At 36.3% G+C, this 72,089-nt stretch overlaps 3 protein-coding genes and 4 pseudogenes across 3 annotated transcripts; 2 read left to right on the plus strand and 5 right to left on the minus strand.

Moving 5' to 3' along the window:
• Nucleotides 1-21,488: 21,488 nt before the first annotated feature.
• On the plus strand, nt 21,489-22,125 carry LOC122891083 (annotated as a pseudogene).
• Nucleotides 22,126-25,172: 3,047 nt separating this feature from the next.
• LOC122891082 (olfactory receptor 6C3-like) lies at nt 25,173-26,111 on the minus strand. Its single transcript, XM_044226472.1, has one exon. It carries the CDS (start codon nt 26,109-26,111, stop codon nt 25,173-25,175), a length of 939 nt encoding a protein of 312 aa, XP_044082407.1.
• A 5,612-nt stretch (nt 26,112-31,723) lies between these two features.
• Nucleotides 31,724-32,666, minus strand: LOC122891568 (annotated as a pseudogene).
• Nucleotides 32,667-42,362: 9,696 nt separating this feature from the next.
• LOC122891186 (olfactory receptor 6C3) lies at nt 42,363-43,298 on the minus strand. The gene has a single exon (XM_044226678.1). The coding sequence runs from the start codon at nt 43,296-43,298 to the stop codon at nt 42,363-42,365; it is 936 nt and encodes a 311-aa protein (XP_044082613.1).
• A 15,439-nt stretch (nt 43,299-58,737) lies between these two features.
• Nucleotides 58,738-59,282, minus strand: LOC122890997 (annotated as a pseudogene).
• A 186-nt stretch (nt 59,283-59,468) lies between these two features.
• On the plus strand, nt 59,469-67,140 carry LOC122890998 (annotated as a pseudogene).
• Nucleotides 67,141-70,317: 3,177 nt separating this feature from the next.
• Nucleotides 70,318-71,253, minus strand: LOC122891274 (olfactory receptor 6C3-like). The gene has a single exon (XM_044226818.1). It carries the CDS (start codon nt 71,251-71,253, stop codon nt 70,318-70,320), a length of 936 nt encoding a protein of 311 aa, XP_044082753.1.
• Nucleotides 71,254-72,089: the final 836 nt, after the last annotated feature.

A 72,089-nucleotide genomic window follows, 5' to 3' on the forward strand; every position in this document is an offset into this window, starting at 1 on the left:
GCAGCTACTTTAAACTCAAAATATTTAATCTATTCATGATAAAAATCAAAAAATTGAATGTGTCATAAATATGCTCATGTTTCATTACAAACATTGTCACAATAATATTTATATGATGTTTATGTGTGGGTCAAAATATTTTTTAGGGGGAGGAGTCAAGATGGCGGAGAAGTAGCAGGCTGAGACTACCTCAGCTAGCAGGAGATCAGCTAGAGAGCTTATCTAAAGATTGCAAACACCTGCAAATCCATCGGCAGATCAAAGAGAAGAAGAACAGCAATTCTAGAAACAGAAAAACAACCACTTTCTGAAAGGTAGGACTGGCGGAGAAGTGAATCCAAAGCGAGGGGAAGATAGACCCCGGGGGGAGGGGCCGGCTCCCGGCAAGCGGCAGAGCAACGGAGTACAAAATCGGGACTTTTAAAAGTCTGTACCGCTGAGGGACATCGCTCCGGAGGCTAAACCGGGGGGAAGCCCACGCGGGGTCGGCGTGACCTCAGGTCCCGCGGGGTCACAGAAGGATCGGGGGTGTCTGAGTGTCACAGAGCTTGCGGATATTGGAACGGGAAAGCCGGCTGCAAAGACAGAGCCGACAGTAAGCTCGCAGCTCGGAGTTGCCTTGAACCGGTCGCAGGCTCGGTGAGCTCGGAGCGCGGCCGGAGGTTAGGCAGACAGGAGTTACTAGGAGCTGTTCGCTGAGGGCGCACTGGGGAGCGGGGCCTGGGGAGCGGGGCCCCGGGCTCTCGGCTCCTCTGGGCCGGAGACCAGGAGGCCGCCAATTGTATTCCCGACCTCCGGAACTCTACGGAAAGCGCTCAGGGAACAAAAGCTCCTGAAAGCAAAGCCTAGCAGATCACTCAGCCCGGCCCCTGGTAAGGGCGGTGTAATTCCGCCTGGGGCAGACACTTGAGAATCACTACAACAGGCCCCTCCCCCAGAAGATCGACAAGAAATCCAGGCAAGACCAAGTTCACCTACCAAGGAGTGCAGTTTCAATACCAAGGAAAGAGCAGCAGAATTCCAGAGGAGGAGAAAACAAACCACGGAACTCATGGCTTTCTGCCTATGATTTTTTAGTCTTGCAGTTAATTTAATTTTTTTCTTTTTCATTTTTTTTTCTCTTCTTCTGCTAAAATTTTTTATAACTTTTACCCTTTTCTTTTTTAACTAGATTATCTAATATATATATTTTTCTTTTTTATACTTTTTTATTCATTTTCTTTTTTTTAATTCTTTTTTTTCTTTCTTTCTTTTTGAACCTCTTTTTATCCCCAAATCAGAAGAGATCCTAATCTCTTCCATCCTTTTTTTCTTAATTCTTTTTTAAATTCTTGACTGAATTTTTAATTCAATCTCTTTTTTTAATTCTTTTTTTTTCTTTTTTTTTATTTCTTTCTTTTTGAACCTCTTTTTATCCCCAAATCAGAAGAGATCCCAATCAGAAGAGATTGGGAGATCCCAATCAAAGGAGATCCCAATCAGAGGAGATCCCTCACCCAATCGTGAGGGGGGATTTCTCCCCCCTCACGATTTGGGATCACTTCTGATTTGGTTAAAGCATATTTTCCTGGGATTGTTGCCACCCTTTTAGTATTTTACTTGCTCCTTCATATACTCTTAGCTGGACAAAATGACAAGGCGGAAAAATTCACAACAAAAAAAAGAACAAGAGGCAGTACCGAAGGCTAGGGACCTAATCAATACAGACATTGGTAATATGTCAGATCTAGAGTTCAAAATGACAATTCTCAAGGTTATAGCCGGGCTTGAAAAAGGCATGGAAGATATTAGAGAAACCCTCTCCAGAGATATAAAAGCCCTTTCTGGAGAAATAAAAGAACTAAAATCCAACCAAGTTGAAATAAAAAAAGCTATTAATGAGGTTCAATCAAAAATGGAGGCTCTGGGGAGGAGTCAAGATGGCGGAGAAGTGCAGGCTGAGACTACCTTGCTAGCAGGAGATCAGCTAGAGAGCTTATCTAAAGATTGCAAACACCTGCAAATCCATTGGCAGATCGAAGAGAAGAAGAACAGCAATTCTAGAAACAGAAAAACCACCACTTTCTGAAAGGTAGGACTGGTGGAGAAGTGAATCCAAAGCGCCGGAGGATAGACCCCGGGGGGAGGGGCCGGCTCCCGGCAAGCGGCGGAGCAACGGAGCACAAAATCGGGACTTTTAAAAGTCTGTACCACTGAGGGACATCGCTCCAGAGGCTAAACCGGGCAAAGCTCACGCGGGGTCGGCGTGGCCTCAGGTCTCGCAGGGTCACAAAAGGATCGGGGTTGTCTGAGTGTTGCAGAGCTTGTGGATATTGGAACGGGAAAGCCGGCTACAGAGACAGAGCCGACAATAGGCTTACAGCTCGGGGTTGCCTTGAACCGGTCGCAGGCTCGGTGAGCTCGGAGCGCGGCCAGAGGTTAGGCAGACAGGAGTTACTAGGAGCTGTTCGCTGAGGGCGCACTGGGGAGCGGGGCCCTGGGCTCTCGGCTCTTCCGGGCCGGAGACCAGGAGGCCGCCATTTGTATTCCCGACCTCCGGAACTCTACGGAAAGCGCTCAGGGAACAAAAGCTCCTGAAAGCAAAGCCGAGTGGATCACTCAGCTCGGCCCCTGGTAAGGGCGGTGCAATTCCGCCTGGGGCAAAGACACTTGAGAATCACTACAACAGGCCCCTCCCCCAGAAGATCAACAAGAAATCCAGCCAAGACCAAGTTCACCTACCAAGGAGTGCAGTTTCAATACCAAGGAGAGCAGCAGAATTCCAGAGGAGGAGAAAACAAACCACGGAACTCATGGCTTTCTCCCTGTGATTTTTTAGTCTTGTAGTTAATTTCATTTATTTTTCTCTTCTTCTGCTAAATTTTTTTTTAACTTTTACCCTTTTCTTTTTTAAAGTTTTTAACTAGTTTATCTAATATATATATATATATATATATAAATACTTTTCTTTATTTGTTTTCTTTTTTTATTCTTTTTTTTTCTTTTTTTTCTTTCTTTATTTTTGAACCTCTTTTCATCCCCAAATCAGAAGAGATCCTAATCTCTTCAATATCTTTTTTTAATTCTTTTTTTAATTTTTGATTGAATTTTTAATTCAATCTCTTTTTTTTAATTCTTTTTTTTTCTTTTTTTTTTCTTTCTTTCTTTTTGAACCTCTTTTTTGTCCCCAAATCAGAAGAGATCCCAATCAGAAGAGATTGGGAGATCCCAATTGGAGGAGATCCCAATCAGAGGAGATCCCTCACCCAATCGTGAGGGGGGAGAAATCCCCCCTCACGATTTGGGATCTCTTCCAATTTGGCTAAAGCATATTTTCCTGGGATTGTTGCCACCCTTTTAGTATTTTACTTGCTCCTTCATATACTCTTAGCTGGACAAAATGACAAGGCGGAAAAATTCACAACAAAAAAAAGAACAAGAGGCAGTACCGAAGGCTAGGGACCTAATCAATACAGACATTGGTAATATGTCAGATCTAGAGTTCAAAATGACAATTCTCAAGGATATAGCCGGGCTTGAAAAAGGCATGGAAGATATTAGAGAAACCCTCTCCAGAGATATAAAAGCCCTTTCTGGAGAAATAAAAGAACTAAAAACGAACCAAGTTGAAATCAAAAAAGCTATTAATGAGGTTCAGTCAAAAATGGAGGCTCTCACTGCTAGGATAAATGAGGCAGAAGAAAGAATTAGCGATATAGAAGACCAAATGACAGAGAATAAAGAAGCTGAGCAAAAGAGGGACAAACAGCTACTGGACCATGAGGGGAGAATTCGAGAGATAAGTGACACCATAAGACGAAACAACATTAGAATAATTGGGATTCCAGAAGAAGAAGAGAGAGGGGAGCAGAAGGTATACTGGAGAGAATTATTGGGGAGATTTCCCCAATATGGCAAAGGGAACGAGCATCAAAATTCAGGAGGTTCAGAGAACGCCCCTCAAAATCAATAAGAATAGGCCCACACCCCGTCACCTAATAGTAAAATTTACAAGCCTTAGTGACAAAGAGAAAATACTGAAAGCCGCCCGGGAAAAGAAGTCTGTAACATACAATGGTAAAAGTATTAGATTGGCAGCTGACTTATCCACAGAGACCTGGCAGGCCAGAAAGAGCTGGTATGATATTTTCAGAGCACTAAACGAGAAAAACATGCAGCCAAGAATACTATATCCAGCTAGGCTATCATTGAAAATAGAAGGAGAGATTAAAAGCTTCCAGGACAAACAAAAACTGAAAGAATTTGCAAACACCAAACCAGCTCTACAGGAAATACTGAAAGGGGTCCTCTAAGCAAAGAGAGAGCCTACAAGTGGTAGATCAGAAAGAAACAGAGACAATATACAGTAACAGTCACCTTACAGGCAATACAATGGCACTAAAATCATATCTCTCAATAGTTACCCTGAATGTTAATGGGCTAAATGCCCCAATCAAAAGACACAGGGTATCAGAATGGATAAAAAAACAAAACCCAGCTATATGTTGCCTCCAAGAAACTCATTTTAAGCCCAAAGACACCTCCAGATTTAAAGTGAGGGGGTGGAAAAGGATTTCCCATGCTAATGGACATCAGAAAAAAGCAGGAGTGGCAATCCTTATATCAGATCAATTAGATTTTAAGCCAAAGACTATAATAAGAGATGAGGAAGGACACTATATCATACTCAAAGGGTATGAACAACAAGAAGATCTAACAATTTTAAATATCTATGCCCCCAACATGGGCGCAGCAAACTATATAAACCAATTAATAACAAAATCAAAGAAACACATCAACAATAATACAATAATAGTAGGGGACTTTAACACTCCCCTCACTGAAATGGACAGATCATCCAAGCAAAAGATCAACAGGGAAATAAAGGCCTTAAATGATACACTGGATGAGATGGACATCACAGATATATACAGAATATTTCATCCCAAAGCAACAGAATACACATTCTTCTCTAGTGCACATGGAACATTCTCCAGAATAGATCACATCCTCGGTCCTAAATCAGGACTCAACCGGTATCAAAAGATTGGGATAATTCCCTGCATATTTTCAGACCACAATGCTCTGAAGCTAGAACTCAACCACAAAAGGAAGTTTGGAAAGAACCCAAAAACATGGAGACTAAACAGCGTCCTTCTAAAGAATGAATGGCTTAACCGGGAAATTAAAGAAGAATTGAAAAAAATCATGGAAACAAAAGATAATGAAAATACAACGGTTCAAAATCTGTGGGACACAACAAAGGCAGTCCTGAGAGGAAAATATATAGCGGTACAAGCTTTTCTCAAGAAACAAGAAAGGTCTCAGGTACACAACCTAACCCTACACCTAAAGGAGCTGGAGAAAGAACAAGAAAGAAACCCTAAACCCAGCAGGAGAAGAGAAATCATAAAGAACAGAGCAGAAATCAATGAAATAGAAACCAAAAAAACAATAGAACAAATCAACCAAACTAGGAGCTGGTTCTTTGAAAGAATTAATAAAATTGATAAACCCCTGGCCAGACTTATCCAAAAGAAAAGAGAAAGGACCCAAATAAATATAATCATGAATGAAAGATGAGAGATCACAACTAACACCAAAGAAATACAAACTATTATAAGAACATACTATGAGCAACTCTACGCCAACAAATTTGACAATCTGGAAGAAATGGATGCATTCCTATAAACCTATAAACTACCAAAATTGAACCAGGAAGAAATAGAAAGCCTGAACAGACCCATAACCAGTAAGGAGATTGAAACAATCATTAAAAATCTCCAAACAAACAAAAGCCCAGGGCCAGATGGCTTCCGGGGGGAATTCTACCAAACATTTAAAGAAGAACTAATTCCTATTCTCCTGAAACTGTTCCAAAAAAAAAAAAAAAAAAATGGAAGGAAAACTTCCAAACTCATTTTATGAGGCCAGCATCACCATGATCCCAAAACCAGACAAGGATCCCATCAAAAAAGAGAGCTATAGACCAATATCCTTGATGAACACAGAAGCGAAAATTCTCACCAAAATACTGGCCAATAGGATTCAACAGTACATTAAAAGGATTATTCACCACGACCAAGTGGGATTTATCCCAGGGCTGCAAGGTTGGTTCAACATCCACAAATCAGTCAATGTGATACAACACATCAATAAAAGAAAGAACAAGAACCATATGATACTCTCAATAGATGCTGAAAAAGCATTTGACAAAGTATAGCATCCCTTCCAGATCAAAACTCTTCAAAGTGTAAGGATAGAGGGCACATACCTCAATATCATCAAAGCCATCTATTAAAAACCCACCGCAAATATCATTATCAATGGAGAAAAACTGAAAGCTTTTCCACTAAGGTCAGGAACACGGCAGAGATGTCCATTATCACCACTGGTACTCAACATAGTACTAGAAGTCCTAGCCTCAGCAATCAGACAACAAAAGGAAATTAAAGGCATCCAAATCGGCAAAGAAGAAGTCAAATTATCACACTTCACAGATGATATGATACTCTATGTGGAAAACCCAAAAGACTCCACTCCAAAACTGCTAGAACTTGTACAGGAATTCAGTCAAGTGTCAGGATATAAGATCAATGCACAGAAATCAGTTGCATTTCTCTACACCAACAACAAGACAGAGGAAAGAGAAATTAAGGAGTCAATCCCATTTACAATTGCACCCCAAACCATAAGATACCTAGGAATAAACCTAACCAAAAAGGCTAAGAATCTATACTCAGAAAACTATAAAGTACTCATGAAAGAAATTGAGGAAGACACAAAGAAATGGAAAAATGTTCCATGCTCCTGGATTGGAAGAATAAATATTGTGAAAATGTCTATGCTACCTAAAGCAATCTACACATTTAATGCAATTCCTATCAAAGTACCATCCATCTTTTTCAAAAAAATGGAACAAACAATTTTAAAATTTATATGGAACCAGAAAAGACCTCGAATAGCAAAGGGATATTGAAAACAAAGCCAATGTTGGTGGCATCACAATTCCAGACTTCAAGCTCTATTACAAAGCTGTCATCATCAAGACAGCATGGTACTGGCACAAAAACAGACACATAGATAAATGGAACAGAATAGAGAGCCCAGAAATAGACCCTCAACTCTATGGTCAACTAATCTTTGACAAAGCAGGAAAGAATGTCCAATGGAAAAAAGACAGCCTCTTCAATAAATGGTGTTGGGAAAATTGGACAGCCACATGCAGAAAAATGAAATTGGACCATTTCCTTACACCACACACAAAAATAGACTGAAATGGATTAAGAACCTCTATGTGAGAAAGGAATCCATCAAAATCCTTGAGGAGAACACAGGCAGCAACCTCTTCGACCTCAGCCGCAGCAACATCTTCCTAGGAACATCGCCAAAGGCAAGGGAAGCAAAGGCAAAAATGAACTTTTGGGATATCATCAAGATCAAAAGCTTTTGCACAGCAAAGGAAACAGTTAACAAAACCAAAAGACAACTGACAGAATGGGAGAAGATATTTGCAAACAACATATCAGATAAAGGACTAGTGTCCAAACCTATAAAGAACATAACAAACTCAACACCCAAAGAACAAATAATCCAATATAGAAATGGGCAGAGGAAATGAACAGACGTTTCTGCAAAGAAGACATCCAGATGGCCAACAGACACATGAAAAAGTGCTCCATATCACTCGGCATCAGGGAAATACAAATCAAAACCACAATGAGATACCACCTCACACCAGTCAGAATGGCTAAAATCAACAAGACAGGAAATGACAGATGCTGGCGAGGATGCGGAGAAAGGGGAACCCTCCTACTCTGTTGGTGGGAATGCAAGCTCGTGCAACCACTCTGGAAAACAGCATGGAGGTTCCTCAAAATTTGAAAATAGAACTGCCCTATGCCCCAGCAATTGCACTACTGGGAATTTACCCTAAAGATACAAACGTAGTGATCTAAAGGGGCACGTGCACCCGAATGTTTATAGCAGCAGTGTCCACAATAGCCAAACTATGGAAAGAAACTAGATGTCCATCAACAGATGAATGGATAAAGAAGAAGTGGTATATATACACAATGGAATACTATGCAGCCATCAAAAGAAACGAAATCTTGCCATTTGCGACAACATGGATGGAACTAGAGCGTATCATGCTTAGCGAAATAAGTCAAGCGGAGAAAGACAACTATCATATGATCTCCCTGATATGAGGAAGTGGTGATGCAACATGGGGGCTTAAGTTGGTAGGAGAAGAATCCATGAAACAAGACGGGATACGGAGGGAGACAAACCATAAGTGACTCTTAATCTCACGAAACAAACTGTGGGTTGCTGGGGGGAGGGGGTTGGGAGAAGGGGGGTAGGGTTATGGACATTGGGGAGGGTATGTGCTTTTGGGTAAATTGGAAGGGGAGATGAACCATGAGAGACTATGGACTCTGAAAAACAATCTGAGGGGTTTGAAGTGGTTGGGGGGTAGGAGGTTGGGATACCAGGTGGTGGGTATTATAGAGGCACGGCTTGCATGGAGCACTGGGTTTGGTGAAAAAATAATGAATACTGTTTTTCTGAAAATAAATAAATTGGAAAAAAAACAAAAAAACAAACAAAAAAAAATGGAGGCTCTCACTGCTAGGATAAATGAGGCAGAAGAAAGAATTAGCGATATATAAGGCCAAATGACAGAGAATAAAGAAGATGAGCAAAAGAGGGACAAACAGCTACTGGACCATGAGGGGAGAATTCGAGAGATAAGTGACACCATAAGACGAAACAACATTAGAATAATTGGGATTCCAGAAGAAGAAGAAAGAGAGAGGGGAGCAGAAGGTTTACTGGAGAGAATTATTGGGGAGATTTCCCCAATATGGCAAAGGGAACGAGCATCAAAATTCAGGAGGTTCAGAGAACGCCCCTCAAAAATCAATAAGAATAGGCCCACACCCCATCACCTAATAGTAAAATTTACAAGCCTTAGTGACAAAGAGAAAATACTGAAAGCAGCCCGGGAAAAGAAGTCTGTAACATACAATGGTAAAAGTATTAGATTGGCAGCTGACTTATCCACAGAGACCTGGCAGGCCAGAAAGAGCTGGCATGATATTTTCAGAGCACTAAACGAGAAAAACATGCAGCCAGGAATACTATATACAGCTAGGCTATCATTGAAAACAGAAGGAGAGATTAAAAGCTTCCAGGACAAACAAAAACTGAAAGAATTTGCAAACACCAAACCAGCTCTACAGGAAATACTGAAAGGGGTCCTCTAAGCAAAGAGAGAGCCTACAAGTGGTAGATCAGAAAGGAACAGAGACAATATACAGTAACAGTCACCTTACAGGCAATACAATGGCACTAAAATCATATCTCTCAATAGTTACCCTGAATGTTAATGGGCTAAATGCCCCAATCAAAAGACACAGGGTATCAGAATGGATAAAAAAACAAAACCCAGCTATATGTTGCCTCCAAGAAACTCATTTTAAACCCGAAGACACCTATCAGTATAAGCTAGCAGTATAAGCTTTTCTCAAGAAACAAGAAAGGTCTCAGGTACACAACCTAACCCTACACCTAAAGGAGCTGGAGAAAGAACAAGAAAGAAACCCTAAGCCCAGCAGGAGAAGAGAAATCATAAAGATCAGAGCAGAAATCAATGAAATAGAAACCAAAGAAACAATAGAACAAATCAACCAAACTAGGAGCTGGTTCTTTGAAAGAATTAATAAAATTGATAAACCCTTGGCCAGACTTATCAAAAAGAAAAGAGAAAGGACCCAAATAAATAAAATCATGAATGAAAGAGGTGAGAATACAACTAACACCAAAGAAATACAAACTATTATAAGAACATACTATGAGCAACTCTACGCCAACAAATTTGACAATCTGGAAGAAATGGATGCATTCCTAGAAACATATAAACTACCAAAATTGAACCAGGAAGAAATAGAAAGCCTGAACAGACCCATAACCAGTAAGGAGATTGAAACAGTCATTAAAAATCTCCAAACAAACAAAAGCCCAGGGCCAGATGGCTTCCCGGGGGAATTCTACCAAACATTTAAAGAAGAACTAATTCCTATTCTTCTGAAACTGTTCCAAAAGATAGAAATGGAAGGAAAACTCCCAAACTCATTTTATGAGGCCAGCATCACCTTGATCCCAAAACCAGACAAGGATCCCATCAAAAAAGAGAGCTATAGACCAATATCCTTGATGAACACAGATGCGAAAATTCTCACCAAAATACTAGCCAATAGGATTCAACAGTACATTAAAAGGATTATTCACCACGACCAAGTGGGATTTATCCCAGGGCTGCAAGGTTGGTTCAACATCCGCAAATCAGTCAATGTGATACAACACATCAATAAAAGAAAGAACAAGAACCATATGATACTCTCAATAGATGCTGAAAAAGCATTTGACAAAGTACAGCATCCCTTCCTGATCAAAACCCTTCAAAGTGTAGGGATAGAGGGCACATACCTCAATATCATCAAAGCCATCTATGAAAAACCCACTGCAAATATCATTCTCAATGGAGAAAAACTGAAAGCTTTTCCACTAAGGTCAGGAACAAGGCAGGGATGTCCATTATCACCACTGCTATTCAACATAGTACTAGAAGTCCTAGCCTCAGCAATCAGACAACAAAAGGAAATTAAAGGCATCCAAATCGGCAAAGAAGAAGTCAAATTATCACTCTTCGCAGATGATATGATACTCTATGTGGAAAACCCAAAAGACTCCACTCCAAAACTGCTAGAACTTGTACAGGAATTCAGTCAAGTGTCAGGATATAAGATCAATGCACAGAAATCAGTTGCATTTCTCTACACCAACAACAAGACAGAAGAAAGAGAAATTAAGGAGTCAATCCCTTTTACAATTGCACCCCAAACCATAAGATACCTAGGAATAAACCTAACCAAAAAGGCTTAGAATCTATACTCAGAAAACTATAAAGTACTCATGAAAGAAATTGAGGAAGACACAAAGAAATGGAAAAATGTTCCATGCTCCTGGATTGGAAGAATAAATATTGTGAAAATGTCTATGCTACCTAAAGCAATCTACACATTTAATGCAATTCCTATCAAAGTACCATCCATCTTTTTCAAAGAAATGGAACAAATAATTTTAAAATTTATATGGAACCAGAAAAGACCTCAAATAGCCAAAGGGATATTGAAAAACAAAGCCAATGTTGGTGGCATCACAATTCCGGACTTCAAGCTTTATTACAAAGCTGTCATCATCAAGACAGCATGGTACTGGCACAAAAACAGACACATAGATAAATGGAACAGAATAGAGAGCCCAGAAATAGACCCTCAACTCTATGGTCAACTAATCTTCGACAAAGCTGGAAAGAATGTCCAATGGAAAAAAGACAGCCTCTTCAATAAATGGTGTTGGGAAAATTGGACAGCCACGTGCAGAAAAATGAAATTGGACCATTACCTTACACCACACACAAAAATAGATTCAAAATGGATTAAGGACCTCAATGTGAGAAAGGAATCCATCAAAATCCTTGAGGAGAACACAGGCAGCAACCTCCTTGACCTCAGCCGCAGCAACATCTTCCTAGGAACATCGCCAAAGGCAAGGGAAGCAAAGGCAAAAATGAACTATTGGGATTTCATCAAAATCAAAAGCTTTTGCACAGCAAAGGAAACAGTTAACAAAACCAAAAGACAACTGACAGAATGGGAGAAGATATTTGCAAATGACATATCAGATAAAGGACTAGTGTCCAAAATCTATAACGAACTTAACAAACTCAACATCCAAAGAACAAATAATCCAATCAAGAAATGGGCAGAGGACATGAACAGACGTTTCTGCAAAGAAGACATCCAGATGGTCAACAGACACATGAAAAAGTGCTCCATATCACTCGGCATCAGGGAAATACAAATCAAAACCACAATGAGATATCACCTCACACCAGTCAGAATGGCTAAAATCAACAAGTCAGGAAATGACAGATGCTGGCGAGGATGCGGAGAAAGGGGAACCCTCCTACACTGTTGGTGGGAATGCAAGCTGGTGCAACCACTCTGGAAAACAGCATGGAGGTTCCTCAAAATGTTGAAAATAGAACTGCCCTATGACCCAGCAATTGCACTACTGGGAATTTACCCTAAAGATACAAACGTAGTGATCCAAAGGGGCACGTGCACCCGAATGTTTATAGCAGCAATGTCCACAATAGCCAAACTATGGAAAGAACCTAGATGTCAATCAACAGATGAATGGATAAAGAAGAAGTGGTATATATACACAATGGAATACTATGCAGCCATCAAAAGAAACGAAATCTTGCCATTTGCGACAACATGGATGGAACTAGAGCGTATCATGCTTAGCGAAATAAGTCAAGTGGGGAAAGACAACTATCATATGATCTCCCTGATATGAGGAAGTGGTGATGCAACATGGGGGCTTAAGTGGGTAGGAGAAGAATTCATGAAACAAGACGGGATAGGGAGGGAGACAAACCATAAGTGACTCTTAATCTCACGAAACAAACTGTGGGTTGCTGTGGGGAGGGGGGTTGGGAGAAGGGGGGTAGGGTTATGGACATTGGGGAGGGTATGTGCTTTTGGGTAAATTGGAAGGGGAGATGAACCATGAGAGACCATGGACTCTGTAAAACAATCTGAGGGGTTTGAAGTGGCGGGGGGTTGGGAGGTTGGGGTACCTGGTGGTGGGTATTATAGAGGGCACAGATTGCATGGAGCACTGGGTATGGTGAAAAAATAATGAATACTGTTTTTCTGAAAATAAATAAATTGGAAAAAAATATTTTTTAAAGATTTATTTATTTGTCAGAAAGTGTACAAGCAGGGGGAGCAGCAGAGGGAGAAGTAGAAGCAGGCTCCCTGCTGAGCAATGTGCTCCATGTGAGACACCATCCCAGGACCTGGGATCATGATCTTAGCTGAAAGCAGACATGCAACCAACTCGACTGAGTCACCCAGGTCTCTGTGTGGTCCAAAAATATTTAAAATTATACATTATGGGGAAACTCTTATTATACCAGAGACCTGGAAAATTGCTTTAATGTGTATGACAGCATTTTCATTTGATTATGTAGGGTTGGAAAGACAACTTTCCCTCTACTCTTTTAGATTTTTGGCTGAGACCATGTTGTAACAAAAGGCAGATTAATAGGAGAAAAATAAACAGAAGTTTAATAGCACCAATACCTCCTGTACACAGAGAGAGACCCAGGAAAACTGAGTAACATGACAAAATGGCCCAAGGCCACCACCTTAAATAATATCTTCCCCTAAAGCTAAAGGAAGATGTTGTGGGGTGGAGAGAGAGCCAGTTAGAGGAAGTAATCAGGGGAAAGAACAGTGATGGAGGGTATAGTTGTTATGCAGATTTGAGTAGCCACCTTCTCCTTTGATTATCCTCCACTTTGCTGTACAGAGAGGAAACAACCTTAAAAATGGAGCTTCCTCATATAAAAGTGTCTTTTTTTAATGATATAGGAAACGTTTATATTCATCAGGATAATATATTAAACATATGGTGTGATTTCTGAAATGTCTATGAAAAGTGAACAACAATCTGTAGCTAGGAGAAAGAACAGAAGAAAAATACATTAGAAATATGGCAATTTTTTTTTTTTTTGGGTGGTGGACTGAGAAATTTTTTTCTCTTCCTTTAAATATTTTCTCTCTCTCTCTCTTTTTTTTTCTAACAGTAGCTAACTGAACATAAAAAAAAATAAAAAGTGTCTTCCAAAGAAGTAACTTCTCAGTTTTCAGAGCTTTTCCTTTGTTATTTTTAAAAGTAACCAGCTCAAAATAATCCTATGCCAAAAAGGCATATTTTGGAATGTAATTCTGCTCCCCTTCAGTTACCTCTGCAAAGATCCTATTTCCAAATAAGCTCATTTCTGTAGGTTCTAGGTAGAGATTAATTTTGAAGCATACTATGCAACGCAGTACAGTACCCCAACAGATATTTCTTTTTTTTTTTTTTAAAGCTTTTAATTATTTATTTCAGAGAGAGAGTAAGAGTTCAAACAGGAGGAGAGGCAGAGAGAGAGAAGGAGAAAAGCAGTCTCCCCACTGAGCAGGCAGCAAGGGAGAGGCTCAATCCCATGACCATGAGATCAAGACCTGAGCTAAAGGCAGAGGCTTAACCTAACTGAGCCACCCAGGTGCTCCCAAACAAATACTTCTAAAAACAATTTTAAACAAAAACATATTTCCAGTGAGCATAGTAACTTATTTACTTTCAAACTTTTTAGTAGAATCTGCTTATATATCAATATCTTCAATAATAGATTGTAGGACAATGTATAAAGATTGACAGAATATAAGTAATAAATCTGTTAAATTAAGAATAACCATATAAATAATGACATAACAATCTTTTATGCATTAAAGACAAATCCATCAAAGACTGAAGATTGTGTTAAGTCTATGATATGCCATATCAGTTTACTGATGATAAGACTTGTTTGTATTTTAGCTTTAGTTTACTTTTTAAAAAAAAAATTATTTCTTTTCAGCATAACAGTATTCATTGTTTTTGCACCACACGCAGTGCTCCATGCAATCCATGCCTTCCCTGATACCCACCACCTGGTTCCCCCAACCTCCCACCCCCCGCCCCTTCAAAACCCTCAGGTTCTTTTTCAGAGTCCATAGTCTCTCATGGTTTACCTCCCCTTCCAATTTCCCTCAACTCCCTTCTCTCCATCTCCCCTTGTCCTCCATGCTATTTCTTATGCTCCACAAATAAGTAAAACCATATGATAATTGACTCTCTCTGCTTGACTTATTTCACTCAGCATCATCTCTTCTAGTCCCACCCATGTTGCTATAAAAGTTGGGTATTCATCCTTTCTGATGGAGGCATAATACTCCATAGTGTATATGGACCACATTTTCCTTATCCATTCATCCATTGAAGGGCATCTTGCTTCTTTCCACAGTTTGGCGACCATGGCCATTGCTGCTATAAATATTGGGGTACAGATGGTCCTTCTTTTCACGACATCTGTATCTTTGGGATAAATACTCAGTAGTGCAATTGCAGGGCCATAGGGAAGCTCTATTTTTAATTTCTTGAGGAATCTCCACACTGTTCTCCAAAGTGGCTGCACCAACATGCATTCCCACCAACAGTGTAAGAGGGTTCCCCTTTCTCCACATCCTCTCCAACACATGTTGTTTCCTGTCTTGCTAATTTTGGCCATTGTAAGTGGTGTAAGGTGGTATCTCAATGTGATAGACATGGTACTATTCAGCAATTAGTTATCCAGTATGCACAATTAAAAAAAAATATGAATATCTAGTATTTTCCTTCACTTTATAAAGTTGAAAATGAAATGAAAAAATGAATAAATGAAAATTAATGAGTATATATAAAATTATAAATAAGCAAAAGACAGGTAAAAAAGATGGTCAGATTTATAGATGGCATATTAATAAACTCCTTTCTGCTTGTGTGATTTACCTTGTTCATTGTATCTTCTGTTGTAAACAAAGCAATGCTTCTTAGCACGTCCTAAGAGCTTCTCCCCAAGTCAGAAAAAAAGATGTCTTAAATGATATTTTCTTAATTTTATCATTATGTAGTGTATATATATACATTTTTTTCCTTCAGTCAGCACCTTGCTTGGCTATTGGTATGGTGACCTAAACCTCATTTCTGAGAAACCAAAATGTCTTACCTACATGAATGCTTCCTGTATCTCTCATGTACATTCCATTTTAATTTACTCCTTAAATGGTGATGCTAGTAAGACCCCTGCAGATACTTGGCACCTAGACATTTTCCACAAACCCCAGTTACTGGGTTAATACTCATAATTTTCATGAATGACCAGAATTTATCATCATAGCTATTTTGTGTTTGTCATTTCTAGATGATATAGTACCTAGTAATATGTATAGATGTCACTGCCTCACTTCTTTTACTCTCAAATGAGTTCATTTTCAGAACCAATTTTCTTTAGGTCATTGTGACTTGGGATAAAATATTTAGTACCCTACAGATGGTATTTCAGAAAGAAGACTTGTGGGAAACAGAAGCAAATACATATTCAGAAAAATTTTTTCTTCCAGTGAGTACAAATTGGAGTCCCCTCAATGAAAAAAGGGGTGTAAGCTTATCAATTTTCTGTCAGGTAGCTGGTTGTTCCCTCTAGCATACGAGCTATATCAAAAGCTCAGCATGATCCTGGGTACTGGCAGGTTTGACATCCAGGTAACTTTTACATAAATTTAATTATTGCCTTCATGGCCATATTTTTCATTAACTTAGTAATGAAGTATTCAAATAAATGGTTCAGGAAAAGTGAATGGCTTTCGTAAAATGGGTCATCTTATCCTCTTGATTATTATAAATCTCCTTTTCAGATGAGTTTTTGTTGAAAAGTCACATGGCTCACAAACACCTAAATATTCTGGTTCCATTATGAGAGTCTCATTCAAGTACCAATTTTCTAACTCTCTTTGTTTTTATATTCCAATATTTATTCTAAGCCTCTTGCTACCCAATATATCATCAACTAATGTTAATGAAACAGTACAAAATCCTAACATCTGACTATCTGTAAGCTTCTGGAAATAAGTCTACTGGAAAAACATCCTATCCTATGATTTAGGGCCATTCCTGAGTGAGATTCATTGACTCAGTACATTATTTATTGCATTTATATTATATGATGCAGAATTGTCTGTTAACCAGTTTCAGTTTTTTCTTCCTCTGGTAACTAGCCATTATAAATTGACAATGAAATTCATTGTATGTATGTTGTGAACCTGCAGGGTCTTTCTTAAGTTGTAACAGAACACTTTCTGCTGCACAGAAGATGCTCTTTTTCTGGAAATTGATTCAGATTTGCATTGGATGAAAGTTCGTGATTAACCATGGTAATTCAGGTCAGGCTTTCATAAAAATTTATGTTTATTGTGGTTGCTGCTATTGTTATTGAATAAGAGTTACCTCAGTAGGTTGGCCATTTATTTCTCTCTTAGACTTTCATGAAGAATCTCCTATAGCAAGGTTGATTTTGTCAATTATCATTTTTATTACCAATCTAGACATCCTTGGGTGTTGGATAATACCTTGCTTATATCATTTGAAGATTTAAAGGAGACATTAGTGGGGATGCTCAATTGCTCCTTCACTAAAAGTACCTCCCACTTTAGTCATTACCCCTTTTTCCATTTTTCCTGTTTTTTTTTTTTTTAAGATTTTATTTATTTTAGAGAGGAAGAGAGAGAACATGAGCAGGGGAAGGACAGAGGGAGAGGAAGAGAATTCTCAAGCAGACTCCCTGCTGAGTGTGGAACATGACAGGGACAGAGGGAGAGGAAGAGAATTCTCAAGCAGACTCCCTGCTGAGTGTGGAACATGACAGGATGCTTGATCTCATGGCCCTGAGATCATGACCACAGCTGAAATCAAGATTCAAATGTTCAACAGACTGAGGCAACTATGTGCTCCTTTACTCAGTTTTTAATCTTTTAATTGTTTAGATTTTGTTTATTTATTTGAGAGAGAGAAAGTGAGGTGAGAGAAAGCATGAGATGGAAGAATTTCAGAGGGAGAAGCAGACTCCCCATGGAGCTGGAACCCAATGTGGGACCGATCCCAGGACTCCAGGATCGGACCTGAGTAGAAGGCAGTTGCCCAGCCAACTGAACCACTTAGGTGCCCTCCTCAGTTTTTTAAAAAAGAAAGTCATTGTATTTGTTTCAATTCTTGGTGTCTTAGGGAATAGAGTTTGGAGGTCAGTGAATAGCTTAAACATGCTGAATGCTTTCCAAACTATATCATCAATCTACTGATTATAATTATATTAAGGAATTTATAATATTTCAACTTTTTATTAGAATTTAACTCAGAATTATCAGTTCCGTGATCTCCTGAGAATCCACTGGAACTTATTTTTTCTTTTTAAAGATTTTATTTATTTATTTGACAGAGATCACAAATTGGCAGAGACAGAAGTGGGGGTGGGGAGAAGCAAGGTCCCCACTGAGCAGAGAGCCTGATTCAGGGCTCAATCCCAGGACCCTGGGATCATGACTGAGCCGAAGGCAGAGGCTTTCACCCACTGAGCCGCCCAGGTGCCCCTCCCCTGGAACTTCTATCTATTCAAGATGGCTTAGCAAACCCAGAATTTCTGATAAAGGCACTTATTTCAATGAATTTGGCATAATATAAAATTCTGTTTCTTCTCTCCTGGATATGCACCATGAGAATCCATCCAAACATAAGTTCCCATATTTAATTTTGATAAATTATCAAAATCAGGTAAAATTTTTCAATGTAATTATGCCTTCCCCTGAGTTTGTACTTGCTTACCACTTCCTGGTAAGGCTAGATTCTGATACATATTATAGGTCAGAAAATAGGCATGGTGACTGTACACATAAGGAAAAATTTAAAGCTAATTCCTTCATGTGTGGTAACTACAGAGGTTCTATAGTTTCACGAAGCAGAGGAAGATAAATATGGTTCCTTCTGTTGGCAAGGGAGTCTAGGTGGTGCTTTCACTGTCAGGTACTCTGAGTCATCTGAATCCACAGAGATACCTTCATTCCATTGATCAGTTCCCATTCTTTCCCAATCAGTGTCTTAGCATTCACATAAGACATGTGAAGAAGTTGTGAATTAAATCAGCTTTGTAACTAAGGAACCTGTAGGATAAGGATTTAATACTGGCTATATCATCTCTTCAGTTATGACATAATTGAAACCTTAAAGTTACATTTTCTTTTTTTAAACTGTCTAATGTATTTGGAAGCAGCTAGCTCCTAAATAAGTGTTGTATTTATTGTTCAGTTTTATTCAACCTTGCTTTTAGTAGGCTTTTAATTCTAGATGAACTCTTCCTTATAAATGTGTCAAAGTAGACTATCAGTGTTTATGTGTCTAATGGAATCATTGCTGATTTCAGACAAAATTGGGTTAATAAATTGGCTCCAGATTCTTATTGGAAGTTAATTAAAAATAAATCTATTTAGTATCAAGTAATTGTACAAAATTAAGTCCCCATGATAACTCTTCCTCAGGAATCTAGTGCTATTGCTATAAAATTTAGGGTCATTTGAATCTGCTATGATCTACACCAGCAATGTAGATGCTTAACTATAACAATTATTTTTAAGATTTTATTTATTTATTTGAGAGAGAGAGAGAGAGCATGAGAGGGGAGAAGGTCAGAGGGAGAAGCAGACTCCCCATGGAGCTGGGAGCCCGATGTGGGACTTGATCCTGGGACTCCAGGATCATGACCTGAGCTGAAGGCAGTCGCTTAACCAACTGAGTCACCCAGGCGCCCCTATAACAATGTTTAAAGTTTGTATCTTTTATGAAGTTATCTGAATTGCAGAACTGAAATGATGTTTAGAATCCTAGCTTCAAAGACAACTGAAAATGTAGCCTTTGCAGTCCTGGCATATAGATAAACATATGTGATGGAATTTAGAAGATGCAAAATGTATACGTTCATAATAAAACACTAGTAGAGTAATGAAATGTAAAAGAGTCATCTAAATTACTCATCAATAAATAAAGTAAACATTATTGTCATCCTCAATTTACAGATGAAGAAATACCACATAAGGTACTCTACAAGGACAGTTGTCCTACAGACACTGTTGTGATGCATAAAGGCAAATTATTTTTTAGCAAATTGCATGTTGCTGGCTTTATGACATTTAATTAAAGCTAACAGTACTTAAGATAATAGTAATAGTTTTAATTTATTAAGCACTGGGAGATACCAGGCATGTTTGTTAGCCATGTCTAAATAAATATTTAAACTACCCTCTGAGGTAATTCCCATTATTCTCTTTAATTTTTATCTCAATAAGTAACTCACTGAGAGTTTCACTAATTTTTCCAAGATTGCACAAATGGAGACTTAGTGGAGTGAATGATGGAGTATATGAGCTGCTCCTGAGACCTGAAGGAATCCATGTCAAGAAAGCCATTGATGTGCTAAGTGAATAATATTGTTGAGTACCATTGTGATTTTCACTATTGTCTTTATGACAACATCTCAAGTTAAGAAAACATTAAAAGTGTGATACTCATGGGAGTCTAACCATAGGGTTCCATCTGGTACCATGATTAAAAGATGTAATTTTGCCCTGTATGTGTCCCCAGTGGAGATCCTGGGAGGTAGACCTAAAAAGAAAAGAGAGTTTCTGCCTGTTGAGTAATGAGTTTAAGAGGAGCTGCTGTTCAACAGCTGTATTGTTGAAGGGGTATAGTGATTTCTGTCCATGGTTTTGAAAAACAAGGCATCCTAGAAAACCGAGTCATAAAAAATTATTCAAACAGGATATCAGAGCAGAGCAATGATAATTTTAAGGCAGGAGGTATTAATAGTTTATATAGGAATAGGCTTTTTGAGACCTCCATCCTTTTGTTGATTAACAAATATTTTAGTAAATGACGGCACTATGGTAAGCCCTTTGGTAGACAATAATGAACAAAGTATCCCTTTTTCTACAAAATGTTCATAGTCTGTGAAGATCTAGCATCGAGAAAGATGACATTCCAGTATATGGTGAAAATTTCTAATCATATTGATAAACATACTGTATCATGGGGCTCATGTAATCCTATTTGACTATGAATTACAGCAATACAAAGCCAACTTTATAGATGGAGCAAAGAGGGCAATGCCAATTTGAGGACTTTAGTGCTGGAGATCTACCATCAGACAGAGTGGTACAGGGCATGATGAGCACCAAAGAGATCTGATTATTTAAGTATACAAAGACTTACTGTGACTCAAATCAGACTGATGGAGAATGACTAAGTGTTATCTATCAGTGAGAGAATCAGTTGTTAATCCCATAATCTATGATTATGGCTGCGGTTGTTGTGGATAACTCAGTGCTCAATCCAAAAATGACAGAAACTCTTTCCAATGAGAAATGGTAGTATCATACAGGCATATGTTATATCTGAGATTACCAGTGGAAGAGTTTGGGATTCTAAGCTTCTTTAGTGAAAACAATATTCTGCATGTAAGTTTAGGGATTTAAGTTTAATTCCAAAAGAGTAGTTGTCTTCTGAATTTTTAATTTTCTAAGATATGTTATTTTGGAAAGAAATCCCCATAAGCCAAGCCTGGCATTTTAGATGAGCTTTTTTGATACTCTTGTGAAAGAAAGTGCTTTTGTGGAAGAAATAACATCCTATTCTGAAAATCTAAGATTTCTTGGTGTATGTTCATGTTGCAAAATTTCTTATCTCCCCTAGTAATTGGCACAATTGCTTCTTTGGGGGACACAGTTGTGATATGAATCATTTTTCAGATGCATATTGGTGATATATACATTATTTGTTTCCTATGAATATCTGCCTTTTACTTTAAAAGGAGGAAAAAAGTATACCCACTTAAAGGGGTATATCTTGTGGGGGGTAGGTAAAATGTTGAAAAGAGTTTAAAACATATAATGTTGCTCTTTCATCTGGTTATTGTGTCATGAGGCACCATGAGCAGCAAAGTATCCAAGTGACACCCTGTACTGGTGGTATGGGAAGTCCTGAATGGGAATCAGTGCCAGTGTCAGAAGTTTCTGGAGATGGTGGAGCTGCAGATCAGCTTGAAGACCTACAACCCACAGAAGGACAAATGCTTCTCAGGCACATTCAGGCTCAAGTCCACTCCCTGCCCCAAGTTTTGGGGGACCAGCAGCACTGTGATGAGTCCAAGATTGTGGATATTCCCCACATGAACACTAAGACACTGAAGAAACTCAACAAGAAAAAAGAGTTAGTCAAGAATATGACCAAGAAGTGTGATGCCTTTTTGGCTTCAGAATCTCTGATCAAGCAGATTTCACAAGTTTTGAGTCCAGGCCTGGATAAAGTTGGCAATTTCCCTTCCATGCTGAACCACAATGAGAACATGGGGGTCAAAGTGGATAAAGTGAAGTCCACAGTCCAATTCCAGATGAAAAAGTTGCTATGTCTGTCAGTGGCTGTTGGCCACATGAAGATGACAGATGATGAGTTTGTATGCAACACTTAGCTGTCAATTTGCAGGTGTTGTTGCTCAAGAAGGATTGGCAGGAGGTCTGCGCTTTATGCAACAAAAGCATCATGGGCAAGTCCCAGCACCTGTACTAAGGCATACCTCAATAAACCCTTGTACTAACATTAGAAAAAAAAAGAGAAAGAAATATATACTATCCATATGAAGATCACTAGTATTGGTTTTATAGCATAACTTTTTTCTGTGCATAATAAATTGAATCAATAAAATCAGCTTTTCATAGAAAGCATAAAAGAGAAGTAATGACTACTTGCTGTTTTCTGTTTCTAACCATGCAATTCCCATTCACTTCACTCACTTTGACAGCTGCAATTTACAATCATTATTCTTTTTGTCCAGGATATCCATTTAATTATATTTCTTACCTTTACTTGGAATTCTTACTGCATTGTTGGAAATGTTGTGAGCAGTCCTATATTTTATATTCATATGGCCCTGGGTATATGTTTTTATAAAAGATTAGTTCCATTCTGAAAAGTCTCCCTTTTTATCTGTTGCTCAAAATCTTATAAAGTGGAAATGATCTGTTCTATTAATCTAAATGGCTAGTGCATGCCTGCAATGTAGTTGCTTTGAAAGTCTTTTCAGAAATAACATCTGAATGATTTTCAATATAAGAATTAGGAAGAAATTAAAAGAGACCCTTAATCTCAGGAAACAAACTGAGGTTTGCTGGGGAGTGGGGAGGGATGCATAAGGTGGCTGGGTGATGGACATTGGAGAGGGTATGTGCTATGGTGAGTCCTGTGAATTGTGTTAGACTGATGATTCACAGACCTGTACCTCTGAAGCAAATAATGCATTATATGTTTAAAAAAATGCAACAGCAAAGGCAAAGGAAGACACAGCATTTGGAGAGCTAGAAAAAACTTTTCATCATTTGCTGCTATAAAGCATTAAGAAGTACAATAGGTAAGAAAAAAAGGAGGAAGAAATTATATTTGTGAGCTTCATAATCTGCTTATAGTAAGCTGTTAATATCCACATAATAGGTATTAAATATAGTTAAATATTTAAATTAAATAAATATTTACCTAGTTTGTGCATGGACTTAATTTCTCGAATATATCTCAGTGTTTCCTAATGTACATTGATAAATACCTGAAAAAGTCTTAGAAATCTTGACTATGGTCATTGATATAAATTCTTTCAAAATAGATCTGAGATAGTAATAGTTACAGTGTGGTACCAGGTTAACTGAGTGTAAGATGAATAAATGATCCACAATGCCATTTGAGGGTAAATGGAGGCTTGCTGGAGAGTCTTAGAGAGTATCATATCCTATTCTCAAAAACTCTTCTTACTGGGGTACCGGGGTGGCTCCATTGCTAAGTGTCTGCTTTCCACTCAGGTCATGATCCCAGGGTCCTGAGATAGAGCCCTGCATTGAGCCCTGCATCGGATTCCTTGCTTGGCGGGAAGCCGGCTTCTCCTTCTCCCATTCCCCCTTGTGTTCCCTCTCTCACTGTGTCTCTCTCGTCAAATAAATAAATAAACATTTTTTTAAAACCCCGTATTACTGAGGGAGAGCATGACTTTTTTTTTTAACATATGTGATTATGACCAAGAAATAAAATAAAGGTGAAAACTGAGATAATAGCCAAAGCAGACAGGTTTGTCTTACACATGTGACTTTGGGTTAAAAAGAATCAACCTTTAGCAGTTATAGTGAAACTGACACTAATTGTGCTAAGGCAGGAAAACTGACATTTTCTTTGACAATGATAACATTACCTGGCCAATAGGCTTCTCATGCTTAAGTAGCTGCATTGATCAAATTAAATTTTAATTTCATGTAGTTTCTCTCCCCCACTAGAATCTGAGATAAGTTAGAGCAAGAATCCTCCTTCTCATCACTGAATCCCCAAAGCTTGCCATAAGTAAGAAAAGCCTGAATGAGTTCATTAAACATTACAAAGTCCTTTAATTTAACAATCCTAATATTGAACATGAGCTTTTATTCATAATTTATTACAAGTGAACGTCAGGGTGAAGATGAAAGTAACCCAACTAGTCTGGGTTTTGAGGTGAAAGGAAAGTGACTGAAATGACAGTTCTGAAAGCTGCAGTCTCTGTACATTGAACTTTCTACCTCAATTTCATCATGTTCATTCACCTATAAATCAGAAGCAATAATGTTCACTTTCTAAGAAGTTTTGTAAAATAAATACTGCATGTAATTTGCTTAATACAGAGTAGAGCATGTAGAATATTATCAGTAGATGTTATTTCTCTTCCGTACTTCCCAAAACCCTAAAGTCAGTTCTAGATGCCACAAATAAAGCTCGGTTCTCCAGAAAGGTCAACTTCCAGTGGTTTATCATAGTTTCATCCATTTTATACATTTGGTTTATTTTTACATTGTCTGTTCTTCACCTATTTTTTAATTTTTGGAGGCATTTGATCTGCCTAAGGAAAAATACTTCTGACTAAGAGAGATTAGTAATGAATAGCACCCCATAAAGTTGTTGGCAGGATTAAATGAGTCAATACAAAGAAATCAATAGCTCTAGAAGGTAGAAATTGCTGAAAATTTTTCTATTATCTTCTACCCCCTTCTACCTCCTTTCTCTGCCTCCTCATTAGCATCTTAATTATGATAAACAGTGTAAATATTTTTTAGTACGTATGAGTCTCTAATCTTTTAATATTTTAAAGTAGATAATCTTTTAATATTTTAAAGTAGATATTTATATTTTATTCCCAGTCCTCTGGTGATTGTGTTTACTTGATTTCATGGAAATGACAAAGAGAATCAAAGGTTTCTAATAACACTATCTATTACTGGGTAAGAATGAAAAGTTCAGAAATCCGCATCAATGCTGACACTCTTTCCATCAAACTAAATGCCCAGTGTCTCTTCAAAGGTAAACTATTATCATTCAGAATCATAATTATTAACCCAGATGTTTTACTGCATTGAAAAAAAACACTTGAATTTACAGAAAATTCTGAAACAATATTCAGTTCATCAAATGTATTGAGTTCAATGATTAGGAACTTTAATATGGGAGTGGAAAAAAGGGGATAATACATAACTCTAGTAAAGGAAAGGGAGTTTCAAGAAAGTGTGAATAATAGTATTTACAAGAACGTCATCCTTTTAATGCTCCTTACACTTTCATTTACTGGAGAAAATCATAACCTTTTGGATAGTATCCTTAAAGGCTTGCTTTACTTGTTGGTTCCTGAGGGTATATATAAATGGATTCATCATAGGAGCGACAGAAGTATTCAGAATAGCCACTCCTTTGGTCAATGATGCCTTTTCTTTTGCAGAAGGGTTGGCATACATGAATATGCAGCTTCCATAAGAGATGGAAATGACAATCATGTGTGAGGAACATGTAGAAAATGCCTTTTTTCTCTGACTGGCAGAGGGTAGTTTCAGAATTGTTCTAATGATGAACATGTAGGACAAAATTATTAGTGCCAAAGTGAAAAGCAGAATCACTATGGCAGAGTAAAAACCGATCACTTCTAAGAGCCATGTGTCTGAGCAAGATAATTGCAAGAGGGGAAAATAATCACAAGCAAAGTGATCAATGACATTGGAGCCACAGTAATCTAACTGGAGAAAAAGAATAACTGGTGGGAAGATATTTAAGAATCCTGTCAGCCAAGCACAAAAGACAAGTAAAATGCAGACTCTTTTGTTCATGATGGTTGTATAATGCAAGGGTTTACAGATGGCAACATAGCGGTCATAGGACATGGCAGTTAGAAGGTAAAACTCAGTTATTCCCATGAAGATGAAGAAAAACAACTGAGCTGTACAATTATTGTATGAGATCGTCCTGTCTCTGGTGATAATTGTGCCCAGAAATCTAGGAATACAGACAGTTGTAAAGGATATTTCTAATACAGAGAAGTTCCTGAGGAAGAAATACATGGGAGTCTGTAGATGGGAGTCAACCAAGGTGAGAGTGATGATGGTCAAATTACCAGTGATGCTTAATATATATGTGATAATTAAGAAGAGAAAAATCATAATCTGAAGCTCTGGGTCATCTGATAGCCCTAGAAGAATGAATTCTGTGGGTACTGTGCGGTTTTTCATTGTTGATCCTTTCTTCCCCCCTTTAGAGTGGAAACTGTATGTTCCCCTATAAGACATAAAAATTTAAAACAAGATTGAGGTTAGAGTACAGAATCTTAAAAATATCCACAGTGATGAATAATCTATGAAACCCAAAAACAAATGATTTCCTTCAGCAACTCCCCAATTTCTACTGGACCTCACATTCAAGTAATACATATTATTTGAAGTTAAATACTGATTTCTTTTTGTTGAAAATGCGCTGTCATGCACCATGGATAAAAAAAAAAATCTTGTGATAACATTTAAGCAGAAGCTATTTATTCTAATTTTTTTAAATATTAAGATTCTAATTATTCTTGAAAATATTTAGCTCCTTTTTAAAAAATCATGAAGATATTCTAATTGATATTTTTCTTTTCCTCAATATTATAAAAAACTAGTCTGTATTATGGATAATTTAATTACAGGGTTTCAAATCTCACAGGGGTTATTTAGGCCTGCCTCCACAATTTGAGACCTACATAGTTTAGGAAACTTTCACAAGGTTGCAAAATTCGTCATCTAATTTGTAAGTAATCATCTCACTGTACAATGTGCATGTTTATGCATGGGAATGTTTTGTTGACATTCTTTCATGAATTACTTTAAGAGTTTGGTTGATGCTATCACACTCTTATATATATTTTTTTGCCTTGTTGATAAATAGGCTAGAAGTACAATAAGGTAACATTCTATTACTAAATTAAATAGTTGCCTAGAAGTAGTTGAAGTCACTCAATGCATAATCATTTTCTTTTCTTTTCCTTTTTTTTTTAAATAATATTTCTATGGAAAATGAATAAGTAGATGGTCAAAATAATATCAACTGGGAAGCAGATATTTTTTCCAATAAGGAATTTTAATAATAATCTTGTGTATGTAACAGAATACATTTTCAAATTAGTAAAAACTGAACAATAATTAGTAAGCAATTATTTAATTTTTAATATTGAAATGATTGTAAATCCACAGACATATATGCAAACATGATTATAAAACATTTATGTAAAATGAAGATTCCATATCTTATATTGAAGAATAAAAAATTTACTTACTTCCTGATTCTTCTTGATGATCTTGTCTCAAATTTTATCATCTGATTTGCTTAAATATTTACACAGTTTCAGAGCTGGTAAATTGAGTTAGCAAAATATTTGGTGTCTATTGTGCTCTCAAAACAAGTGTGTTGATTTAACTTTTTTATGGTTCTTAGGGATTATAATTTTCTTCAACTCTTGATATCCTTCATTCCTGATACTATGAAATGCTGACAACATTTTATTATAATTCAACTCATTCTTGCTTTTCATCTGTCAAACTCCACATACAAATTCAATTACACCTAGGTTGACTACTACTTTTCCACTTGCCTCTTTTCATATACTACAAAACACTTATTTATCCAATCATTTTTCTTTCTATTCATGCAAACATTTAAAATAAATATCTTGTAATTCTATGATTATACATCTGTGAAACCTAAGTAATATTTTCCTCAAGTTCATGAACTGCTATATTTTCCTGCAAACACTGTTTTGAGAAACAGAATATATGGAATGTTCTTCTCTATGTCTGACATACAAATAGAACTGGACTTATTTTATCTGTGTCTTTTTGTTGACCCGGGGGAATTCATTAAGTAAATAGAGTGCCAAGGAGAAGAATCATTAGAGGTGAATCATTTTTATAAATATTGATTAAAAAGTACAAAAAGTAAAATGATTCAGGAAAATAGACAAATGTACAAGCGGCGAGATCCTAAGTATGTGAAAGCTTGATTTAGAATTCCACACTTCTATTGCTTCTCAGCCTTTTGGCTAAGATCAAGTGTAGAATTTCACTCTTCTGTGACTGCATAAGGAATGCACATTTTTCTTCCAGAAACTGGACTGGTCTTCAGTAGAATTAGTGTGCTGATATCTTCTGAATTTTGGTAACCTAGAGAAGAATTCCTTATCAGGATGAAATGATGGAAAGCACTGCTGTGGATTTCTATTATGACTGATTGTCTTCTGAAATGGACAACCTCTTAAAGACTGACAAGAAGGTTTATAACTATATTGACCCTTTGAATTTAGGAAAGCCATTCCCAAGCCCCTCCCTAATGTGGCTTTTATTGCCTTTTGATGACTTTCTTCACTGTGCTATTTACTTCCATTAAACAGTTATTTATATTTGTGCATATGACATCTTCTCATATTAAGAATATTTATGAATCAATAAAATAAATATCTGCAAATCTGGCATTGGATATTTTGAACTTGTTTAATCCACAATTCCTTCAATGAGAGATGTCATTTTTATTCCTAGAAGGGTAATATATTATAGACATATAGGGGCGCATTGGTGGCTCAGTGGCTTGGGCCTCTACCTTCAGTTCAGGTCATGATCTCAGTGTTCTGGGATTAAGCCCCATATCAGGCTCTCTGCTCAGCAGGGAGCCTGCTTCCCCCTCTCTCTCTGCTTGCCTCTCTGCCTACTTGTGATATCTCTCTCTGTGTCAAATAAATAGATTAAATAAATTAAAATAAATACATATGAATGCCATACGTACACATATGTGTAATATAATTTTATATTTAATGAGTTATCTTTATTTCCTTCACAGTTATAAATGTGGACATAAAACATGTGTGCATTTAATACCAGTAGTGCAGATTAATACTATTTGTGGGGGGATGGGGTGTGGATTATTTACAAGATTGAAAGATGAGAGTATTTGAAAGACAAAAGAAAGAAGTGGGAAAGGATGAACAAACCACTGGCTCACACATAGGACAATACATAGATGCTGATATGTGTAGAATTTATAACTGCTACACATTAAAATAAGCATTGAAAATATTTATTCAAGATATTTCAGTGGAGATGGTGAAACTGCTTCTCTACTTATGAAAATTATGTTCCTTTGTTTTTAGTTTTGTATCCAAATAGCAATTCTTTTTGTATTTTATTCAGAGCTTTTATTGATTACCAGGCACTGACCATAAAATTATCTCATTTTTTCAAACAAGCAGACAATACAAAGCCATCTGAGGTCAATGCTATTATTATTCAGGTAAAGAAAGAGGGAGGAGGAAAGAAGTTAAAGTGTCTGGTGTCCACCATTTGTGTGTTTGTGAGCAACACAATCTTTAGTGACTCACAGGGAAAGGGAATGAATTTCTATCTCACAAAGCACTGCACTTCTTGAAATAGCCTATTAGACATGTTTCTTCTCCATATCTTTTCTCAAACTCCTAGATACTGGATTGTCTCTCTCTTTCCTCCTTGATCACCCTCTCATTCTCTAACTTTCTACCCTTACTGCTTTATTCCTAGTTCCTTATAGCTGTCTAGCTTTTCTCTAGGCCTCAGAATAATTTACTTTTAATGAAGACTGATTACATCTGTTACCCTCCTATCCACAAGCTAGTAGGCATCTGCTTTTTAATAATGTGTCAATTACCACCATGTATTCTGAGATTGATGAGTGACTATGTTTTAGGTCAATGAAACATTGTTCAAGCTATGAGGTTTCACTCTCCTCAAAGAATGGAGAATGGATTTTAATTACAGGTAATGGTTTGCTGTAACCTGTTCTAAATCAAAAGACAAAATTTGTTAAATCAAATGGTTAAGGGATCCAACTCTTTTAAGACTTTCTCTAAAACCTGAACTGGCATTGTATTACTGAATATTTCCAGTATGTATTACTAATCATTTTCAGTGATATAGTATCATGCTCTTGTGGAGGTAAGCCACTCCACAAGATGTTGGTTGGCCTCCTACTTACTGACTACCATTATTTAATTGAGCTATTATTCTATAAATTGAATTTTTAATCTCAGAAGTGTAATGATTGACAGATGATGTTGGTTCTGATAAGTTACTTGGTGTAACCCATATAGTTAAGAGAATCTTTTTGTGTGTGAAATAAATAAGGGTTTGCATCATAGGAGTTCCTACCATTAGAAAGTTCCAATGCAAACCTTAACAAGAATTGTTCTCAATAACTTCATGAAAAGTCAATACACATCAAATAAATTGATCTTCGCTTAGTTGCCAAAAGGTCTAATGTAAAATAAAAGGAAAATGAACACCAAATGCATTAGAAAATATTCAATTAAGTATTCCTTTGTCATACAAAATGTCTAGTTATGATAAAATGCACATTTTATTTGATCACTGTTTTAAAAGCTAGCTCACTGTTATGTACATTATTACATATGTTTATGTTGGGTAAAATATTTAGTCAGAGCACTAGGTCGTTGGAACCATTCTAAATTATTCAAATGTTTTTATGTACTCAGTGTTTATTGAAAACCCACTACATGGCAGATGCAGGTTCTAAGGGAGTAGTATTAGTGATTCTGGTAAAAGTCTAACAACTGCTTTTCAAGGGGTGGAGGTGAGGGGCTGATCTGTAGAGCTGATCCTGTTCCAAGATGTGAAGTCTCTCACATGGCAGGTTTCAAGCTATTTCTGTGGGCTTTCTGAATGCAGAATTGAGAAGACACAGCACAACTGGCTTTTGGGAAGCATCTAGTCAGGCCCTGTACCTTTCTGCGTGGACCACAACATTTTGTCTGCAGGGGATACAGAGATCTCTGCTCTCCTGGGCTGAGGGATGTGAGAGAAAACAGACAATAAGGAATGAGCATGTTTGATTCCTAAATTATAGGGTCTTTTATAAATTAGTAACTATTTTGTAAAGGAAAACTGAAAAACCTTGGAAGTAGGGGGCTACTATAATTTTATGTAGAGAAGTTGGGGGAGGCCTTATTGAAGTGACATGCAGATATCTGGGAGAGGAGTGTGTCTGGTTTAAGAACCATCTAGTGTAAATGCACTAAGGCCATAGGAGGAAATATCATGTGATTTGCTAAGAAAGATTTGTTTTTTTCCTTTCTAATATTAGTAAATGTATTGCTGCTTATACTGCTAGTCTTCTGGTTAGACCATCCAGTATAGTACTGAATAAACACAATGGTAGTGAGTTCGTAACTGATTTTTGTTAAAATGATTTTTCTATGAACAAAGTATATCATGAAACAAATAAGGTTTTGCATCATTTGCACCTAAATGAATTGTATGTATAAACTGTTATATCAAAATAGCCAGAAAAAGTAAGAGAATGTTATAACTCTAAGCCATGACTGTATTTATGGTCTTTGTATAGTAAATTAAAAGTGTTAAACATGACTTAATATTTTCTGAATTTCTAGAAGGTGTGTTTCCTGATGGAATCACATAACAGTTTCTCTCTTATGCTCTTGTTTTTTTTTATGTATCTTAATTTTTAAGAATTGTTGTGGAAAAATTGGAATTTAAAAATATTTAGAAGAAGAAAATGAGGTCATTTTTATAGTTATAGAGTGGAAAGACTAACTCAAAGGAAGGGAAATGCATGAGAAAGTGATTGGTTTTTAAATGGAAAAGATATATATTCAAATACCCTCTGTATACTGTTGGCAACAGAAATACAAACAATGAAGTAAAACTGTAGTGAGACTATGTTGATATTCATAGACATTTGAGGGACCTTGTTTTTTGTTTACTTGTTCTTTATTATGCCTCTAATTGATGACAACACTTTTATCCTTTATTTTTTATTTGTTTGAGAAAAATACAATCTTCTTTGCCCTGTCCATGAAGGCTTGCTTGACTTGCTGGTTCCTTAGGCTGTAAATAAAGGGGTTCAGCATGGGGGCTACTGAGGTGTTTAGCACAGCAACACCCTTGCTCAGAGACACTCTGTCTTTTGCTGCTGGATTAATGTACATGAAAATGCAGCTGCCTGCCGCATGAGATGGAGGTGACAATCATGTGGGATGAACAGGTAGAAAAGGCCTTTGTCCTCTGACTAGCAGAAGGAAGTCTCAAAATTGTTCTAATGATATATATGTAGGACAGAATTATTAATGCCAAAGTGAACAGTAGAGTAAACACAGCACAGGAAAAGCCCACTATCTCTAGGAATTTTGTGTCTGAACAAGAAAGATGTAGTAAGGGGAAATAATCACAGGTAAAATGGTCTATAACATTGGACTTACAGTAATCAAGTTGTATGAACTGCATGAGTAATGGGAATATGATTAAGAATGAAGCCAACCAAGAGGCAAAGACAAGGAGTTTGCAGACTCTGGGATTCATGATGGTCATGTAATGCAGAGGCTTGCAGATGGCAATGTAACGGTCATAGGACATGGCAGCTAGAAGGCAAAATTCAGTGACTCCCAAGAGGATGAAAAAAAAGAACTGAGCCATGCAGTCATTAAAGGAAATGGTTTTATCTCTTGTAATCAAGCTGCCCAGGAACTTGGGTATGCTGACAGTTGTGAATGAAACCTCTAGCAAAGAGAAATTTCTGAGAAAGAAATACATGGGAGTCTGGAGGTGGGAATCCAGCAGGGTAAGGGTGATAATGGTCAGGTTCCCAGTGATGCTGAGCATGTAGGTGATGAGCAGAAAGACAAAGATGACCCCCTGAAGCTGTGGATCATCTGACAATCCCAGAAGGATAAACTCTGTTATTTCTGTGTGGTTTTTCATTTATTTCTTCTCTTGTATAATCTAGAGGGAAAAATAAAGCCAAGCAGATTGTAGAAAAGAGGATTATCCACGGATAGTTCAGGAGTTTATCTCTGGAAATAAATATATTATGCCATACCAATTTGATATAGTAGATCTTTAAGACATCTTAATAAATAGGTGACATGTATAAGTAAGTTTTTATCATATGTTGCTTTCTGTGTTTTACATAGAATGTTTCTCCATAAAATCCTTATTTCACAGATTGGAAACTGAATCTAAAAAGATTTTTAAAAATCTTATCCAGGGGCGCCTGGGTGGCTCAGTGAGTTAAAGGCTCTGCCTTCCACTCAGGTCATGATCCCAGGGCCCTGGGATGGAGCCCCACATCGGGCTCTATGCTCTGCGGGGAGCCAGCTTCCCTATCTCTCTCTCTGCTGCCTCTCTGCCTGCTTGTGATCTCTGTCTGTCAAATAAATAAAATCTTAAAAAAAAAAAAAAAGTCTTATCCAAACCATGTATTCCAAATGAGAAGAACAGGGGTTTTAGTTAGGTTTTTTTTTTTTTTCTTTTTTTTTTTGCATGTTTGATAACTGGAATAGAAATGCTGCCTGTTGATATAAATGTACTTCTTTCATGGGTCCCCTTCTTAATAGGAAACTACTTGTCTTTTTTCCAAAAACAATAAAAGTGTCTCCTTTCCTCATTTCTGTCCCTTAATTTCCTGTACTATTACTTACTGTACTAGTGTAACATAGACAAGATGACATGTCAGGAAAAAAGTCACTAAAATGGAGGTATCACTAAATTTGAAATTCATTGAAGTTAAATCTTTAACAATGTAACAGATTTCTGTGTTTTCACTCTGACTCACATTCTCCTTTCAACCGCTTACTCCTGATCTTAAGCTGTAGGCAATGAATTCATTGACATACTGTCCTCAGATATTATAGAGTACAGAATATGAAAAGACAGAGAAATTTAGTAGATTGGATCTACATATTTCATTGGCTAAAAAAGCAAAATTGGATGAGCATTTAAAATAAACTCTGTCTTCTACAGAATAGTTTTTCCTTCAAAGTTTTTTCCATCTAAATGTTGTTAGTGTAGTCTCCCTATGTATGTATTCTACTTTCCATCCCATATTATATTTTTATATTTTTCCTTTTATTTACATCAGTATTCATTTATAGAAGCTTTGTTTTATCAACCCTGGAGTAATCAATGAATCATACATGAAATCCCTTTATCTTCTCTTCCTGAATAACAACAACAACAATGCATTTTAGAGTGAAGTTTAAATTCCCCTCAATAAATTGAACCAATCCATTTTCTAATCCCTTATTCTGTGCATTCTCATTAAATAGTAAAATTTTCAATTCAGAGTCATGAGAGAAATCTTGCAATAAGATATTTAGTTTCAAGATATAGAATTGTTGATTATTGATATATAATGCCTCATAATACTATGAAATTTCTTGCTCTTTTTTCCCCTTACATGCCCGAGTTCTCTTTTCACTCACTTCACTGTTTTGCAAAAAATATTGCTGTTGATTATTTGAGGCAAATTCCAACTGAGATGGATACTGCCAAAGCTACTGGGAAAGCATGTGAGATTCATAAGAAATGAACATTTCTTTTATTATTTCTCAGGACTGGAGAAAACAGGCTAAAGAGCACTTACAAGAGAAACAGGCATCATAATGACATTTTGCAAACAAACTTATGGCAATTCAAGTGTATGATGGATATTTCAATCATAAAAGTCATTGTTCTCAAAGAACAATTCTCTATAATTAACAGCTGTGTATAGACTCTGATCTCTCAACCATTTCTGTGATGTTTTTGGTAGAGAAATGAAACATATACCTGAGACTTCAAGATATATAATTTTAGGCTTTCCTTCCTAACTACTCATTCATGTTTCTTTTTCCCAGTCACATATAAGTTATGGTCACAAGTTTAGTGTGTCCTTTGGTTCTTTTTGTTTCAATGAATTCTAACCTGTCCTGATATCTTACTGTTGAATTACCTGTGTGGCCCATTGAAAGTGAAATTTAATCAATTTAATGAACAAATACTTGCTATCATGTTAAATGAAATAACAGATATGTGAATGAATTAATAAGCACAAACCAGTTATTTTATTTATTTAAGTAAATGACTTTTAGGACTCTTCTGTTGTTTCATATGAATTTTAGGGACGGCCTTCTTGAGAAAAGAATGGTATCATCTCCTAAATTGTCCAATTTAAAAATACAACTATTTAAAAATACCTATTAAGGATTGAGAAATTGCTTTTTTATTTATTTATTTTTTAATAATTAGAGTAGTGGTAAAAGCTCCCTACATTCCACAACTGGACACTAACTTTACCATTCTGCATTCTCTATATGTTCTGAAATCTCTCTTCTTAAATTAGAAGTCCTAAAAAAGTTGTGAATATATATATATATCTTCAAGGCAATTTGCACCCATAACATGAATACACAGTTTTCCAATTCTTTTTCTCTCTCATTGACATTCTTTTTCTTGGTGTTAGGTCTATATGCTAGGCTAATTTGTCAGAGAAGAGTGCAAAATTTTGGTTTAATTTGATATCTTGATTAATTTCTTGGTTTATACCAAGTACCATTTTTTTTTTCCTGCAATGATTCATTCCATTTTTGATGAAAAAATATTTAGTGACACTTAATCTCATGTAAGAACTTCATGGTGACTGAATGCAAAAAATCTCATAAGAAACAATGTAGTTTTTTTTTCAGACTATTACTTTAGCAATGCCTTAGAGTAGTACCAAAATTAGTTTGGAATACACTTTACCTGAATCTTCTGAAAAAAAGAAATGACCTTGTTTTTTTTTCCTAATGGAAAGGGGAAGTTTGAATCCCAAGTCAGATGGACCAGTATGAATAGGAATAATAAAGGAAAAACAGTAATCACTTAAATCCGCTCACAATCTGTAGATTGTCATAGAGATGTTCTACTTATATCCTGATTATCTCAGTTTATTAACTAAGTATCTACATTTGCAGATGATTTTCAACTCAAAAAAAAGGAAAAGAATTCTTATAAAATGTATGGCATCAGAACTTAATGTATAATGTGTGGTATTTTTAGGGCAACTTGTGGGTTTTGCATTCAAGCAAAATAGATTAAAAATGCAATTTAGGGGGGCACCTGGGTGGCTCAGTGGGTTAAAGCCTCTGCCTTCGGCTCAGGTCATGATCCCAGGGCCCTGGAATCGATCCCCGCATCGGGCTCTCTGCTGGCGGGGAGCCTGCTTTCTCCTCTCTCTCTCTGCCTGCCTCTCTGCCTACTTGTGATCTCTGTCTGTCAAATAAATAAATAAAATCTTAAAAAAAAATGCAATTTAGGGGTGCCTGGATGGTGCAGTTGGTTAAGAGTCTGCCTTTGGTTTTGACTCAGGTCATGATCTCAGGGACATGAGATTGAGCCCTGCTTTGGAGTCTGCACTCTGCATGGAGTCTGAAAATTTCTCTCTATTTCCCTCTTCTTCTCCCCATTGGGTTCTCCCTCTCTCCCTCTAAAATATATAAATAAATATTTTTTATTTTAAACTGTAATTTAGCTACATTATAGTATTGTGAGTTTGGACAAGTTTTTTAATCTCTATTTTAGTTCTTTTTTTTTTAAATTTTGAAATGAGAATATCATCATGGAATTAGTTAGGACTAATTTAATTACAAGCACAATTAAATCGTACCAAAATATTATAGCATGTATTCCTAGACAGTAGTTACTAATATCTTATTAGCAAATAAAATCAGTTATCACATTTGAGGAATACAGCTCCATTACAAAATCACAAAACCATTTTTGTTCTCACTCATTGAGAGACAGTGCTAATGCTGTATGCTTTTAACCTCATTTATTCTTTTTGATAACCTTATGTTAATCTGAAGAAATTGACAATGAGAGAGGTTAAGCAACATAAAAACAATCAGCTATTAAATGGTAGAATTGAAATACTAATTTCTTTGTGCTGGGAAATGGAGCATGGGCTACTTAGTAAACCTACAGTCAGTGGGAGAAACCAAAGCAAGAAAGTAATTTTCTGAAAATTAATAAAAGAATAAATTATTATGACAAACAGGAAATGTAACATACTCATTTTTTATAACACTAGACATACATATATGGAAAGAAATAGCAACCTCAAGTTATTCTGCATGATCTGATGAAAAGTTGAGTTAAGAGTTAATGAATTAGTGCTAAGAAAAGGAAATTTATCATTGGTTTCAGTTTTATATTCTTACCTGTATTTGTCATATAAATGTACTGCATCAGCTGGTTGAAAGTATACAAAAAGCACATTGACAACTATTTCAATTTTAGGTTAAGAGATTCAGTATTTCTAAAAATTACTCTCAAAACATTTGGTATTACTTTATTTCTATAGCTAATTTTCTATTACACATTTTCCATTGTAGCTACAGTAACAAAAACAATGAAGAGAAGTTAGATTTGGAATTACTTTGGGCTTTTCTGGATGAAGATTCTATATGGATTTTCCCCTGCATGAGGCACATGTTTTATTTACTGTATATGCCTATGTCTCACAGCAAATACTCCAATGAATCAAATGTGCCAACAAGGGCTTAGAGGAAAATACACTAAGGATTGTACAAATGTTATCAACAGTTGCACCAATATTGGAACAGGAAACTTTTTGGGATAATGCCCAAAGAGATAGAAAGGGCATAAGAAGTCAGCCAAAAGCATATGGAATATTTTGCATATGATCTAAATGAGAAAACAACTAAAGTGCAAGGTTTTTGGGAGAGATTTCCTGAATTTCCTAAATCAGGGTTTCTCTTAAGATTAGATGCTCCCATTTCTTTTGCTGAGTAAAATACTGGGACAACTTAATCTTATATGAAAACATTACATTTTTATCATATACTGAAATGTCTCCATAAAAGTGGCTCTCCAAGCTAGTAGGTATCAAATAAATTATTCAAAAACACTGAATATAGAACAATAAAAAGAATGGGATAGAGTTCAGTGCTCAGTGATTTCCAATTGAAAGACATGAAAAACTATGGATTAAATACTCATTGAACTCTTCAATCTTTTCCAAGAATCACTTGAAATTATTCTCCCATCATAGTTATGATGGTATTTATGGAGAAGTATCTACTACCTAGAAGGTCCCTTTCTATTTGAAAGTTGTGTTGGGTTTAACCTTTAATTAATGCAAGCATAAAATCTAGGAACTTGGTAGGATTTTACAACTCTGATTTCTCTCTGTTTCATTTTAGAAATGACAAAATATTGACTCATTCACTTTTTTTTCTTTCAACAAATATCTTTTGAGGATCTGCTATCTTTAAATAGTACACAAAACACTGGGGATAAAATGGAATCAAAATAGATATGATTCTCACTGACATGCAATTACCGAAGATCAAGGGCAAGCCAGTGAGAGAAAAAGACCCAAATAATGTCACATAATAATAGCCAAAGTTATGAACCACCTGGGTGGCTCATTTGGTTAGCATCTGACTCAACTTCAGTTCAGGTCATGATCTCAGAGTCTTAGGATTGATTCTTACCTCAGGGTCTGAGCTCAGTGCAGAGTCTGTTTGGGATTCTTTCTCCCTTCTCTGCCCCTCCCTCTGCTCATGCTTTCTCCCTTGCCCTCTCTAAATAAATCAGTATGATCTTTAAAAATAAATAACAGTGTCCCAAAATATGTAAGGTAACCTCTCATTTCAGAACTTTGATACTATGCCAAGGTATTTTTAATGAGGAAGCATTCTCCATTATACTAAGTAATATATACATATATATATATATATATATTTCATATATTTAGTCATTTTTTGAATATGAATGTATACCAAAATTTACTTTTAATATTTTATAGTTTTTATGTTGATTGAAATTTACCAAAAGTCCAAATTTGGTGACTTAGCTAAATACTCTAAATTATTCTTATTCAACCATAGTATTTAATAAAATTATGTTTGAGGATGACCTAATTGTTTATATCACAGTTAATCAGTATAACCTGCCTATCTGTGAAAAAAGCTATTTAAACATGTATATTTAATTTCTATTAAAGTTTCATAGATACAAAATTTTGTTACTTTAGGGATCAAAAATATTTTTAGTTTGATATATAAGTGCCTATGGTATACAAGAATATCAATGGAAGACAGTATATCACAAGGATTTTTTTTGGAAGATTTTCTTTATTTGAGAGAGAGAGAGTGAGAGAAAGCATGAGAGGGAGAAGGTCAGAGAGAGAAGCAGACTCCCCATGGAGCTGGGAGTCTCCTGGAGAAGATCAGCTGGAACCTGATGCAGGACTCGATCCTGGGACTCTGGGATGATGACTTGAGCAGAAGGCAGTCACTTAACCAACTGAGCCACCCAGGTGCCCCCAATGCAAATTTTTAACAAATTAAATAAAACATAATATGTGGAGCTTTCTGTTTCAAAAGAAGGAGTAGCTTGAGACAGATCAATAGTCATGCAAAGAGCATATGGAAATGTGAGATTAAACAAAAAATAATGTGCTCTAAGACATATGACACCTTCAGTTTCCAGTTCTGCATGTAAGAAGTCACAAATCACCACCTCGGTCTAATGAAAGAAAGAAGATGAACAGCCTGAAAAATCAAATCCTTTTGGATCCTTAGAGCAGGCATATCACTGCTCTCGAGATTGAAAATCAGACAGATAAATATAAGAAGTGAAGGTTTAAGGGAGTAGAAGCTCATGAGCAGGAACCGCCATAAGGTCCAGTGCTAGAGTAGGAAAACCTCAAGTATAATGTCAGAAAAATCACCTCATGCTTCTTCATGGGAAGAGGAAAAGGGACCGTTTTGAAATACATGAGAGTGCTGTGCTCTTAAGAGAGCCAGCCTTCACAGAAATCTAGCTAACCAGAGCCTAACCTGCTGGGACACTATAGAGCTTAACTGACCCCAGACACGGAAATACCCAACTCCAGTATCCTCTAGACTTCCATGTGGGAAAAAGAAAACCCCCAACTCCAGCCCACTCTAACCTTCCTGTTCTACTAAAGTGGAGGGAAAAAACTGAGAAACACTTAGAAAATTTACAGCCCAGAGGCCAAGGCTCACTAAGACACTGAGCCCTAACCGTAGGACTATAGAATCCTTCCCCTCCTCCCATGCCTGACCATCACATTTCTAAAAGTCTGCTTGCTCTGTTCCTTTTACCCAGTGCATCGTGTCTGGGTGTCAAGAAAAGAGTACAAGCAAAACAAAGGCAAAAAAAAAAAAAAAAAAAAAATTGAAGAGTCAGAGCATGATTCAGAACCAGCCATGGCAGAGGTATTAGAATATTAAGGCTGGAAATTTGAAATAAATATGATTAATATCACAAGGGATCTAGGGGGTAAAGTAGATGGAAAGCAAGAACAGAATGAAAAGATATGCACAGAGTTACAATCCAAAAACCCCATACAAACAAACAAAAAAAACCCCACCATCACCAAAAACGAAAACAATTCCTGAAGAAATACAGAATTCTTAGACAAACAGAAATTAAATGTATGTGAAGTCAATATCCAGACTGGACAGAATTGTTAAGAGAAATGCTTTAAAAAGAAGGAAAATAATATAGTTCACTACATCAGAGATTTACATAAAGTAAGGAAGAACACTGCAGAAAGAAGAGTCGAAGGTAAAAAAACAAAACAAAACAAAACAACAAAAAAAAAAAAACTTTAGTTTGTTGGGCGCCTGGGTGGCTCAGTGGGTTAAAGCCTCTGCCTTTGGCTCAGGTCATGATCCCAGGGTTCTGGGATCAAGTCCCGCATCAGGCTCTCTGCTCAGCAGTGAGCCAGCCTGCTTCCTCCTCTCTCTCTGCCTGCCTCTCTGCCTACTTGCAATCTCTATCTGTCAAATAAATAAATAAATAAAATCTTAAAAAAAACAAAAAACAAAAAACAAAGCATTAGTTTGTTAACTTAGGGCACTTGACATACCCTAGGTGACTGTAGGCTGCTGAGAACAAGAAGGATCTGGATGGCAAGATGTTGCTTCAAGGACTTGAGGTAACACAGAACCAGAGTGAGCAAGAGATTACAAACTCCATAAAATAAGAAAATAAGGAAATGGGTAAAATCTTTGAATTGGGAAGATCCCCATGGAAGTGTGAGAAGACACATCCTTGGAAAAGTTTTGAGAGGCCCCCAGAATTTTGTGGACTAAAGCTGGACTGAAGGGTGATGGTCTTCCTCTGTACAAATCCAGGTTTATGAGACTGTGAGAAGCCATTGTTTTTTCAGATGTGTAAGTATCAACCCAAAGGTGCAAGAAGCATGAAGAAACAGAGAAAATTCTCCAATCAAATAACAAAATCTTCATTAGCAGAGTCTAGAGAAATATAGGCACATCTGACAAATTATTCAAAATAACTGTCATAAGATGCTCAATGAATTAGGAAAGTGGCATGTGTTTTAGTTTTATTGCATTTGCTTCAAATCTTTAACAGGTATAAATAGTTTTTTAAAGATTTTATTTATTTATTTGACAGAACGAATGAGAATGAGAGATGGCCCAAATAGGCAGAACGGGAGTCAAAAGGAGAGGGAGAAGTAGGCTCTCCACTGAGCAGGGCGCCTGATGCAGGATTTGATCTCAGGACCTGGTATCATGACCTGAATGGAAGGCAGATGCTTAACTGACTGAGCCACTCAGATGTCCCAAGTATAAATACTTAAAAAAAATATTAGAGAACATGGAAATTCTATAAATAGTACTCAAATCATGATCAATATTTACCTTGTAATATGCACTAAATTTCACAAAATAAAAGCTCTACATTTAAAGTGCAAATCACAGCTTCTTATTACTTCTAAGAATGGAATTTAATATACAATAGTTTGGGAGTGTAGCTTTTTAAAATTAACATATAATGTATTATCTGACCCAGGTGTACAGGTCTGTGAATCATCAGGCTTATACATTTTATAGCATGCACCATAGCGCATACCCTCCTAATGTCCATAACCCAACTACCCCACCCTACCACCTCACCCCCAGCAACCCTCAGTTTGTTTTGTGAGATTAAGTGTCTTTTTTTTTTTAATGTTAAGAGATCATCAATGAACTACTTGAAAACACAAAAGAGATCACACACTAATTTTGAAACTATACATGCCACTTACGGAATTTATTAAAGAATTAATATTATTTTCTATATCGTGCTATAGAGTATGTCTTATAGAAATGCACTTCATGGGATGCCTGGGTGGCTCAGTTGGTTAAGCCGCTGCTTTCAGCTTAGGTCATGATGACAGCGCACTGGGATCGAGTCCCGCATGGGGCTCCTTGCTCGTCAGGGAGCCCGCTTCTCTCTCCGCCTCTGCCTGCCACTCTGCCCGCTTGTGCGTGCTCTCACTCTCTCTCTCTCTGACAAATAAATAAATAAATAAAATCTTAAAATAAAACAAAACAAAAAAGAAATGCACTTCATTTTGACAAAGTTTTGTAGGAGAGATAAGGTCTACCATATTTTAAAATAAGTCAATAAACAATGCATGAAGACACTTTGGTACGGAAGTGGAAGAAATGAAGTGGGAAAATATTTAACTATAATGGGGCATATAAGAGACTATAAGAAGAAGCATACTGATAGAGATATTTAGGAATTTCAGGATTTTACCTAGTTACTCTTTAGACTCTCCTTCCCCCCCACCCCAGGAGAAATATTTCATTTACTTGAAGAAAATGCTACTTTATGGACCACATCTCTGAAGGCTTGTTTTACTTGCTGGTTTCTCAGAGTGTAAATGAAGGGGTTTAGCATGGGGGCAACAGAGGTGTTGAGAATAGCTACTCCTTTTGTCAATGATGCCTTTTCTTTTGCAGAGGGATTAGCATACATAAATATACAGCTTCCATAAGAAATGGAAATGACAATCATATGAGAGGAGCATGTGGAGAAAGCCTTTTTTCTCTGACTGGCAGATGGGATTCTCAAAATTGTTCTGATAATATACATATAAGATAAAATCACCAGTGCCAAAGTGAATAGCAGAGCAACCAAAGCAAAGTAAAAACCAATCACTTCTAGGAGCCACGTATCTGAACAGGATAGTTGTAGAAGGGGAAAATAGTCACAGGCAAAGTGATCGATGACATTGGAAGCGCAGTAATCCAGCTGGAGCAGAAGCATGAGGGGTGGAAAAATGGTCAGGAACCCGCCCAGCCACGCACAGAGCACAAGCACTGTGCAGAGTTTCCTGCTCATGATGGTGGTGTAATGAAGGGGCTTGCAGATGGCAACATAACGGTCATAAGACATGGCAGTTAGAATGTAAAATTCCGTCACCCCCATGAAAATAAAGAAAAAGAGTTGGGCTGCACAGTTGTTATAGGAAATAGTCTTATCCCTGGTGATAATTGCTCCCAGAAATCTAGGAATACACACAGTTGTAAATAAGATTTCTAAGAAAGAGAAGTTTCGGAGGAAGAAATACATTGGTGTCTGCAGATGAGGGTCCACCAAGGTTAGGGTGATGATAGTCAGGTTTCCAGTGACACTTAATATGTATGTGATAAATAAGAAGAGAAAAATCACAATCTGAAGGTCAGGATCATCAGAAAGGCCTAGCAGGACAAACTCTGTGATCACTGTGTGGTTCATTCCTCTCTCTCTCCTTTTCTTCTTTTAAAGGTATTTAGGTGGCAAAAGAATTAAAAGGAGGAGATACAAGTTATAACTCATGATGATCAATATCACCTCATTGATACCATTGTAAAATACATTCTATAGTCCTTGATGATCTTATTTTCTTTTGATCGTCTTGTTTGCATTTGGTTGTGAGTTTTGCTTTTTTATTTTTCTTACATGATTTGAAATGTAGCAGGAGTCAAAAAAAATGTAGCAGGAGAAAATTGGAAACCTTTATACAATAACTCACATCATTGAAAGATGGTAAATAAAATCAGTACTTCTTGCTTTGTCCAATTTATGCATATTATTGATTTTTGTTGACAAATTAAGAGAAATAGGCATTTTTCTTTCTTTTCTGTCACATATTTATTAATGGATACTCCCACCTAAAAAATAGAAATGGATGATCTTAATTCCATCACAAGGTTAAAGTGAAATTTAGAAGACTAAATTTACAACCAGTATAGTTATAAGTTTTATGAGATGAGAAATCAATTAATAATTTTCCTAGCAAATGAAGCACAGTATTAATTATAAATTATTTAAATTAGTTACTTTATTTTATATTAATAGGTTTTAGTGTAGTTTTCTATACTGTATGTGAGCAGTCTATATATATTATATAGTAATATATATGTATTTATCGTATGATAAAATATATAACCTAAATATTTTATTTAACAGAGAACATATTCATTTACTTCTTGGTTTGTCTTAAAAGTTCATTGAAATCATTAATGTTTGACATCTTCTGTGACTTGTTAGAAATGTATATATATAGAGAAACATTTTTATATTTGAGCTTAAAGGGATGTGTAATATTTATCTATTTTTTCATTTTACACTAAAGTACACATTGAAAAAATGAGTACTTGCCTCAGATCTTAGCAGCGCTGTCACCCAGATTTTCCATCTGATCCTTCTTTCTTACTTATTAGCTTTATGAGAAATGTTTGATGCTTTTGTAATTCTGCTGCACACTTACCTTTTACATGAGAAAACTTGTCTATAAGGTTATTCCAGAAGCATATAGGAAAACCTCTGCCATTTCTACTAACCTATACAGCTATTTCCCAGCTGTGCTGGATATCCAGTGCTGTAGATTTTGATTGTTAAGTTTGTGACAGTCCTCCCTTTTGTTTTAGATTGTCAGATTTGTGCATGAAGAATAGAATGTAAATCATTGCTTCTCTTCCAGACTCCAGCAACACTCACTCTAATCAAATTTGATTCGCTTTGTCTCTATTTTACAATGGCTCAAAGAAAATAATTCAGGAAGTAAAAATGGAATGTCAGAAACTTTTAAAAATGTGGAAATAATACAATAGTCCTTTTCAATAAAGTTAATCTAAAAATTTAGGAAAGCATGATTTAAAGAGAGGACTGAAAGGTATATAACATTATTGGGATATTCTTAAACTAGATTGATTTCCCTTCACTTGGACTTATACCTCAAATTTTCCAAGACTACTTGTTTTGACCTCAAAATAAGGTTGTTCATGGATCTCCTGGGAACAAGACCCAAGTCCAGGTCAGACTGTATATTATAGACCATGAGGGATTTCTGGAAGCCTTTCTTGCATTTCTCAGTAGCTTTTTAACTCTTCTCTATAGTCAATCTCCCTTGAGAATGGTTGTGTTCATCCTGTATCTCACAGAAGACCTATAATGTTGACTTCTATGGAATAATTACTTTCATTAATCACAATTACTTAATATTTCATGAATAGCAAAAACAGTTGTGAAATCTTTCTTACAAAAATAAATCATAATCTAATTTATATTTAATCTTCTTGAAATGTAAAGTTTTCAACATATACCCTTTTTTGCTGTTGTTTATCCTTAGGCTTTGTTAATGTTGAGGCATCAAGAAGCAAGGCCATTTAATAATTCTAAGTCAAATAATAACTATTATAATGCACATATCATACTCACAGTCTTAAAAAACATTATTACATTGGTTAACCAATTTAGTCCTCATTACAAATGGCAATATTTAATTGCAGAGTCAATTTGATCATCTTAATTTTCATCTTGGCCTTTATCTCAAGTGGTGCCTTCTTGTGTGCTGATTTAGGGACCTCAGAAGGAGCCTTCCTACATTCTGGTCAGGGCATACATTAAACTTCAGGGGGTCTGGATCATAGCCCAAGGGAATTCATTACTCTTGAAATGAAGGACGAGAGATGTAGTCAGGATTATCATCACTCCTATAAATAGATATGATGTAATAACTACTTAATATTAAATAAGTGTTATATGTCTAAATTAAATAACAAAACATACATTTAACATAAAATACATAATAATGAATTTATATTATCAAATAATACAGTCACCAATTCAGAACTAAATCACAGCTAGGATGCAATTTGGAAATAAATTACTTACTAGAAGAAGGGAATTAGAACAGAGTATGGTGAAAAATGAAGGAGAAGGCAGGCATAACTCAACTTAATGACTGCATACTATATTTATTTAACTTACTTAAAGGAGCAGTCAGTAAAGGAGCATGCTGGCAGATGTGGCTTTATATCATAGAGAGTGATACCCTTGTCCACTTCATTTATATTTTTTTCAGCTTTGTTGAGCTAGAATTGATCTATATAACATTGTGTAAGTTTGAAGGGAACAATGTGTTGATTTTAGACACTTGTGCATTGTGAAATGATTACCAAGGTAGGGTTAGTTAGCCCATCTTTCACTTGTATATTTACCTTTTCTTTTTTGTGGTGAGAACATTTAAGCTTTACTCTCTCAGCAACTTTAAGTATATAATATGGTAATCAGTAGATTACCAACTGATTGTAGATCAGTTCTGTTGCAAGAATGAAATGATGTCATGTTTTTACCCTCAAAGCCCAATTAATAGGTAACAAGAAACTCTCTCATATTCTTGGGGGGCACAGGGACAGTAATGCTCATTTGACTGCATTCTCATTCCCAGGATTTCCTGTAATCATTATTTAGATTCTTAATCCAGGTTTAGATTTGGGGACTTTTTTTATGCAAAAATTTAGGTTTGGCAATTTTTTGCAACTATCAAGAGGAGATACATGCTTAGTCTTCTTTTTTTATTCTTAGCAGCTACTGTTGATCAATGGCTGGATCCTTTAATTCATATATGCTACAAAATGACTATGTTCTTAATCTGTTATTAATCATTTGCTTATTCATTGTTCCAGTTTACATGAAAAAGCCCTACTTCATTTTTACTCAGTAGTCAGAGTTGGTTGTCTAGGATCTTTTTGTTGGTATCTTTAGGAATACATGGCTCTATAAATTTTGTATTTGTTGTAGGTCACATTAGTGATTGACATACATATTTCAAGGGAGATTGAAATTGTCATCCCTCTCTCTTTAGAGTGCTTTAGTCAAGGGGAGACCCTTCTCTTTTGGGGAGTACAATTTTCCTCTTTGGTTGTTTCCTTTGCATCTTGTAGGACAAGTGTTTCCAGGCTCATGCTACATTTTTCTGTATTAGGACTGGACTGAGTCATTTCTCCAAAGAGGCCTCCTTACATTGGTTAGGAAATGTGAATCCAGGTAAGAAACTGGGTACTAGCTGTGAAAATTACTATGAGTTTGATCATCCTTTCTAGGTATTTTCAGTGCATAGGGCCAAAACACAGAATTTTTAAAAAAAGATTTCATTTCTTTTCCCATGTCCTCTGTGTTATTTGTTATGCTCCACAAATAAGTGAAACCATATGATAATTGACTCTCTCCGCTTGACTTATTTCACTCAGCATCATCTCTTCCAGTCCCGTCCATGTTGCTACAAAAGTTGGGTATTCATCCTTTCTGATGGAGGCATAATACTCCATAGTGTATATGGACCACATCTTCCTTATTCATTCATCTGTTGAAGGGCATCTTGGTTCTTTCCACAGTTTGGCAACCATGGCCATTGCTGCTATGTACATTGGGGTACAGATGGCCCTTCTTTTCACGACATCTGTATCTTTGGGGTAAATATCCAGTAGTGCAATTGCAGGGTCATAGGGAAGCTCTATGTTTAATTTCTTGAGGAATCTCCACACTGTTCTCCAAAGAGGCTGCACCAACTTGCATTCCCACCAACAGTGGAAGAGGGTTTCCCTTTCTCCACATCCTCTCCAACACATGTTGTTTCCTGTCTTGCTAATTTTGGCCATCATAAGTGGTGTAAGGTGGTATCTCAATGTGGTTTTAATTTGAATTCCCCTGATGGCTAGTGGTGATGTATTGGAGGGGGAGATGAACCATGAGAGACAATGGACTCTGAAAAACAATCTGAGGGTTTTGAAGGGGTGGGGAGTAAGAGTTTGGGGGAGCCTGGTGGTGGGTATTATGGAGGGCACATATTGCATGGAAACTGGGTGTGGTGCATAAACAATGAATTCTGTTACACTGAAAAGAAATTAAATTTAAAAAAAAAGTTAAAAAAAGATGTCATTTATTTATTTGAGAGAGAAAGAGCACAGGTGAGAGAGAAAGCATGAGTGGGTGGTGGCGGGTGAATGGGGGGAGGAACAGAGGGAGAGGGAAAGCAGACTGCTCACTGAGCAGGGAGCCCAAGGTGGGGTTCAATTCCAGGACCCAGGGATCATGACCTGAGCTAAAAGCAGCCACTAACCCATTGAGTCACCCAGGCACCACACACACGTATATATATTTTTAAAGTAAAATGCCTGTGAGGGCAATTTCAATCTATCATTCAAATTTAGGACTACAATATTTTTATGAAACTCCTTCTACCATATACATATATATGTTATATATTAATATATATTTATTAGTAAATGAAAGATATATATATATATATCTTTAATTTAAAGTCTTATTTATTTGAGAGAGAGAGCATACCTGTGGCAGGGGGTAAGGGTGAAGGGAGAAGGAGAAGCAGACTCTCCTGCTGAGCAGGGACCTTGGTGCAGGGCTGAATCCCAGGACTCTGGGATCATGACCTGAACTGAAGGCAGATGCATAACCAACTGAACAACCCAGGCACCCCTTTATATATTTTTTATCTCATAATGAGAACACTGGCTATGGATGGAATTAGAGAAGATTCTAAAATCGTACTGATCTTCATTTGCTTCTTTTCCTCACACTGCATATAGAGCAGCATTAGAATAACTGTGACAGCACTACTATCCACCATATTATTCCTACCTAGGAACAACTTAGTATTTTTTTAAGCTATTGTTTTTGCTCTTAGATTAAATCCTACTTGGACGTACAGTTCAATTATAGCACTTAAGATCTCTTGGAATAATTCCGCCTTATTTGGTTATCTCACTAACTAAATATATATTTAATATATTTATTCCAGTTCAATGTAATGGCTTATGCCAGTAGGATACACATTTCCTTCCACTCCTTTCAAACAATTTTGACTTGCTTTCTAAGGATTCCTGAGACAGATTCACTGAGCCACTGAGGAGTGAAACTAGAGGGGTGCCTGAGTGGCCCAGTCAGTTGAGCCACTGACTCTTTGTTTTGGTCCAGGTTATGATCTCAGGGTCATTAGATCCAGCCTTGTGTTAGGTAGGCTCAGTGCTCAGCGAAGAGTCTGCTTGGGATTCTCTCTGTGACTCCCACTGGCCCTCCCCCGCCCCACTCTCTCTCTTTCTCTCTCACAAAAACAAATAATTTTTTAAAATATTAAATAGAATTGAAATTGAAACATAATACTGAATATTGGCTAAATAAGAAGTTTAGAAAGTATCTTCAGAGGTTTTGTTCTTAACACATCGGTATCATGGGATGCCTGGGTGGCTCAGTCGGTTGAATGACTGACCCACTCTTGGTTTTGGCTCAGATCATGATTTCAAGATTGTGGGATGGAACCCTGAGTCAGTCTCCATGCCCATGATGGAGTTTGCTTCAGATTCTTTTCCCCTCTCCCTCTCTGTCCCCTCTGTTCTGCCAGCTCACACCCACTCTCTCTCTCTGAAATTTAAAAAAAAAATCTTTTAAAAAAGTTGATATCTTACACTTTTGAAATTTTTACCATCAAGTAAATATGAATGGTGATTAATTAGTACCTCTGATAAACTAGTCAATGGCAATTTCATTGATGTTCAACGTAAGAAACTAACTCTATTTTAAAAAATACATGAGATTGAAGTCTCAAAGGATGTCCCTTTGGCAGTCTGAGAGAAGACTTTTGACTGGTGGCACTTCATTTCAGGTATCTTAAAATAAAAAAACTTAATTCTTTATGTTGTGCTGGATGGAAGTCTCCCTTAGTAATGCATTAACTTTGCTTGTTTCTTTTTTTTAAATCTTATGTATTTATTCACTTACCTTTTGTTAAAGCCCTTTAAAAGTCATTAGAAAAATATATTCAGAGAGTGCTCCAAAGAAATTTGCTTTGTTGATCATGTTACTATGTTTCTTATTCCTTTATTAAATTGTTCAGAATGAGTTGTTCACATTCATCTTAATATATTAGAGGAAAGAAAAAGAATTTAATTAATGTTACGGGCAATATCTAGCTCAGCTTGATAGAAACACTGAAATACTCTTCTGGCACTACTCATTCATTCTTGAAAAATTAACTAGAAATCATATGAAAACTCGGCCCGAATGAAACAAAATCTCCACAGTTGACTCCACTGAGTGACTGGAAGAATTATTTTATTGGAATTGTCTTTTACTGTTCTTCATAATTATTTTGGAGATCATTTTCCTGGAGAAATCACAATTATTTACATTTATTCATTTCATCAAGGATGAGAAGATTAGTTTTTATAGTTCATACATTTGTGCATAGAAACAAATCAAGGAAAAAAGAAAGCACCAAATTACATTTAATAATATTTTCAGAAATGACAACTCTCATATCTTTAGGGGTTTTTGCTGAATATTAACACATAACCTTATACCTTTTGTTTATTAATCAGCCATCTATAATTTGAACAAGGAAGGAAACAATAAATTATTAATAAAATTATGACATTAGAACTTATTATTAATTCATATTTTGACATTATAGGGTTAGTTTATTTATTACAGAATGTATATTTTTTTGTAATTAGAAAGGCATGGATTGGTGTGCCTGGGTGGCTCAGTGGGTTAAAGCCTCTGCCTTCCACTCAGGGGCCTGGGATGGAGCCCTATATCTGGCTCTCTGCTCAGCAGGGAACCTGCTTCCCCCCTCCTCTCTGCCTACTTGTGATTTCTGTCTGTCAAGTAGATGACAAAAATCTTAAAAAAAAAAAAATAAATAAAAGAGAAAGGCATAGATGAAAAAGGAAAATGAGCCACTTAGTGGATTTGTGACTTTGGATGTTACTAAAGTTTTTTAAACTTCATTTTTCTTCATTTGACATGGAGTTAAAATGTAAGGAGTGTTTTGAGAATTAATTCAACCAATGTAAGTGAACACGCTCTATAATTTATGTGACAATAGGATATGTAAATAGCTGCTTTATTTATTTTTGTTTTAGTTGGCATTAATTTCAAACTTTGGGAAGGATGCTCATGGTCATTGTGATTTTTCAAAAACAATTTATTTCAGTGATACTTAGGACTTTTATTATTTATCTCACTTAGTCCTTCAACACAGTTATGAAAGTTTTATTCTGTTATTCTATATTCCCATTGAAGAACTGAGGCTCGTAGAGACGATATACCTTATACAAATTCACATAGCTAGCAAGTGTCAAATATAATCTTAGACTTCCTGAAATTAAAGTCTGTCCTCTTGAACACAATATCCGTAGCCTATCTCCAAATGGCAACACACATAGCCATAGTAACTTCCTGTTCTTAACTGAAAATGAATTAATTGATATAGTACAACAAAATATACTGTCTCTTTATTATACTTTTTAATATATCCAGTTGCAAATCCTAACCCCAATATACACCATTTAATTTGATTAAAAGTTGAACTAATGAGTCAATAATAAGGTTTGAGAGATTTTCACTGCCTTCTGTATGCCAGGCTTAGCTCTGCTTTTCATACAGGTTCACAAACACAGATTGCCTGTAATAGTAAAATATTGGCAAATCTCATCATTGTCATGTAGGGGAGCAAGCATTTCGGATAGCCTTCCCTTTGCCATTGAACAATGATGTTTTCTATCATCAATATTTTTGTCTTGTTCTTCCCATTTTTTCCGGGAGGAATATACATATTTAACTATAGAGAGTAAGAAAGACCAAATATATAAAGGACCAAAAAAAAAAAAATCAGAAGGTGTGTTAAAACTTTTTGGCATGGTTTTTACACAGATTTAACTTGTACAGAGTAGTTAATATTTTATGAGTTCCCTGTCTCAAGGGAAATAATTCAGTAAATCAAAATTTCCAGAAAAGGGGGCAGCTGGGTGACTCAGCGGATTAAACCTCTGCCTTTGGCTCAGGTCATGATCTCAGGGTCCTGGGATTGAGCCCCACATCAGGATCTCCACTCAGTGGGGAGTCTGCTTTCCCTTACCCCCTTACCGCCTGCCTCTCTACCTACTTGTGATCTCTGTCTGTGAAATAAATAAATAAAATCTTTAAAAAAATTGCCAGAGTGCTCGCTTCGGCAGCACGTATACTAAAAAAATTGCCAGAACAGGAATTTGTACAAACGTTAAAGAATATAAAACATAGTACACATTAGTACTGCAGTTGAAACAGGAAGCTTGAGAGACTGTCCAATGAGATAGAGAAATAAAACCCAACAGTAAGCAACAACAACAAGCACTAAGTGTGAAGTTTATTTCCTTTGACATTACTTTTCAGACAGAGTTTATCAACCAAATATCTAAATTCCTAATGCAGCTCTCTACTGAATGCATTTCTACTTGATGGCATATTTTTTAAACTGGTAATCAACCACCATGTATTAAGTCTATTCATTTACTCCACTTTTTAAAAAAATTCTTTTTATTTATTTATTTATTTATCTTTTACTTTTTTAAAATTTATTTTCAGTGTAACAGTATTCATTGTTTTTGCACCATGCCCAGTGCTCCATTCAATCCGTGCCCTCTCCCATATCCACCATCTAGTTCCCCCAACCTCCCACCCCCCACCCCTTCAAAACCCTCAGATTGTTTTTCAGAGTCCATAGTCTCTCATGGTTCACCTCCCCTTCCAATTTCCCTCAACTCCCTTCTCCTCTCTAACACCCCTTGTCCTCCATGTTATTTGTTATGCTCCACAAATAAGTGAAACCATATGACAATTGACTCTCTCTGCTTGACTTATTTCACTCAGCATAATCTCTTCCAGTTCTGTCCATGTTGCTACAAAAGTTGGGTATTCATCCTTTCTGAAGGAGGCATAATACTCCATAGTGTATATGGACTACATCTTCCTTATCCATTCATCCGTTGAAGGGCATATTGGTTCTTTCCACAGTTTGGTGACCGTGGCCATTGCTGCTATAAACAATGGGGTACAGATGGCCCTTCTTTTCACTACATCTGTATCTTTGGGGTGAACACCCAGTAGTGCAATGGCAGGGTCATAGGGAAGCTCTATTTTTAATTTCTTGAGGAATCTCCACACTGTTCTCCAAAGTGGCTGCAACAACTTGCAATCCCACCAACAGTGGAAGAGGGTTCCCTAATCTCCACATCCTCTCCAACACATGTTGTATCCTGTCTTGCTAATTTTGGCCATTCTAAGTGGTATAAGGTGGTATCTCAATGTGGTTTTAATTTGAATTCCCCTGATGGCTAGTGATGATGAACATTTTTCATGTGGCCAATAGCCATTTGTATGTCTCATTGGAGAAGTGTCTGTTCATATCTTCTGCCCATTTTTTGATGTGTTTGCCTGTTTCGTGTGTGTTGAGTGTGAGGAGTTCTTTATAGATCCTGGATATCAACCTTTTGTCTGTACTGTCATTTGCAAATATCTTCTCCCATTCCGTGGGTTGCCTCTTTGTTTTCTTGACGGTTTCCTTTGCTGTGCAGAAGCTTTTGATTTTGATGAAGTCCCAAAAGTTCATTTTTGCGTTTGTTTCCTTTGCCTTTGGAGACATATCTTGAAAGAAGTTGCTGTGGCTGATATCGAAGAGGTTACTGCCTAAGTTCTCCTCTAGGATTCTGATGGATTCCTGTCTCACATTGAGGACTTTTATCCATTTTGAGTTTATTTTTGTGTAAGGTGTAAGAGAGTGGTTGAGTTCCATTCTTCTTCATATAGCTGTCCATTTTTCCCAGCACCATTTACTGAAGAGACTGTCTTTTTCCACTGTATATTTTTTCCTGTTTTGTCGAAGATTATTTGACCATAGAGTTGAGGGTCCATATCTGGGCTCTCTACTCTGTTCCACTGGTCTATGTATCTGTTTTTAAGCCAGTACCATGCTGTCTTGGTGATCACAGCTTTGTAGTAAAGCTTGAAAACAGGTAACATGATGCCGCCAGTTTTATTTTTGTTTTTCAACACTTCCTTAGCAATTCGGGGTCTCTTCTGATTCTATAAAAATTTTTGGATTATTTGCTCCAGCTCTTTGAAGAATACTGGTGGAATTTTGATCAGAATGGCATTAAAAATATAGATTGCTCTAGGCAATATGGACATTTTAACAATATTTATTCTTCCGATCCAAGAGCATGGAATGGTCTTCCATCTTTTTGTGTCTCCAATTTCTTTCATGAATGTTCTGTAGTTCCTCGAGTACAGATCCTTTACCTCTTTGGTTAAGTATATTCCCAGATATCTTTTGGTTCTTGGTGCTATTGTAAATGGAATCAATTCCTTAATTTCCCTTTCTGTATTTTCATTGTTAGCGTATAAGAAAGCCACTGATTTCTGTACATTGACTTTTTATCCTGCCACGTTGCTGAATTGTTGTATGTGTTCTAGCAGTTTGGGAGGGGAGTCTTTTGGATTTTCCATATAAAGAATTATGTCATCTGCGAAGAGAGAGAGTTTGACTTCTTCATTACCAATTTGGATACCTTTTATTTCTCTTTGTTGTCTGATTGCTGTTGCTAGGACTTCTAATACTATCTTGAACAAGAGTGGTGAGAGTGGGCATCCTTGTCTTGTTCCTGATCTCAAAGGGAAGGCTGCAAGCTTTTTCCCATTGAGGATGATATTTGCTGTGGGTCTTTCATAGATAGATTTGATGAAGTTCAGGAATGTTCCCTCTATCCCTATACTTTGAAGCATTTTAATCAGGAACGGATGCTTGATTTTGTCAAATGCTTTTTCTGCATCAATTGAGAGGACCATGTGGTTCTTCTCTCTTCTCTTATTAATTTGTTCTATCACATTGATTGATTGTGAATGTTGAACCATCCTTGTAGCCCAGGGATGAATCCCACTTGGTCATGGTGGATAATATTTTTAATGTGCTGTTGGATCCTGTTTGCTAGGATCTTGTTGAGAATCTTAGCATCCATATTCATCAGTGATATTGGTCTGAAATTCTCCTTTCTGATAGGGTCTTTGCCTGGTTTGAGGATCAAAGTAATGCTGGCCTCATAGGAAGAGTCTGGAAGTTTTCCTTCTGCTTCAATTTTTTGAAACAGCTTCAGGAAAATAGGTGCTATTTCTCCTTTAAAAGTTTGGTAGAATTCCCCAGGGAATCCGTCAGGTCCTGGGCTCTTGTTTTTTGGAGATTTTTGATCACTACTTCAATCTAGTTACTAGATATCGGTCTATTCAGGTTGTCAATTTCTTCCTGGTTCAATTTTGGTAGTTTATAGTTTTCCAGGAATGCATCCATTTCATCTAGGTTGCTTAGCTTATTGGCATATAACTGTTGATAATAACTTCTGATGATTGTTTCTACTTCCTTAGTGTTAGTTGTGATTTCTCCATTTTCATTCATAATTATGAATTTGGGCTTTTTCTCTTTTCTTTTGGATTAGTGTGACCAATGGTTTATTGAGCTTATTGATTCTTTCAAAAAACCAGCTTCTATTTTCATTGATACGTTCTACTGTATCTCTGGTTTCTACCTCATTGATCTCAGCTCTAATCTTGATGATTTCCCTTCTTATGTGTGGAGTTGGTTTGATTTGTTGTTGATCCTCCAGTTCTTTAAGGTGTAGAGACAGCTGGTGTGTTCTGGATTTTTCAATTTTTTTGAGGGAGGCTTGGATGGCTATGTATTTCCCCCTTAGGATCGCCTTTACTGTATCCCATAGGTTTTGGACTGAAGTGTCTTCATTCTCATTGATTTCCATGAATTGTTTCAGTTATTCTTTGATCTTTTGGTTGACCCAAGCATTCTTAAGCAAGGTGGTCTTTAGCTTCCAGGTGTTTGAGTTCCTTCGGAACTTTTCCTTGTGATTGAGATCCAGTTTCAAAGCACTGTGATCTGAGAATATGCAGGGAATCATCTCAGTCTTTTGGTATCGGTTGAGTCCTGATTTGTGACCCAGTATGTGGTCTATTCTTGAGAAGGTTCCATGTGCACTTGAGAAGAATGAGTATTCTGTTGTTTTAGGGTGGAATGTTCTGTATATATCTATGAGGTCCATCTGGTCCAATGTGTCATGCAATGCTCTTGTTTCTTTATTGATTTTCTGCTTCAATCATCTGTCTATTTCTGACAGAGCCATGTTAAGATCTCCTACTATTAGTGTATTCATATCAATATGAGTCTTTATCTTGATTAACAGTTTTCTTATGAAATTGGCTGCTCCCATATTGGGGGCATAGATATTTACAATTGTTAGATCATCTTGGTGGATAGTCCCTTTAAGAATGATGTGTCCTTCTGTATCTCTGACTACAGTCTTTAGTGGAATATCTAATTTGTCTGATATGAGAATTGCTACCCTGGCCTTCTTTTGAGGCCCATTGGCATGAAAGATGCTTCTCCATCCCTTCACTTTCAGTCTGGGTGTATCTTTAGGTTCATAATAGGTCTCTTGTAGACAACATATGGATGGGTCTTGTCATTTTATCCAATCTGCAATCCTGTGCTGTTTGATGGGCGCATTTAGGCCATTCACATTGAGAGTGATTATTGATAGATATGTTTTTATTGACATTGTGTTACCTTTGAAGTCTTTCTTTCTGTAGACTGTCTCTATATTTCTGTTCAATGCTATTCTTGGGATTTTTCCTCTTTTACTGAACCCCCCTTAATATTTCCTTCAGTGTCAGCTTGGTGGCTGCATAGTCTTTTAAGCCTCGCTATTCTTGGAAACTCTTTATCTCTCCATCCATTTTGAATAAAGTATTCTTGGCTGCATGTTCTCCTCATTTAGTGCCCTGAATATATCTAGCCAACCCTTTCTGGCTTGCCAGGTCTCTGTGGACAGGTCTGATGTTATTCTAATGGGCTTTCCTCTGTAAATAAGGAACCTCTTTGTCCTAGCGGCTTTCAAGAGATTATATCTACAATTATGATTCCTCAATTTGAATACCAGGTGCCTTGATGTTTTTCTGGAATCTATAATCTTGGGTGGAGACCGTTCAGCCTCTAGTACAAGAACGCTGGTTCCATTTGCGAGATTGGGAAAATTTTCATGAATAACTTGTTCCACTATGTCTTCTAGACTTTCTTTCTCCTCCCCTTCAGGGATTCCAATAATTCTGACGCTGGAATGTTTCACGGCATCATTTATTTCCCTGATTCTGTTTTCATGGCTTCTAAGCTGTTTGTTCTAGGCTTCCTCTAGATCCTTTCTCTCTATCTGTTTGTCCTCCAGATCACTAATTCTGTCTTCTGTCTGTTATCCTAGCTTTGAGAGAATTGGAACTCATTGAAAGCATTGTGAACATCATCCCTGATAGCTTTCAGCTCTGCCTAACATTGTGAACATCAACTCTGGTTGCTTTCAGTTCGGCCCTAATCAATTCTGTTTGGTCATCCATGGCTTTCTCCAACCTAGCTATTGCCTGGATAATTGTTAGCCTGAATTCTCTTTCCAACATATTGTCTATTGATAGCCGTTAGCTCTGTTGCAGAAGGCCCATCCTCTGTATTTTTCTTCTGTTGGGCATTCCTCCTCCTAATCATTTTGGTGAGAGATGGCTGAACGGATGTAGCTGGATGTATCTACCGTGGTGCAGTCAAAGTACACCCGGGAACGCTTCTGCCCACTGGCGTCTTCTGCTCCTATAGAGATCCAGACGTGTATAATTCTGGTCGCAGTCTGATTTCGTGGGAGTTCTTTGGAATGTAATCAGCTCACTTTAGGGTACAGGTTGAAAGGACGCCTCCTCCTACTTCTCCGCCATTTTGTCTCTCACTTTCACTCCATTATTTTTAATTTGATTGATAATTTCCATTATTTTTAATTTGACTTCTAATAAGAAGATTTCGTGTCATAATACTGCTTATATTTTAGATTTTTTTTCTCACTCACACTATTGCTCATAACCAACAGCAGTTGAAGAAATTCTTATCTTAGTTAATGTTCTAATTTATATGCCATGTATAGTAATAAGAGTTAGTACCATCTCTGACTAGACTATAATAATATTGTCATGTCCAAATGAGATAGTATGAGAGAAAAACACCAGTAAAATTGTGCAGGTGCTTAGTGAAAACTATGCAAAATATGGAGGTCTTTAGTGAGTTTCAAGTGTATATATAATAAAGCAAATAATTTTTTGCTTTTTTCAGTTTGTTTTGTTTTTCAAATCAGGTTATGATAGTAGCTGTTATAGCTGAAGACCTTAGGCAAATTATGCAACTTTTTTGAACATCTATTTACACACTTGTAAAGAAGAGATAATTTGTCTAATTTGCCATATAGTTGTGAAGATTAAATACGATGTGGTTTAGGATATATCTAGTTCAGTATATGGCACAATAATAATGTTCTCTATAGAAGAGATTATATGGAATTCCTATCAAATGTCCTGGTGGCATGAGTGTAAAGATGACTGCCTAACTATTCACCTGCTATATATTTAAAAATAATACAGATAAAGAAGGAAAGTATGTAAAAAATGGCACATCACATGTCTTAAGCATAACTAGAAAATAAGACATATGACCTTCAAATCATTTGTAGTAATAGAAACACTCCAGTCAATTAGCTGAATTGGAGAATTGGACAGACACTGAAGATAGTGTGCAAAAAATATGGTTGTTACAGATAATTTCATATTTTTTATAATTTCAGGAAAGAAACCATGATATTAGTAACAAAAAAACTAAGAGTTGATTAAGACAGTGTATACAATACAATACAGTATAATATTTTTATTATTAGAACAATCGCCAAAAAAACTGATATTTTATAGCCATGGGATTTCTATTTGGAACTCTAAATCAATGAGAAAGTGAAACCTACAAACAGTTTGAAGGAAAGACACAACATGGTTACTTTCAGTTTAAAGAAAGCTTCAACAAAGTGCTCAGCCTTGGAAGTATCTCTGAGATGGATATGGGAGGATATTGTAGAAGTTGAGATTTTAATTTTTCTTTGTTGAATCTTCATGATGACATCCATTCATGTTAATATATATTTTCATTTCTTTCTCAATAACACTGTTAAGTAAGTTTTTGTAAACTTGTTTTACTTGCTGGTTCACCAGGACATAAATAAAAGGATTCAACATGGGGCGTGGCAATTGAGGTGTTGAGAATAGGTGTTCTTTTGGTTAGTGATGCTCTTTCTCTTGCTGAAGGCTTGACATACATGAACATACAGCTCCCATAAGAGATGGAAATGACAATCAGGTTAGAGGAGCACGTGGAGAAAGCCTTTTCCTCTGACTAGCAGATGGGATTCTCAGTATCATGCTAAGGATGCACAGGTAGGAGAGAATCACTAATGCCAAAATGAAGAGCAGAGTGACAAAAGCAAAGTAAAAACCAGTCATATTTAAAAGCCATGTATCTGAGCACAAGAGTTGTAAGATGTGGAAATAGTCACAAGAAGCACAGAAATCTAGTTGGAGGATGAATATGAGTGGTGGGAAAATAGTAAGAAATCCTCCTAGCCAGGACCTAAAGACAAGCAGGGTGCAGATTTTTTTGCTCTTGATGGTGTACTGAAGAAATTTGCAGATGGCAATGTAACAATCAAAATACATGGCAGTGAGAAGAAAAAATTCAGAAACACCCATGAAGATGAAGAAAAATAGAGTTAAACAATTGTTATAGGAAATGGTCTTGATATTTGTAGTGATTTCCCCCAAAAATCTTGAGATAGAGACACTGGTGAATGTGATTTCTAAGAAGGAGAAATTCTGCAGGAAGTAATATATAGGAGCCTTGAGATGACAGTCTATCAAGGTGAGGATGATTATGGTTAGGTTTCCAGTGACACTTAATACATAAGCCACAAATAAAAAGATAAAGCTGTGGGTCATCTGAGATGCCTAAGGGAATAAACTCTGTAATCATTGTATTATTTCTGATGCTGCTTTTTATTTTCTTTAAGCAAAATCTAATCTAATTTCTGTTGAGAAATCTAAAATTTCTGTTGAGAAATAAAACAAAATTTTAAGCAAAATCTAATTTCTGTTGAGAAATCTAAAATTTCTGTTGAGAAATAAAACAGAAAGAAAGAGTACGTGAATAGTAAAGGAATTGAGGATTTAAATGTTCATATTTGCTTCTTTTTAAAATTTTTTATCTAAATTCAAGTTGGTTAACATATAATGCAATACTAGTTTCAGATGTACAACTGAGTGACTCAATATCCACATACTACATGTGGTGCAAGTTACAAATGTCCTCCTTAATGCCCATCACCTATTTCACCCATTCCCTCCACCCACCTCCCCCTGGTAACCACCAGTTTGTTCTCTATAGTTAAGAGTCTGTTTCTTGGTTTGCCACTCTGTTTCCTCCTAAGATTGTTTGTTTTGTTTTTTAAATTCCACATATGAGTGAAATCATAAGGTATTGTCTGTCTGTGATTGACTTATTTTACTTACTATAACAACACACACACACACACACACACACACACTCACATGCACCCCATATTTTCTTTACCCACTCATCAATTAATGAACATTTGGGCTCTTCCTATAATTTGGCTATTGTTGATAATGCTGCTTTAAACATAAATGTGCTGTCTCACATTTAGGTCCTTCATCCATTTGGAATTTAATTTTTGTTTATGGTGTAAGAAAGAGGTTCAGTTTCATTCTTTTGCATGTTGCTGTCCAGTTTTCCTAACACCATTTTTGAAGAGACTGTCTTTTTCTCATTGGATATTCTTTCCTGTTTTGTCAAAGATTTGTTGATCATAATGCTGTGGTTTCATTTTGGGGTTTTATATTCTGTTCTACTAATCTGTCTGTTTTTGTGCTGTACTGTTTTCATCACTACAGCTTTGTAATATAACTTCCAAGTCAGCATTGCGGTTCCCCAGCTCTTCTTTTTTTCAAGGTTGCTTTGGCAATTCAGGGTCTTTTGTCATTCCATACAAATTTTATGATTGTTTATTCTAGTTCTGTGAAAAATGTTGTTGGTATTTTGATAGGAGTTGTATTAAATGGATTGATTGCTTTAGGTATTGTAGATAGTTTAACAGTATTTGTTCTTCAAATCCATGAGCATTGAAAGGCATTCCATTTCCTTGTGCTATTTTCACTTACTTTCATCAGTGTTCAATAGTTATTAGAGTACAGTTCTTTCATGTAGGTATCTTAAATTTGTTTTTGGCGTAATTGTAAATGGTATTGATTCCTCAATTTTTCTTTCTGCCACTTTTTTTGATATATACGAATGCAACAGATTTCTGTACATTGGCTTTGTATTCCTGCAATGTTACTGAATTCATTTGTCAGTTCTAGCAATTATTTGCTGGAGTCTTTTGGGTTTTCTATATAGAGTATCCTATCATCTACATATAGTGAATGTTTGACTTCTTTACCAATTTAGATGTCTTTTACCTCTCTTTGTTGTCTGATAGCTGAGGTTATCACTTCTGTTAATATGTTAAATAACAGTGGTGACAGTGGACATCCTGGTTCTTGTTTTTGGCCACAGAGAAAAAATGCTCAGTTTTTTCCCCATTGAGGATGATATATAATTTGGGGTTTTCATATATGGCCTTTAGTATGTTGATGTTTGCTTCCTCTCTCCCAACTTTATTGAGAGTTTTTATATGAATGGATGTTGTATTTGTCAGATTCTTTTTCTGCATCTATTGAAAGGATCATATGGTTCTTATCCTTTCTTTTATTAATATGTTGTATCACAATGATCAATTTATGGATATTGAACCACCCTGGCAGCTCAAGAATAAATACCACTTGATTATGTTGAATGATTCTATTAGTAACTGTTTTTCAGTTTACTAGTGTTTTGTTGAGAGTTTTCATATCTATTTTCACCAGGGATATTGGCCTATAGTTCTCTTTCTTAATGGAATCTTTGTCTGGTTTTGGTATAAGGGTAATACTGGCCTCAAAGAATGAATTTAGAAGTTTTCCTTCAATTTCTATTTCTGGGACTAGTTTGAGACGTATAGGTATTAACTATTCTTTGAATGTTTAGTAGAGTTCACCTGGGAAGCCATCTGGACCAGGACTCTTGTTTGTTGGGAGGTTATTGATTATTGATTTCATTTCTCTGCTGGTTATCAGTCTGTTCAAGTTTTCTGTTATCTTCCTATTTGGCTTTTGATAATTTATATATTTCTAGGAATTTATTTATTTCTTCCAGGCTGTCCAATTTGTTGGTATATACTCTTTCATAATATTCTCTTAAAATTCTTTGTATTTCTGTGGTGTTGATAGTTATTTCTCCTCTTTCATTTGTGATATTTTTAGTCCTTTTTTTTTTTTTTAATGAGTCTGGCCAAAGGTTTGTCAGTTTTATTGATATTTAAATTTTTAAATTTTTATTTAATTAATATATTTTTAAAGTTTTTATTTGTTTGACGCAGAGAGACATAGCAAGAGAGGAAATACAAGCAGGGGGAGTGGGAAAGGGAGAAGCAAGCTTCCACTGAACAGGGAGTCTGATGTGGGGCTCAAACCCAGGACCTTGGGATCATGACCTGAGCAGAAGTCAGATGCTTAATGACTGAGCCACCCAGGAGCTCCTTTTAATGTTTTTAAAATTTTAAATTAACATATAATGCATTATTTGTTTTAGGGGTACATGTCTCTGTTTCATTAGTCTTACACAATTCATAGTACTCACCATAGGACATACCTTCTCCAATGTCCATCACACAGCTGCCCCGTCCCTCCCACCCACCTCCACTCCAACCCTCAGTTCATTTTCTGAGATTGAGTCTCTTATGGTTTGCCTCCCTCTCTGGTTTCATCTTTCCCTTCCCCTATGATCCATTGTCTTGTTTCTCAAATTTTTCATATCAGTGAGATCATATGATAGTGGTCTTTCTCTGATTGACTTATTTCACTTAGCATAATACCCTCTAGTTCTATCCATATCATTGCAAATGGCAAGAGTTCATTTTTGTTAAAAGATTTTATTTATTTGACACACACACAGAGAAATCACAAGTAGTCAGAGAGGCAGGCAGAGAGAGAGGGGGAAGCACGCTCTCCGAATAGCAGAGAGCCCAATGCAGGGCTCAATCCCAGGACCCGAGATCATGACCTGAGCCGAAGGCAGAGGCTTAACCCACTGAGCTACCCAGGCGCCCCAAGAGTTCATTTTTTTATACTTGCATAATATTCCATTATATATATATATTATCTCTTCTTTATCCATTCAACTGTTGATGGACATCTGGGCTTTTTGAATAGTTTGGCTATTGTAGACATGGCTGCTGTAAACACTCAGGTGCACGTGCCCCTTCAGATCATTACCTCTGTATCTTTGTGATAAATACACAGTAATGTCATTGCTGGGTTGTAGGATAGCTCTATTTTCAACTTTTTGAGGAACCTCCATACTTTTTCCCAGAGTGGCTGCACCAACTTGCATTCCCACCAACATGTAGGAGGGTTCCCCTTTCTTTGCATCCTCACCAACATCTGTAGTTTCCTAACATGTTAATTTTAGACATTCTGACTGGGGTGAGGTAATATCTCCTTGAGGTTTTGATTTGTATTTCCCTGATGCTGAGTGACGTGGAGCACTTTTTCATGTGTCTGTTGGCCATTTGGGTGTGTTCTTTGCAGAAATATATTTTCATATCTTCTGCCCATTTCTTGATTGGATTAAAATTTATTATTTGGTGTTGTTTGATAAGTTCTTTATAGATTTTGGATACTAGCCTTCTATGTGATATGTCATTTGCAAATATCTTCTCCCATTCTGTCAGTTGTCTTTTGGATTTGTTGACTGTTTCCTTTGTTATGCAAAAGTTTTCTATCTTGAAGAAGTTCCATGAGTTAACTTTTGCCCGTGCCTCCCTTGCCTTTGGTGATGTTTCTAGGAAAAAGTTGTTGTGGTTGAAGTTGAAAAGGTTGCTTTCTGTATTCTCCTCAAGGATTTTGATGGAGTCCTGTCTCACACTGAGGTCTTTCATCCATTTTGAGTCCATTTTTGTGTGTGGGGTAAAGAAATGGTCCAGTTTCATTCTTCTGCATCTGTCTCTCAAATTTTCCCAACATCATTTGTTAAAGAGATTGTCTTCTTTCCATTGGATATTCTTTTCTGCTTTGTCAAAGATTAATTGACCATAGAGTGGAAGGTTCATTTATGGGCTCTCTCTCTATTCTGTTCCATTGATCAATGTGTTTGTTTTTGTTCCAGTACCATACTGGCACAGTATGCATCCAGTTCTTCCAGATTGTCAAATTTGCTGGCATTTAGTTGTTCATAATATGTTCTTATAATTGTTTGTATTTCTTTGGTGTTGGTTGTGATCTCTCCTCTTTCATTCATGATTTTATTTATTTGAGTTCTCTCTCTTTTTGAGAAGTCTGGCCAAGAGTTTGTTAACTTCATTAATTCTTTTCAAGAACCAGCTCCTAGTTTCGTTGATCTGTTCTACAGTTCTTTTGGTTTCTATTTCATTGATTTCTGCTCGTATTTTTATTATTTCTCGTCTCCTGTTGGTTTTAGGATTTCTTTGCTGTTCTTTCTCCTTTAGGTTTGGGTTAGGCTGTGAATTTGAGACTTTTCCTTCTTTCTTTCTTTTTTTCTTTCTCTTTTTTTCTTTCTTTTCTTACTCTCTTTTTCTTTCTTTCTTTCTTTCTTTTTTAAAAGATTTTATTTATTTATTTGGCAGAGAGAGACACAGATGATGAGACAAAGATGATGATCACATCTTTTTAATAGAGCTTGAAGTCCAGAATTGTGATGCTGCCAACTCTGGTTTTGTTTTCCAACATTCCTCTGGCTATTTGGGAACTTTTGTGGTTCCAAACAAGTTTTAGGATTATTTGTTCCATTTCTTTGAAATAATTGATGGTATTTTCATAGGGATTGCTTTAAATGTGTTCATTGCTCTAGGCAGCATTGACTTTTTCACAATATTTGTTCTTTCAATCCATGAGCATGGAATGTTTTCCCATTTCGCTATGTCTTCCTCAATTTCTTTCATGAATATTCTAGAGTTTTCTGATTATGGGTTTTTTGCCCCATTGGTTGAATTATTCCTAGGCATCTTATGGCTTTGGATGCCATTGTAAATGGAATTGACTTCTTAATTTCTCTTTCTTCTGTCTTGTTGTTGGTATATAGAAATTCACCTGATTTCTGTGCATTGATTTTATATCCTAACATTTTACTGAATTCCCATATGAGTTCTAGCATTTTTGGGGTAGAGTCTTTTGAGTTTTCCACATAAAGTATCATATCATCTGCAAAGAGTGAGGGTTTGACATCTTTGCAGATTGGACACTTTTTATTTCTTTTTGTTGTCTGATTGCTGAGGCTAGGACTTCTAGTACAATGTTGAATAACAGTGGTTATAGTGGACATCCCTGCCATGTTTCTGACCTTAGGGGAAAAGCTCTCAGTTTTTCCCCTTTGAGAATGATATTATTTATGGGTTCTTCATAGATGGCTTTGATGATATTGATGTATGTACCCTATACTGTGAAGAGTTTTGATCAAGAAAGGATGCCACTTGCTTTTTCTGCATCTATTGAGAGTATCGTTTGTTTCTTGTTCTTTCTTTTATTAATATATTGTATCACATTAATTGTTTTGCAGGTGTTAAGCCAACCTTGCAGCCTAGGAGTAAATCCCACTTCTTTGTGGTGAATAATCCTTTTCATGTACTGTTGGATCCTACTGGCTTGTATTTTGGTGAGAATTTTTACATCCATATTCATCAGGGATACTGGTCTGTAATTCTCCTTTTTGATGGGGTCTTTGTCTGGTTTTGAGATCAAGGTAATGCTGGCCTCATAAAATGAGTTGAAAGTTTTCCTTCCATTTATATTTTTTTGGAACAATTTCAGGAGAATAAGTATTAATTTTTCTTTAAATGTTTGGTAGAATTCGCCTGGGAAAATGTCTGGCCCTGGACTCTTGTTTGTTGGGAGATTTTTGGTGACTGCTTCAACCTCTTTACTGGTTTTGGGTCTGTTCAGGTTTTCTATTTTTTTTTCTGGTTCAGTTGTGGTAGTTTATATATCTCTAGGAATGCATCCAATTCTTCCAGATTGTCAAATTTGCTGGTGTTTAGTTGTTCATAATATGTTCTTATAATTGTTATCTATCAGTGAGAGAATCAGTTGTTAATCCCATATTCTATGCTTATGGCTGTGGTTGTTGTTGTGGATAACTCAGTGCTCAATCCAAAAATGACAGAAACTCTTGCCAATGAGAGATGATATTATCATACAGACATATGTTACATGTGAGATTACCAGTGGAAGAGTTTGGGATACTAAGCTTCTTTAGTGAAAGCAATTTTCTGCATCTAAATTTAGGGATTAAGTTTAATTCCAAAAGAGTAGTTGTCTTCTGAATTTTTAATTTCCTAAAATATGTTATTTTGGGGAGAAATCTCCATAGGCCAAACCTGGCATTTTAGATGAGCTTATTTAGTACTTATGTGAAGGAAGGGCTTTCGTGGAAAAACTAGCAACCTATTCTGACATTCTAAGATTTTTTGGTATATGTTCATGTTGCAAGATTTCTTACCTCCCCCAGAAATTGGTATAATGGCTTCTTTGGGGGGCACAGCATTGATCTGAATCAGTGTTCAGATGCCTATTGGCCATATATACATTATTTGTTCCCTATGAATATCTGTATTATTCTTTAAAAGGAGACGAAAGCATATTCATTTAAAGGGATTGTTAATATCTTGTGGGGGGTAGGTAAAATGTTAAACAGAGTTTAAAACATATAATGTTGCTCTTTTCATCTGGTTATTATGTCATGAGTCACCATGAGCAGCAAAGTCTCCAAGTGACACCCTGTACTGGTGGTGTGGGAAGTTTCTGAAGATTGTGGAGCTGCAGATCAGCTTGAAGAACTACAACCCACAGAAGGACAAACGCTTCTTAGGACATTTGGACTCAATTCCACTCCCTGCCCCAAGTTTTGGGGGACCAGCAGCACTGTGATGACTCCATGATTGTGGATATTCCCCACATGGACACTGAGACACTGAAGAAACTCAACAGGAATAAAAAATTAGTCAAGAATATGACCAAGAAGTGTGATGCCTTTTTGGCTTCAGAATCTCTGATCAAGCAGATTCCACAAGTTTTGGGTCTAGGCCTGAATAAAGCTGGCAATTTCCTTTCCATTCTCAACCCACAAAGAGAACATGGGGCCCAAAATGAATGAAGTAAAGTTCACATTCCAATTCCAGATGAAGAAGTTGATATGTCTGGGCTTGGCTGTTGGCCACATGAAGATGACAGATGATGAGCTTGTGTGCAACATCCACTTAGCTGTCAACTTCCAGGTGTTGTTGCTCAAGAAGAATTGACAGGAGGTCTGGGCTTTATATATCAAAAGCATCATGGACAAGCCCTAGCACCTGTACTAAGGCATACCTCTATAAACCCTAGTGCTAACATTAAAAAAAAAAAAAAAGAAAGAAAAATGTAATATCCATATGAGGAACACTAGTATTGGTTTTATAGCATAATTTTTTTCTGTGCATAATGAATTGAGTCAATAAAATCAGCTTCTCATGGAAAGCATAAAAGAGAAGTAATGACTCCTTTCAGTTTTCTCTTTCTATCTACATTATTCCCATTCACTTCATTCACTTTAACAACTGTCATTTGAAATCATTATTCTCTTTGCCCAGGATATCCATTTAATTATATTTTTTACTTTTACTTGGAATTCTTACTGCATTATTGCAAATGCTGTGAGCAGTCCTATATTTTATATTCATAAGGCCCTGGGTATATGTTTTTATAAAAGATTAATAATTCCATACCTAAATGTCTACCTTTTTATCTGTTGCTCAAAATCTTATAAGGTGGTGATGGTCCATTCTGATAATCCAAATGGCTAATGCATGCCTGCAATGTAGTTGCTTTGAAAGTCTTTTCAGAAATAACATCTGAATGATTTTCACCATAAGAATTAGGAAGAAATTGTAAGAGACTCTTAATCTCAGGAAACAAACTGAGGATTGCTGGGGAGTGGGGAGGGAGGTGTAGGGTGTCTGGGGGGTGGACATTGGGGAGGGTATGTGCTATGGTGAGTGCTGTGAATTGTGTTAGACTGATGATTCACAGACCTGTACCCCTGAAGCAAATAATGCATTATATGAAAAAAATGCATTTTTTTCATATAATCAAACAGCAAAGGCAAAGAAGACACAGAATGTGGAGAGCTGAAAAAAACCTTTTGATAATTTGTTCCTATAAAGCATTAAAAATTACAATAGGTAGGAAGGAGAGGTGAACCATGAGAGACTATGGACTCTGAAAAACAATCTGAGGGGTTTGAAGTGACGGGGGGGTGGGAGGTTGGGGGTACCAGGTGGTGGGTATTATAGAGGGCACAGCTTGCATGGAGCACTGGGTGTGGTGAAAAAATAATGAATAATGTTTTTCTGAAAATAAATAAATTGGAAAAAAATTACAATAGATAAGAAAAAAAGAAGGAAAAAGAAATTATATATTTGAGTTTCTTAATCTGCTGTTAATAATAAGCTGTTAATATACACATAATAGGTATTAAATATTGTTAATGGTTTTTCTCTTAGTTTATATAGTTTGTGCATGGACTTAATTTGTCAAATATATCTCAGTGTTTCCTAATGTACATTGATAAATGCTTGAAAAAGTCTTAGAAATCTTGACTGTGGTCTTTGATATAAAATCCTTCAATATAGATCTGAGACAGTAATAGATATGGTTTGGTAGCACGTTAAATGGAATGTAAGATGAATGTAGGATCGACAATTTAGTTTGAGAATAAAGGGAGGCATGCTGGAGAGTCTTGGAGACTATCATAATCCTATTCTCAAAAACCATTCTTACTGGGACACATGGTTGGCTCCGTAGTTAAGTGTCTGCCTTCAACTCAGATCATGTTTCTAGGGTCCTGGGATTGAGCCCCACATTAGGCTCCCTGCTTGGCGGGAAGCCTGCTTCTTCCTCTTCCACTCCCCCTGCTTGTGTTCCCTCTCTCACTGTGTTGCTTTCTGTCAAATAAATAATAAATATATATATTTATTTTAATTCTTACTGAGGAAATAGTGTGACATTTTTTTAAACATATGTGATAATGACCAAGAAATAAAATAAAGGTGAAAATTGAGATAACACCCAAAGCAGACAAGGTTTTTGTTATGCATGTGACTTTAGGGTGAAAAAAAAATCAACCATTAGCAATTATAGTGAAACTGACACTAATTGTGCTAAGGCAGGAAAACTGACATTTTCTTTGACAATGATATCATTACCTGACCAATAGGCTTCTCATGCTTAAGTTACTGCATTGATCAAATTAAATTTTAATTTCATGTAGTTTCTCTCCCTCACTAGAATCAGATAAGTTAGAGCAAGAATCCTCCTTCTCATCACTGAATCCCCAAAGCTTGCCATAAGTAAGAAAAGCCTGAATGAGCTCATTAAACATTACAAAGTTCTTTAACAATCCTAATATTGAACATGAGCTTTTATTCATAATTTATTACAAGTGAAAGTCAGGGTGAAGATGAAAGTAACCCAACTAGTCTGGGTTTTGAGGTGAAAGGAAAGTGACTGAAATGACAGTTCTGAAAGCTGCAGTCTCTGTACATTGAACTTTCTACCTCAATTTCATCATGTTCATTCACCTATAAATCAGAAGCAATAATGTTCACTTTCTAAGAAGTTTTGTAATATAAATACTGCATGTGATTTGCTTAATACAGAGTAGAGCATGTAGAATATTATCAGTAGATGTTATTTCTCTTCCGTACTTCCCAAAACCCTAAAGTCAGTTTTAGATGCCACAAATAAAGCTCGGTTCTCCAAAAAGGTGAACTTCCAATGGTTTATCATAGTTTCATCCATTTTATACATCTGGTATATTTTTACATTGTCTGTTCTTCACCTATTTTTTTAATTTTTGGAGGCATTTGATCTGCCTAAGGAAAAATACTTCTGACTAAAAGAGATTAGTAATGAATAGCACCCCATAAAGTTGTTGGCAGGATTAAATGAGTCAATACAAAGAAATCAATAGCTCTAGAAGGTAGGAATTGCTGAAAATTTTTCTGTTATCTTCTACCCCCTTCTATCTCCTTTCTCTGCCTCCTCATTAGCATCTTAATTATGATAAACAGTGTAAATATTTTTTAGTACGTATGAGTCTCTAATCTTTTAATATTTTAAAGTAGATATTTATATTTTATTCCCAGTCCTCTGGTGATTGTGTTTACTTGATTTCATGGAAATGACAAAGAGAATCAAAGTTTTCTAATAACACTATCTATTACTGGGTAAGAATGAAAAGTTCAGAAATCCACATCAATCCTGATACTCTTTCCATCAAACTAAATGCCCAATGTCTCTTCAAAGGTAAACTATTATCATTCAGAATCATAATCATTAACCTAGATGTTTTATTGCATTGAAAAAAACTTGAATTTACAGAAAATTCTGAAACAATATTCAGTTCATCAAATGTATTGAGTTCAATGATTAGGAACTTTAATATGGGAGTGAAAAGGGATAATACATAACTCTAGTAGAGGAAAGGGAGTTTCGAGAAAGTGTGAATAATAGTATTTACAAGAACGTCATCCTTTTAATGCTCCTTACACTTTCATTTACTAGAGAAAATCATAACCTTTTGGATAGTATCCTTAAAGGCTTGCTTTACTTGCTGGTTCCTGAGGGTATATATAAATGGATTCATCATAGGAGCGACAGAAGTATTCAGAATAGCCACTCCTTTGATCAATGATGCCTTTTCTTTTGCAGAAGGGTTGGCATACATGAATATGCAGCTTCCATAAGAGATGGAAATGACAATCATGTGTGAGGAACATGTAGAAAATGCCTTTTTTCTCTGACTGGCAGAGGGTAGTTTCAGAATTGTTCTAATGATGAACATGTAGGACAAAATTATTAGTGCCAAAGTGAAAAGCAGAATCACTATGGCCGAGTAAAAACCGATCACTTCTAAGAGCCATGTGTCTGAGCAAGATAATTGCAAGAGGGGAAAATAATCACAAGCAAAGTGATCAATGACATTGGAACCACAGTAATCTAACTGGAGAAAAAGAATAACTAGTGGGAAGATATTTAAAAATGCTGTCAACCAAGCACAAAAGACAAGTAAAATGCAGACTCTTTTGTTCATGATGGTTGTATAATGCAAGGGTTTACAGATGGCAACATAGCGGTCATAGGACATGGCAGTTAAAAGGTAAAATTCAGTTATACCCATGAAGATGAAGAAAAACAGCTGAGCTGTACAATTATTGTATGAGATTGTCTTGTCTCTGGTGATAATTGTGCCCAGAAATCTAGGAATACAGACAGTTGTAAAGGATATTTCTAATACAGAGAAGTTCCTGAGGAAGAAATACATGGGAGTCTGTAGATGGGAGTCAACCAAGGTGAGAGTGATGATGGTCAAATTACCAGTGACGCTTAATATATATGTGATAATTAAGAGAAAAATCATAATCTGAAGCTCTGGGTCATCTGATAGCCCTAGAAGAATGAATTCTGTGGGTACTGTGTGGTTTTTCATTGTTGATCCTTTCTTCCCCACTTTAGAGCAGAAACTGTATGTTCCCCTGTAGGACATAAAAATTTAAAACAAGATTGAGGTTAGAGTACAGAATCTTAAAAATATCCACAGTGATGAATAATCTATGAAACCCAAAAACAAATGCTTTCCTTCAGCAACTCTCCAATTTTTACTGGACTTCACATTCAAGTAATATATTATTTGAAGTTAAATACTGATTTCTTTTTGTTGAAAATGCTCTGTCAGGGGCCATGGATAAAAAAATCTTATACTAACATTTAAGCAGAAGGTATTTTCTAATTTTTTTTTAAATATTAAGAATCTAATTATTCTTGAAAATATTTAGCTCCTTTTTTAAAAAAAAACATGAAAATACTCTAATTGACATTTTTCTTTTCCTCAATATTATAAAAACTGGTTTGCATTTGGATAATCTAAATATAGGGTTTGAAATCTCACACGGGTTACTTAGGCCCACCTCCACATTTTATATTTGGAGACCTACATTGTTTAGGGAACTTTTAGAAGGTTACACAATTAGTCACCATAGTAATCATCTTACTGTAGAATGTGCATGTTTATCCATGGGAATGTTTTGTTGGCATTATCTCATAAATTATTTTCTTAAGGGTTTGGTTGATGCTATCACACTCATATCTTTTTTTCTTTTTTCTTTTCTTTATTGATAAAAAGTCAGAAGGATAAGAAGGTAAACTTCTATTAGTAAACTAGTTGTCTAGAGTATTTGAAATCATTCAATGCATAATCCTTTTTTTTTTTTTTTTTTACAATACCGTTATGGAAAATGAACAAGTGGATGGTCAAAATAAATCAAC

Source organism: Neovison vison, chromosome 12 (genome assembly GCF_020171115.1).
Source record: "Neovison vison isolate M4711 chromosome 12, ASM_NN_V1, whole genome shotgun sequence".
Classification (NCBI taxonomy): Eukaryota; Metazoa; Chordata; class Mammalia; order Carnivora; family Mustelidae; genus Neogale; species Neogale vison.

Bases quoted from the DNA above. Each gene is read 5' to 3' on its own strand.
- LOC122891274 (XM_044226818.1), bottom strand. From the start codon at position 71,253: ATGAAAAACCACACAGTACCCACAGAATTCATTCTTCTAGGGCTATCA.
- LOC122891186 (XM_044226678.1), bottom strand. From the start codon at position 43,298: ATGAACCACACAGTGATCACAGAGTTTGTCCTGCTAGGCCTTTCTGAT.
- LOC122891082 (XM_044226472.1), bottom strand. From the start codon at position 26,111: ATGAAAAACCGCACAGTACCCACAGAATTCATTCTTCTAGGGCTATCA.